Here is a 72,089-nt window from a genome sequence, read left to right on the forward strand (position 1 = left end):
GGTCATCAAAATCAAGTCTTATCTTAAGAGTGACAACTTTAAGGCTAAATTATCCTTTCCTATAGCAGAACTTACGCCAAATCTTGTTATCTAATGGAAATCTTAAAGCTAAGTCCCATTATCCAGGAGGGCCCTGAAAACTCTTAATTGAATCCTATCTTAAACATGCAAACTTTGAAACCAACTTATATTCCTTGGGGTACATTTATGCTAGATTTTGCTACTTATGATTGTTTCGACTTTTAAACTAGGTCCCATTTTCCAGGAGGGCCCTGAAAATCAAAAGTCAAACCTGTCTGGTGCTTGCTTTTCCCCTACGGAGGGTTTCTCCGAAACAATCGAATCTTCCTGCCTCTGTTTCAATCAAAGAAAAATCATGTCAGTTTAAAATGTGGTGGTTAGTTTGTGGCATCCTTGCTGAAAGTGGCCTCCCCGTTGTCGTGCTTTATTTTGACTGACTTCCCCTGAACTGGCCAAGAACCGCTTGACTTCCCGGCTGACTTTCAAACCCCCATGACTTTGGATGACCCGAATGTTCTATACCCGAACCATTATTTCACACCTATGATCCCTTTAACTGAACCTATGCATCTCCTATGAAATTACTAAAGCATTCCGCCGATGGAACTTTTTCTGGCACTTTATCCCATTTTACATCATGCTATCTTTGGTATGTTCTGGACACACTGTGCTTTGCAATTTTTGAAGTTGGTAGTGAGCTTTGAAATCCTTTCTTATTTGCTTAACCAAGACTGACATTGAAACATCTTAGAGAAATGAAACCCAAAAGAGCTGAAATGCAATGACCCTGAGAGTTAAGGATAAAGAAAATCCAAAACTAGATGACTTGCTAAAAAGGGAGAAAAAAGGAAAGAGACTTATCTGAGCGGAACAACTGGTACCAATGATCATGACATGCATTTCGTATTAATCGGCCCAATCGGTTCAACCACTCAACTTTCAGTTGCCATACTTTGTTGCCCCCGAGTTTCCATAACCTGACTTCTTCGCCAAAACCTTGACCTTGTTCGGCCTGCGGTGCCCTGAAGGGTTTTCACCAACAAGCCTCTCTTATTTGTTCACCTCTCAACTCACCTTCGCCTTACGGTGCCCATGAGGATTTTCACCAGTAAGACTCTCTCATTTTTTATTTCTCTCAGCTCCCGTCGCCTTATGGTGCCCGTGAGGGTTCTTACCAATAAGACTCTCTCATTTTCAACATTTTTCTGTTTGGACCAGAGTGTTGCCCCTGATATGTATTACCTCTCCTTACCTGATTTGGCATTTCTCAAAGACTGATCGGAAGGTCTTTCTTTGGACCATAATGTGGGCTTTTGGATAGGGTTAGAAAGAAAGGGTATCAAAGGCTCAAAACAATTCAAACGGGTTCAAAATTACAACTTTTGGAATCAGATTTCTTGCAACGACCACAACTTTTGCCCCAGTTTCTTTGCTTGGAGACTTTTGGGATTTTATTTTTATGGGACCGAACCGTGAGACTGCCTACGTATCCTTAAAAGGAATCAGGTCGAACGTAGTTCATGTCATAGAAATTGCTTTGTTGTTGTGATTTTTCTTTTCTGTTCTTCTTCTTTCTCTTCTTTCTTTTCTTTCTTCTTTTTCTCTTTTTGTTGTTTTGTGTCTTGTTTTTTTTCCTTTTTTTTCATTTCTTTCTCTTTTTCTTATTTTTTTTCCTTTCTTTTCCTTTCCTTCTCTCTTTTTTCTTCTTCTCTCTCTTTTCATTTTTTTCTTTTCTCTTTTTCCTTTACTCATCTTTCGCACTTGTGCTTTCGATCTTTGCTACTGATTCCAAAAGAGGGGTATGAAAGGAAATAAATAAGACTCAAGGGGATAACAAAGGATAAAGTGTTTAGATAGCAGAACAAAATGTCTTCGTCATTCTAATCTTCAAAACATGCCAAGTGCAAACAAATACAATTTAAACAAAGAAATCATACATAATATCTCTTGACCGCATCGGAATTGATGGTCATTTCTACACATTTGCCTTCTATATCTATTAAATACAAAGCACTATTGGACAACACTCATGTTACGATGAATGGCCCCTGCCAATTTGGGGTGAACTTGCCTTTTGCTTCAGCCTGATGAGGAAGAATGCATTTCAATACTAACTGACCCACTTCAAACTTCGTGGATGCACCTTCTTATTATATGCTCTTGCCATTCTCTATTGATACAACTGGCCATGACACACTGCTGCTAATCTTTTCTCATCAATTAAACTCAATTGTTCCAGGCAGATTTTAACCCATTCATCATCGTCAATTTCGGCTTCTGCGACAATCCGAATGGATGAGATTTCAACTTCTGTAGGTATCACTGCTTCCGTGCCATATACCAACAAATAAGGAGTTGCCTCTACTGAAGTACGAACAGTAGTGCGATAACCCAACAATGCAAAAGGCAGCTTCTCATGCCATTGCCTGGAACCTTCCACCATTTTCCGAAGTATCTTCTTTATGTTCTTGTTGTCTGCCTCGACTGCTCCATTCTCCTTGGGGCAATATGGGGTGGAATTGCGATGTGTAATCTTAAACTGTTGACACACCTCTTTCATCAAATAATTGTTGAGATTAGCACCGTTATCTGTGATGATCGGATCCCGAACCGACAAATGATATTTGAGTGCACAAAATCAACCATTGCTTTCTTGGTCACAGACTTGAAAGTTTTAGCTTCAACCCACTTGGTGAAATAATCAATAGCCACCAAAATAAACATGTGCCCATTGGACGTTGCTGGCTCAATTGGTCCAATGACATCCATTCCCTACGCAACAAAAGGCCATGGTGCATACATTGTGTGCAATTCAGATGGTGGAGAATGAATCAAATCTTCGTGCACTTGGTACTGATGACACTTGCACACAAAACTGATACAATCTCGCTCCATAGTGAGCCAATAATAACCTGCTCGGAGAATCTTCTTTGCCAGCACGTACCCACTCATGTGCAGTCCACAAACTCCAGAATGTAATTCGGTCATGATAGTTGTGGCCTGTCTAGCATCTATGCATCTCAACAATCCAAGATCCGGAGTCCTTTTGTACAAAACCCCTCCACTGAAGAAAAATCCGCTTACCAATCGCCGAATTGTTCTCTTTTGATCACTTGTGGCTTGTACTGGATACACCCCTATCCTGATATATTCCTTGATATCATGAAGCCAAGGCTCACCGTCAAGTTCTTCTTCCACCACATTACAGTAAGCATATTGATCATGGACCTGAATATGCAAAGGGTCAACATAAGCCTTATCTGGGTGATGTAACATTGACGCCGGAGTAGCCAAAGCATCGACAACCTCATTATGGATCCTTGGAATATGCCTGAACTGTATTGATCGAAACCGCTGACAAAGATCATGCAAACATTGCCGGTACGGTATGAGTTTTAAATCCCGTATGTCTCATTCCCCTTGGATCTGGTGCACCAGAAGGTCCGAGTCTCCCAAGACCAAGACTTCCTGTACACCCATGTATGTAGCCAACCTCAAACCCAAAATGCACGCTTCGTACTCAGCCATGTTGTTAGTACAATAGAAATGAAGTTGAGCGGTAACAGGGTAGTGATGCCCCGTTTCAGAAATAAGTACGGCTTATATCCCAACGCCCTCCATGTTAGCAGCTCCGTCAAAGAAAAGTTTCCACCCTGGCTCCCCAATTGGTCCCTACTCATCAATGTGCATTACCTCTTCTTCAGGGAAGTAAGTCTTCAAAGGCACATATTCCTCATCCATTGGGTTCTCAGCCAAATAATCGGCTAATGCCTGGGCTTTCATCGCAGTCCTAGTCACATAGACGATGTCAAATTCTGTGAGAAAAATCTACCATTTTGTGAGCCTCCCTGTAGGGATAGGCTTCTGAAAGATATACTTTAACGGATCCAAACAAGAGATGAGGTAACTAGTGTAAGAGGACAAATAGTGCTTCAACTTATGTGCTACCCAAGTTAGGGCGCAACATGTCCTCTCAAGGTGAGTGTACTTAACCTCGTAAGACGTGAACTTCTTGCTGAGATAATAGATGGCTTGCTCCTTCCTGCCGGTGATATCATGCTGACCCAATACACAGCCAAAGGAATTGTCCAGGACCATCAAATACAGAATCAAAGGTCTCCTCAGTTCTGGTGGCACCAACACAGGTGGGTTTGACAAGTACCCTTTTATCTTATCAAATGCTTCTTGACACTCATCTGTCCACTTGACCGCGTCATCTTTCTTCAGCAGTTTGAAGATAGGCTCACAAGTTATCGTAAATTGAGCAATAAACCTGCTGATGTAATTCAATCTCCCCAATAGACTCATCACCTTAGTATTGTTCCTTGGGGGTGGAAACTCTTGGATAGCTTTGATCTTTGAAGGGTCTAATTTAATACCTCGACGGCTGACTATGAATCCCAACAATATTCCAGATGGCACACCAAATGCACATTTTGTAGGATTGAGCTTAAGATTGTACCTGCGAAGCCTTTGGAAGAATTTTCTCAAATCTCTGACATGATCAGACTGCTTTTTGGACTTTATGATTACATCATCCACATAAACTTCAATCTCTCTATGTATCATGTCATGAAATATGGTTGTCATTGCCCTCATGTAAGTTGCCCCAGCATTTTTCAAACCAAAAGGCATGACCCTGTAGCAGTATGTTCCCCACGGCGTGATGAATGTCGTCTTCTCTGCATCTTCCTCATCCATTAGGATCTGATAATAGCCCGCATAACAATCCACAAAAGACCCAATCTCGTGTTTGGCACAATTATCAATCAGAATGTGGATATTTGGCAGTGGAAAGTTGTCCTTGGGACTCGCCTTGTTAAGATCACGGTAATCAACACATACCCTGGTCTTGCCATCCTTTTTTGGCACAGGTACTACATTGGCTAAGAAAGTGGGATACCGAGTGACCTGAATAACTTTTTCATCGAACTGCTTGATAACCTCTTCTTTGATCTTCACACTCATATCAGTTTTAAATTTTCTTAGCTTCTGCTTGATAGGAGGGAATGCCGGGTCAGTGGGTAATTTGTGAACCACCAAATCAGTGCTTAGACCTGGCATGTCGTCATATGACCATGCAAAAATATCTTTGTATTTAACCAATGCTTTAATTATCTCCTCCCTGAGTTGAGGTTCAAGATGGACACTTATCTTAGTTTCTCTGATATTGTCTGGGTCCCCTAAATTGATTGCTTCTGTATCACTCAGGTTAGGCTTGGGTTTTTCTTCAAAATGGCTTAATTCTTTACTAATCTCTTCAAAGGCCTCATCATATCCCGATTCATCATCATACTCTATTTCTTGAATTACTATTGCAGAATTAGATTGGATTTTAAAACTGGGCCGGAGATTCCTCGTGCATGTCATGCCATTGAAATCAGCATAAAAAGAACTGTACAAGGAAGAGAAGAAAAGCAAAAATAAAATTATCAGGAAGGAAGGAAAAGGGAAATTACATTTCATTGAAATTAAAGATAACAAGGTTTGTACATCCAAACGGATGGAACATAGAATTTGAATTACAACCCTGGAATAATCCAGATAAACTGAAAGAAAATCAAAGCAAACTACCAAAACTCCTTCCTGGTGGGGAGATGAGTAGCTTCCCAATTGTTAATCTTTGCACTGGGCCCAACAAATTGCACATTCGCCTTGCTAGAAACCTCTCCAGCTTCCACCATGTTCACCTTGTCGAATATCCTCTCAAATTTTTCAATCAAATCACCATCCATATCAACCACTGAACTGGGAGCCGTCGTTACTGGGCGCTTTCTGGTACCAGGCCTAACAAATGATCTGGAAAGATGCAGGATCGGCTTTGGAAGGGCCCATGCCCTCTGTTTCATTTTTATGGATCTTCTTACGTCTGCGACTGTGGGCTTGAATCCCAAACCAAATGTATCCAAGTTTTTAGGAAGAGAAACCGACTGTAAGATACCTTGCAGAGATGCACCCAAACCCTTGCCCGGTATAAAACCATTTTTTAATATTTCAACGGCTACCATGACTGATACAGCAGCTACCCTTGGAGTTGCCACACACTTCCCTTCTAGAATTTTCTCTACCAATACTGTGTCAAAAACCTGATAAACCCATGGCCCCTTGTCGTCTTCAAACTCTATGAGCGAAACAACAGCGTCGCTAGGAACACACAAATTATCCTCGCCGTGCACAATGATTTCCTGTATATACCATTCAAACTTTACCATCTGATGCAGTGTAGATGGGACTGCTTTGGCAGCATGAATCCAAGGTCGACCCAACAGCAGATTGTAAGAAGCAGCCACATCTAACACCTGGAATTCCATGGTAAATTCAACTAGTCTGATTGTTAGCTCGAGCAATATGTCACCGACTGAATCTTTCCCTCCACCGTCGAATCCGCGAACGCAGATACTGTTCTTGTGAATTCTTTCATCATCCACTTTCAACTTGTTCAGAGTGGATAGAGGGCAAATGTTCGCACTAGAACCATTGTCGACCAATACCCGAGTAACCACAGAATCTTCGCATTTCACCGTAAGATAGAGGGCTCTATTGTGCTCAGTACCCTCCACGGGCAACTCATCATCAGAAAAAGTGATTATGTTTACCTCAAATATCTTGTTAGCTATCTTTTCCAAGTGGTTTACTGAGATTTCGTCAGGAACGTAGGCCTCATTCGGGATCTTCATCAAAACCCGACGGTGCTCGTCTGAATGGATCAATAATGACAATAGAAAAATCTGAGCCGGTGTCTTCCTCAACTGCTCCACAATGGAATAGTCCTGCACTTTCATCTTTCTCAAAAATTCCTCTGCTTCTTCCTCGGTCACAGCTTTCTTCGCCAACACTGGGTTATTTTTGGAGATCTTAGCTTTTCTCAACTCTTCGGGGGCAAAGCATCTCCCCGATCGAGTCAAACCATGGGTCTCACAAACTTCTTCTTTAACCTCTTTCCCCTTGTAGGTCACTGTCACTCGTTCATAATTCCATGGGACTGTCTTGCTATTGACTATCGATAATTGAGTTACCGGCTTGATAATGACAGGATCTATGCGGGCACCCTCCATAATTACCACATGCTTGTTCTCCACTCATGGCACAACCACTTTCGCTCTTTCATGTTTCCCTGCAACGTCACTTGAAGACCCCTTCTTGACCACCACAGATGGTTCACTATTTGCCCCATTCAACTTGATCACAGACTTCTCACTTGTTGACTTTTCAAACGGCCTGACTTCACTGGACCGAATCATCATGACAGTTTGCGAAGGCTTCTTAGGCTCCCCTCCCTTATGCACTATCTCAATCATATTTGTCTCATGATGGGCCGGCAATGGGTTCTGGTTGATATTAGGCGCCTCCGGAGCTTGGACCTCTATCTGGTTAGTATCAATGAGCTCTTGAATAACTGTTTTCAATTGCCAGCATTTCTTTGTGGCGTGCCCTAGAGCACCAGAACAATATTCATAACTTACAGAGTGATCAAGATTTCTTAGGGGAGGATTTGGCAGTTTTGGCTCAATCGGACTCAGCATACCCAATTGTCGTAACCTGTGGAACAAACTGCTATAGGATTCTCCCAATGGAGTGAAGGTTTTCTTCTTTTGCAACCTCTCATTCTTGAATGCTTGGTTGGGTCGGAAACCTACTCCAGGAGGGTTTCGGTAGGCTCTTGGTTGTGGATAGGCATTTTGTGGAGCTGGGTAGGTATTTTGTGGGACTGGCGCATGCCATTGTGCGTGGGCCGGAGGTTGGCTATATGTTTGGTCATGGTGGACAGAAAAATGGGGGTCTGGTGGTGGGTAGTAGTGTTGTGGTGGATTATATGGGTATGGGGGTAGGTTTGGTGGTGGGGACGAGGTTGATGATAGTGGTGAGGTAAACCCCTAGGCCCGAACCAAGCTCTTGAATCAATCGTTGCTACATCCTCTTTCTTCTTCTTTCCAATTACTCCCCCAGTTCCGCTTTGAATGGCCTGAGTGGTTGCCTTAATAGCCGAGTAGCTCATGATTTTGTTGGACTTGAGCCCCTCTTCTACCATGCTCCCCATTTTCACCACTTCATTGAAGGACTTGCCTACGACGGATACCAGATGACCGAAATAAGTGGGCTCTAAGGCCTATAGGAAGTAATCCACTATTTCACTTTCTTTAATCGGAGGGTCAACCCTCGCTGCTTGCTCTCTCCAACGAAACCCATACTCTCTGAAGCTTTCATTGTGCTTTTTCTCAAGTTTTGTCAAAAACAGTCGGTTCGGAATTATCTCGAGATTGTACTGGAAGTGACAAGCAAATGCCTGGGCTAGATCATCCCATGTGTACCATCTTCCGTGATCCTGCAGAGTATACCATTCCAATGCCCAACCACTCAGACTTTGACTGAAATACGCCATTAGCAGCTCGTCTTTCCTGCCAGCTCCCCTCATTTTGCTACAAAAACCTCTCAAATGTGCCACTGGATCACCGTGTCCATCATACAAATCAAACTTGGGCATTTTAAACCATGCCGGTAATTGCACATTTGGAAACAGACATAGGCCTTTGTAGGCCACACTTACTTGACTTCCCAACCCTCGCATGTCTCTGAATGATTGTTTTAGGCTTTTAACTTTCCTGAACATTTCCTCCTGTTCGGAATTTTTAGATGGTTTTTCGGTTTCCGCAGGGAGGTCAAAATGAGGAGTGTAGGAATAGGGTTTCGGAGCTTTGAAAGTGGGCTTCGGTGGGTAGTACTGGTTGTCATGAGCTTGGAACAAAGGCTGGCTGGAGGATCTGTAAAGTGTAGCGGGAGGGGGCGCCACGAAGACAGGAGTGGTTGGTGGAGGAGGGTATGGAACTGGTTTGGGTGGTAGAGCTGGTGGTGTTTGGGAAGTTGTGCTCTGGTAGTGTTGGTAGACGGGAAAGTTCGGGGACAAATCGGTAGCAGGGTGATCCTGAGACTGAGCCAGTGGCGGGATGAAGGCAGGGTTGGCAGGGTAGGCTGATGGTGGTTGCCCTTTTGCCCAGGCCTGGTACATTTCAGCCATCTACTGCTTCAACTTATACATCTCTTCTTTCATCGAATTAACATCCAACTCTTCCACTCTCTTAAAGGATCAATGATACTCGCATCAAGTTCCTAATTGGCCATGATCACTTTGTTTTTGGAATGGGTGTTGTATGGGTGAGTTTCCAGAATGCCACACAAACTAACCACCTACCTGTTACTTAATGACAACAGGACACTTGTTAGCAATCAGGGTTTAACAGATAGGCAACCGCACATTCAGAGAATAAATGCACCTAAGCAGTTAACCGTTTCTATTATGCATTTGATTGGTTGCTTGCGTTATCCCGGCTTTTCCTTATTTCTATTTGCAACTTCCCTTTTTCTCTCTTTTTTTTCTTTCATTCTTGCCTGGCTCTTTCTTTGTTTTGATTCTCTCATACTTCTCTCTCTTGTTTTGCCATTGCTCTTTTCCCACAGTTTCTTATTTTCTTTCTCTTTTCTTTTCTTTTCTTTTTCCCTCTTGTTTTTCCTCTCTTTTTCTATCACTCTTTTCTTTCTTTTGGTTATGGTCGAATCCTATGGAGATTGCCTACGTATCATGACCCCGCATGAATTAGACCGAGCATAGTTCTGGGAGATAAATGTAAAAGAAAACAAAAACATTTTGGGATTTTCAAGTTTTTCCATAAAATAAAATAGTTTTGATTACAACGACTCATCCAATCAGATTATAAAATTAACAGACTCAAAAAGGGGAATTAACAGACTCTGACGGACTCAAAACAGACTAACAAACCCTAGCAGAAAGATGAAAACCCAGACTGGAAAACAAACTAACAGACTCCAATAAAAGGAAATACAGACTCGCAAATAGACTAACAGACTCCAATAAAAATCATGAATACATTAATGCCTCTACTGCTCCTGGGGCCCGCGGGACATCATTCGGTCTTGCTACGGGCCTACGCGCTAAATCCCCTTGGAGATGGTAGATATCTTCCATTATCTGGCGGACAAAGGTCATCACAGTGGCAAAGAACATGGATCTAGTCATATCCTCACAACTACTGCACTTCATCGCGATGTAGTCAGCGATCCTTCTGACTCTCTCTCTCTTATGACACCCTTTTCTTGCAACAAACGCCCAATCTGTTGGGATCTAGCCTCTAAGACCTCAGTGGCAGCGTGGTTTTGTTCTTGCAAGTGCCGCAAGTCTTCTTCCAACCGTGCCATCAAGGCGTAACAATGTTCTTTTTCAGCCTTAAAACTTTTGGCTTGTTTAGCCATTTCACCCTCGAAGTTGCCAATTGCCTTTTCCCAACCGGTGACCCCTCTTTCATATATTTCTTTCATCTGTTGAACGAAAGTTGCACGCCTTTCAGCACTTTTAGCCAACCTTGCTTGTGCTTTTGCTAGTTCAGACTCAGTTTTCTGCAGGTCATCTTCATAGTCACGTACCTTTTGAGTAAGGTTATAAATGATCCTTTCATCTTTTCTGCTTCGGCCTGGGTTCTCGGCTTCAATTTTCAACTGTCGAACCTGGGCTCTGAGAGCTTCATTTTCTCGCACCAATCTTCTCCTCTCACCCTCGGCCTCTTGTGCCTACAAATCATTGTTGAAGGTGACATTTCTCAACTTTTCTCGTAGATCATGGATGGTGGCCTTATATTCCTTTTCCTTCTCCCCCCAGGCTAACCTCTCCTGAATTTTGTCATCAATGACTTGAACATGAGGCCTTTTGGTGGGCCTCTCGGGCTCTGGCTCGTTATTTTCACAAGGCATTTTCTCAAACCAAGCAGCATAGTTTGGATCTACTTCCCCCCTGGCGATGTCTGGTACCTGGGTGCCATTTTTTAGATACCGGCAGCTATTCCAATCCTGCTGAACTACAGCCTCAGGCAATGCAACTTCTGGATGTAACTCTATGACCTGGGTGCTTAGATCTTCATCTTCGGGCACAATCTGATACCTTCCCAATTGCCTCAAGACCCTCTACGGTGTATATGGCTGAATACTCCTTACACCTATTAACCTCAGGTAGCCCTAGGTAGCAGTCATATATATGGCTTTTATCTGTGGGAGCTATCCTATAGTCCACTCGACCTGTCCTGCGTTGAGAACTTTAAAGTGGGAGACCCATGCTTCAAACCCTTCTAGTGCATTGTAATCCTTTACCCTCTCCTCGTAGCTGGTGATGAAGTTACCCGAGCTCGAACCATAACTCATGAATCTGGGATGATGGCGAAGGTGCTCGATCAACCACATTTGCATAAGGATGTTGCAACCTTCAAAGAATTAAGCCCCTGCTTTGCATAAAGTCAATGCTCGATAAATATCCGCCAGCACCAATGGGGCAAGTGTATGATCTTCCTTGGTAGAGAGGATTTGTGCAATTCTAGACATACTAATATCCACCGTCCCTTTCTCATTTGGAAAAACCATGATCCTCAAGAATGCCACAATGAATGCAAACCGACGATGAATTTGCCAACAGCCCTTATCTTGTTTGTTGCTTAGACCCTTTTCATGCGTTTCGAAACCAGCAAAGTGCCCGAACTTGAAGTATAAGAAATGAAAGCACAACACTCGTTGCTCACACGATCTTTATTCGTCTGTTTACTAATATTCAGGAGGTCAAAGAACTTGTGCACCGACGGAGCCCTTGGAAATATAAGTTGTTGCTTCCGCAAATCCCGTCCAAACTCAATGTACCCGGCCATTTCCTCCAAATTAGGGGTGATCTCAAAGTTCGAGAAACGAAAGACATTGTGGATAGGATCCCAAAAGGTTATCAGGGCCTTGATCAGATCTTCTCGTGGTTTAATCTCAAAAATGTTTATAAGGGCACCCAATTGCTTTTTTATCCATTTTTGACCATCTTCATCTAGATCATTCCACCACATACGCAAGTGCAACTGAGCCTGTTCCATGACCACTTCTGGCGGATCCTGAATGGTATTCATTTGTTCCTGTGGAAGGTTAAGGTTAGGGTTGACTCTAGTGGACCTTTTTGTAAACATATTTCCGAAAAAACAAATCAAAGGACCATGATTTCTTCCCCTATATGCCAATTTTAGCCAAATGACTGTTTTTGTTGTGGCCCCTTCCCAATTTCACATGAATTTTGAGGCCGGGGAGGATTACTTTATGACACTTCACAAACTTGTTCGTTCTTTTACGAAAATAGCCTTTTGACAACTAAAAAAATACTCTAAGGCCATCTCAGCAAGAACAGTTTAAGACATTGCCGAAGCTGGATCGGCTTATTTTGACAAAAAAATCCAGACTGTATTTACTTGACCACTGACTCTCTTTTTCTTCTTTTTAAAAAAAAAAATTAAGGCCGAACCTTATGTAGGTTGCCTACGTATCCCACATACGATGAGAATCAGACCTGCGTAGTTCAGTTAGTTTTGACACATTTGGAAGAACACAGTGTTTGACTCTTTTAGAATAACTCTTTTTGAAAATTTTGGCAGAGTTTCGGGATGTTTTCAAATACCGGGGTTTTCGTTAGAACCGGGCTTTATTTCTTCCCTATATCACTTTTGGTTTTTCTCTTTGCTTTATTTTCCCTAGCCGGTCAGCATGCAAGCCAAAACAAATAAATGTTCACATAGCACATAGAATGCATCAGGATGGTCTGTTATTTCGGGCACACCTGTCCTAGACGGACCCAACCCCTGTGTTGAGTCCCCTAAGTCAAATGCACATGATGCAAACAAACGTTCCTACTAGGGATCCGGCATGAAGCTGTATTTTTCTAGGTTTAAATCCTGGGGTTGTGGTCTAAACTTGGGGTACCCGAGTGGACAACTGGGGCCGAGGAGGGGCGACGTACCGGGAGCACTAAAGTCTACCAGGTCTTGTCGCTTGCCCAGCCTCGTTCTATTTGGTATAATTTCTACAGAAGAAGCGGGCCACGTGAACGTGTGCACCATTTTCAGAAGACTCAGAAGGGTTGCATAGGAAGACAGTTATATACAATTCAAACAATATTAAAGCGGTAAACAGATAGCATTTAGCACAAAAGGTTCACAGAATACAGTAATATCAACAATAAATGAAGCCAAGGAAAAAAATCATTTAACAAGCTCGAATTCTTGAACCCTGAACCAGAGATTCTGGGTTCGGTCCCCAGTGGAGCCGCCAGAGCTGCCACACCTCCTTTTTTACTACACCTCGGAAGGGTATTAGGGAGTTTTTCCATTTTAAGTGACAATCGAAACGGAATTATTTATTTAAAAATCAAATTCGCCACTTGGGATATTTAGGGTGTCCCAAGTCACCTGTTTAAAATCCCGAATCGAGGAAAGTTGACTCTATTTACGGTTTGCAAACACAAAAATCCGGGTAAGGAATTCTGTTAACTCGGGATAAGGTGTTAGACATTCTCGAGTTCCGTGGTTCTAGCACGGTCGCTTTGATCATACTTGGCTTATAAAAATTGCTCAATTACTGATTTTAAAACCTATGTGCATTTACCATTTACCGATTTTAAACTAAGAAAATTATCTTGAAACTGGTCACGCGTACGTGTACCCATTTGTTTGGCGCGTCAAAAATCATGTCATGCGAACGTGTCCACAATTAATAACACTTTATTAAGAAAAGTTTGGCCAAAGTTGCGTGAATGCATACTCCGGTTTTGTTTTTAAGATCGTAATCATGTCACGTGAACGTGTACACAATCACGATTGTATATTAAACGGCCCTAAAGGGTTTTCTACGAATATTCAAGGGTTATATAATTCCTAATTCGATGATTAGGTGAAAGGGCCTATGATTAAGGGGTACTTATTCCTTTTAAACTTCTTATTTCCAGCACTTGGCCCAACCTATTCCTAAAACATGAACACTATTAAATACTAATGGGCCTTGGTCAATTTCCATTCCGACAGCCCAACATAGTTCATTATCATACGATTACATGGCAAATGGGCTAAGTAATAAGCTAAACAACACACCCACGGTACATGAGATAGGCAAATCAAAGGAAAATGGCGACAGAAACAGCCATTATGTAAGACAAGACGAGAGCAGTGAGTTAAACCAAAGATTGTCTTTTATAACTGAAACAAAATGATAGGCGACATTCATTTTAGACCAAAACTTTAGCGTCAAAGTTGATAGAGCTCAAATATCCTGGAGGAAGACAAACAAACACAAGCAATTCTGCAAACGCATGCTAGAGTCTGCAAAACCTCTATGTAGCAACACAAATGATTAAACATTATGAAGTTGATGACTGTAATCCCTGTTGTTCCTTCCTAATCACTTAACTTCCTCTAAATTTTGGTTGCTTGACTCAACTCGTGTTGGTCTACATCACGACAATTCCAACGCAACAATGAATATGCAAATGTCCCAAGTAAATGTTAACACATCTGGATAACGGACCTAGTCTATCAGGGAAACTGAAGCCAACAAAATAGTTTTTCTGTTTTTACTCCTTTTCTTGTTCAAATGGGTGGACGAAGCAAACAGATTCCCTATAAATTTCCATCAGTACCAACACGAAAGAAGAAGAAGTGTGTTTCAATGGAAATGCAGAAGAAGCTCAAGTTCTAGTTATAAATACTATGGTGGCAGTTCATTTAGTAGGGTTATTAAGGAGGAAGATAGTTATAAATCTTCCTATACAGTGAATGATAAGGCTCGTGGTGTGACCATTATGTATGAGACTAGTGTCAAGAGCAAGAAGATTTTTACATATCATTTCAGAGACCAAAGGACTTCGTGGAAGGAAACTGGTGAACCAAATCAAACACCAAACTAATGCAATCAAATAGACGAATCCCCGGCTATGAATTAGACGATTCTCATTTCAAGAAATACATGAACACCATATTCGGAATGGACTAACAAAATTGATGTCTTAGTATTTCAAACTCGCATTCACAACTTCAAGAAGTTAGATGTATTGATTACAATCAAGCGACAAGTTTTGATTGCTAAAAGAAGGCAATCAAGCAGCAACTCGCATTCTTCCAGACAATCTCGTAGGAACAAATTTTTGCAGAAAGCAAAACAAACTCCAACTGATGCTAAAAGAAAACAGAAAAATGGATACAAAATCCAGTCGATCATAGCAGATGGAAAGAACAGAGAGGAGGGAAAGAGAACCAAGATCTCATCGTAGCAACAAAGAAGTATTAGGGGCGTATACAAACTTCATTCAACAGGACATCCAAATAGCCATTACATTATTTGAGACCAAAAGCACATACCTTAACAGCAGCTATGCAAAGAACAGTGAATCAACCAGCCATGAAACCTCAAATCAAAACCGGAATTACAAATCCAAACACAGACTCAAACTTAAACTTCATTAGAACTCCATTTGCGAGAACCAAAAAACAAGACAAATGTTGAAATCTTTTGGTGATTTTTCTGATTTCTTTTGAAATAAAACTCGAGTAAAAATCAAGCTCAAACTATTTTTGTATTTTTGTTTTTCTGAAATGCAATATAAACCCTAGAACTTTTACCTCTCCAAAAATTTCCGAAAAAAAAAATAAAGAAGAAAACCTTTCTGGAAAAAAATCCTCCCAAAAATCCGTCCCCTTTTACAAGAAAAGAGTCTCACCTTATATAACCCTCCAAAGATCTCGAACCTTCTTCCTTTATCTTCAAGAAATCCCTCTAAAATATCATTCCTCCCAAAATCTGAAATTTTAACCTTGCTTATGATGAAAAACGGACAAATGGAGGGAGTGGATCAAATCAAATCCAATCCAACGCTCCCCATTTTTCCATCTATTCACCCGAAAGGCTAAAATCCGAAACAAATCGAAGGAATAGCATGTGAGGGAGAGAAATTCTGTCAGAAACAGTTAGCTATGGCAAGAGGAGAGAAGGGGACATGCGTGGTATGAGATTTGGTGCTCACTCGCCATGAATTTTGAGTGATTTGGGATCTGATTTGGGTGAGGGAGGTGAGTGAACAGTGTTCCATCGTTTGGGGCTTTCGATTTAGGGCTGCGTATGTATCTGCGTGTGTATATGTGGGTAATGGGTCGGGTTTAGGGGCAGACCTGGGCGGGTAATTGTTATTTGGGCTGGGGAAGTTTGGAAAATTGGAAGGGATTTGGGCTTGAGGGGCTTTAATAGCTTTGGCCCAATCAATTGGGTATTGCTTAATGAACCCTCTTTTCTTTTCATTTTCTATTTCATTTTCATTCTCTTTTTTTTTTATTTTTTTTCAGATTTTGTAAAATGCAAAATTAAAATAAAAGACCTGATTTAATTTCCAAAATTAAACTAATTATTTCCTCAAAATTGATTAAGTCCTAATTTAAAAGAAAACTATGACAAATTCAAAAATTAAAAGTTAAAATGCAAAATGAACTATTTTTGTTATTTTCTTCCATTTTGTAACATTAATTAACTAATTATCCTAAAAAGTGGAAAATTAGGTCCTAAATGCAAATGCACTATTTTTGTATTTTTCATTAATTAAACAAAAATAAAAATGCATAGACAAATGCAAACAATTAACAAAAATACCACAAAATTCACAAAATTATAAATAATGAAAAGAAATTATTTTGTTTTGAAATTATGGGAGTAATTCATATAGGGCAAAAATCACGTGGTCACACCACTCATGATAAAAGCATATTTGTGACCAAAGGTATGATGACTCAAAAGGTCATCTTCTGTTTTAGAAGTTGAATCTGTATTCCGAGGCCTTAAAAACCTTATTTTATCTCTCCTCGATTTGCATGCACAGTCCGGGAGCATTTCCGGAAAGCCTTTATGTGGAAGTTTGAGAAAATAATAATTTTTGCATTTGAAAATTAATTTTCGTTGACTTCGGTCAACGTTTTAGGTAAACGGACCCGGACCCGTGTTCCAACATTCCCGAAGGGTCCGTAGTAAAATATGGGACCTGGGCGTATGCCTGAAATCAAATTTTGAGGTCCCAAGCCCAAGAAATAAATTTTTGATGAAAATTGTTAAACTGGAATTATAAGGATTTAAAGAAATTAAATAATGCGTGATCTCGTTGGTATCGGGACCGTATTTTAGTTTTGGAGCCCGGTACAAGTTTAATATGATATTTAAGTCATGTGTTTGAAATTTGGTAAAAACAACGGAGTTTATTTGACGTGATTCGGACCTTTGGTTGAAAAATTAGAAGTTTTAAAACTTTCTTGAAAATTTCACGCAATTTGGTGCTAATTTCGTAGTTCTAGGTGTTATTTTGGTGATTTGATCATGCGAGCAACTTCATATGATATTTTACGACTTGCGTGCATGTTTGGTTTGGATCCCCGAGGGCTCGGGTGAGTTTTGAATAGGCTACAGAGTGAGTTGGAACTTAAAAAATTAGCTGGTATGCTTCAGCTGTGTTGCAGGCCACAGACCTCACAAATGTGAGGTCAGGGTTCGCATTTGGGATCACTGTGGGGGTCGCATTTGCGAGGTTTCCATCGCAAATGCGAAGGAAAATGGGCCAGCTTATGTTCGCATTTGCGAAGTTGATCAGGGGTAGGCATTCTTCGCATTTGCGAAGAAAGTGGTCAAAATTGGGATCACTGCACCGCATTTGCGAACAATATGTTCGCATTTGCGAAGGCAGCATAAATGCAAAGAGTTCGCATTTGCGAGCTTTGCATTTGCGAAGCTCACGTCGCAAATGCGACATCTGCAGCTGTTCAAAACATAACTTAGACGGGATTTTATCCCATTCTTCACATTTTTTAAATCCTAGAACCCTAGAGGCGATTCTCCCAAGACCAAATCTTCCCCAAAACTTTGATAAGTGATCCTAACTCACTTTCTTTCAATTTCCCATCACATTTCATGATTTTCCAACCAAAAATCTAAGATTTCTATGGTAGAAATTGGGGGTTTGGGTAGAATTAGGGATTTTTATAAATTGAGGATTTAGACCTCGATTTGGGGTCAGATTCCAAAATCAATTGTATATCCGGGCTCGGGGGATGAATGGGTAATCGGGCTTTGGTCCGAGTTTCGAGTTTGGACCAAGCGGTCCTGGGGTCGAATTTTGGCTTTTTGGGAAAAATATTGGAAAACCTATAATTATGCATTGGAATTGATTTCTTTAGCATTTATTGATGTTATTAGTTTAATTATGACTAGATACGAGTGGATTGGTGGTGGAATCGAGAGGTAAAGCAGTAATTGAAGTTTGAAATACCCGTTGGCTTGAGGTAAGTATTTGTTCTAACTTTGACTTGAGGGATTAGGGATCCCCGACTTATTTTCTATATGAAATTCCATGTGTGTGGCGTATAGATGTGGTGACGGGTACCTATACGCCGCCAAATTATCTGTTTAGCATGTTCCCTTCCCCGTTTCCTTATATATTGCTTTCCTATCTTAATTAGTACTTGCTTATTGATGCTTCCATGTCTAATTGGTTCTTGTTAAACGTTGTTGTCTCTATTGAAGGTATCAACTGTTCCGTAGTTTTATTATATTATATTGTTGGTTTACGTTAGATTATTGATGTTTCATGGTACATTTTGGTTGGTCTCGTTGTGTAGTATTAACTGTTGAAATTTCATAATGGTATAGACCTCCAGTCATGATGAATTGAGGTATAAATGTTGCGGGGGTTTGAGCTAAACTGTGAAATACTTGTTTTATTTTTGTGATTGGTACTAATATGATGGGATCGGGTTGCACGCCACAATAGGAGGAATAAGGGTGAAATGTGATTATCTGGTGGGATCGGGTTGCACGCCACAACAGGAGGAATAAGGGTGAAATGTGATTGTCTGGTGGGATCGGGTTGCACGCCGCAACAGGAGGAATAAGGGTGACATATTGAGGAGTAATAAGGGTGGACTGGTGGGATCGGGATGCACGCTGCAACAAGGAGTAATAAGGGTGAATGCTCATATAGTTACTTATAATATGGTGGGATCGGGATGCTCGCCGCATCATTTGTTATTTATGTATTCTTCTTCTGCTGAGATTTATTATTGTGTTGTTGAAACTCTCTTAAGGATTGGTTATAGCTGAGTATTGGTAGAACGATTAGGTTGCATATCTATTAAATGCAAGTTACTGTCTTATTTCATTCCGTATCTTCTTTTTGCCCTATTATAAACTGTTGCGGGATATATATTGTTTATGCCCCGGCATAGCCTCGTCACTACTTCGTTGAGGTTAGGCTCAGCACTTACCAGTACTGGGGTCGGTTGTACTGATATTGTACTCTGCACTTTCTATGCAGATTTCGGAGCTGGTATTGGCTGATCAAGAGGTCGATTGATGATACTTCAGACAGGAGACCCAAGGTAGTCTTGCAGGCGTCCGCAGGCCCTGGCGTCCCCTCCTAGCTTTACTTCATTTCTGTTTTACTTTCTTCGAGGCAGATATATTTTCTTTCAAACCATTACTTGTAGTATTCATAGAATGTTTGTGAGTTGTGACACTAGTTTCTGGGTGGTATCTATTTCGGTTTTCGCTAATAGTATATGAGTAATCAGTTAAATCATGTATTTCCGCTTTTATTTCCGCTGATTTAGTTTTGTTAAATTTAAATTATAAAAAGATAAAGGAAAAAGGTGAAATATTCTGTAACGTTGGCTTGCTTAGCGAGAGCAATGTTAGGCGCCATCACAGTATCGAAGGTGGGAAATTCGAGTCGTGTCAAAAGGTAAACGGAGGGTGAATTTATTCTATTTGCTATAGTTAAGGGGCAAATCTGAAACAGTCCACTTAATAATAAAAGCATGTTTGGGACCAAATTCAAAACAATGTAAATTTGCTCTATTGATGGGATTTTTTTGGCCATTTTGCCGTATGGAAGATGAAAAAGGTATTGTAAAAGGTGTGTGTTCCAAATTATGTTTTCCGGTTTGGGAATTAGATACAATTTGAAACAAGGAAATGCAAAATCCATTAGGTGAAGGTGTCCCATGAATAAATAATCTGTTCAATCATACACTTCATAGAACTAAAAGAAATGCTACTGCTATTTCAAAAGATTGATCATTTCAAACATTCTGGAAACTAAGGCTGCAAAGAATGTAACTTGTCAAGCAAATTTTCTTGTTCATTTACTTCTTTAATTAATGGATATAATTTAAACAAAGACTCATGTATTATTTTCAGCGAACTTGAGCTGATTAAGCTCCGCAGCTCTATTTGACCACACAATGACATTCAAGAAAGTTCACATGGTAGAGCATGCCATCTTTGATTCTTGACCACGGCTGCAATTTATGTAGTCTCAACTACTCATCTTTCTCTTGGATCGTCATACAACAACAACAACCCAATGTAGTCCCACAAGTCTCTTGGATCGTCATAATCAGCCTATATTGCTACTTATGAAACTTGTTTTCCTTCGTCCTACCAGGGAAGTCATTTTCCTGATATTAAGACACTTGTTTTCATGAAGAAAATGTTTTTCCAAACATGACCAATCGAACATGGCAAAATTGGAAACATTTTCCATACGATGTTGTAGCACGTAACATGCCTTATTTTAGTTGAATCCTTTCTTCAAATGGTTCCCCATGCAGCTGAAACCATAAAGGGGAACGCTAGGGATTTACATTAGAGAGCAAATTTACATTAAGTTTTAGTGTGCCCTCTGATGTATAAGCTATATGTACATCACTACATACGGTATAGAAAAGAATGATCATGAATTAATAAATGAACAATGTACCCCTTAGCTTCTAACAGGGATAAAAACTGCTACAAAAACCTCAGCGTGCACAACTAAATATGTCATGAAAGGAGGTTGGCAGACACCCTAAGAGCAGGAATACCTTTGTCTCTGATTCTGATTCTGATTCTTCATTCAATATGAAAATTCATTGCCTCTGAGGGATATATACTTTTTAACCCATATTGAAATGTCGTCTAAGCAAGCCTGAGCTTTAGGAGTTTTCTGAAGCACATTAAGAGTAGCAAAGTCATGTACAGAATCCTTGTAATCAAGTAGAGGGGCATCAATGTTCACTCTTCGAAGTTCCTCTGAATATGCAATAGCCCTGTCTCGCATCCAATCATGCTGTGCAACCACTGTAAGTGTTGGTGGCATATGCTTTAAGTCCAAGAGTTTATCTTTTTCTGGTACAAGAGGATTTGCAGCTAGATGGTCCAGATTGAAAACTGTTTCCGGGAGGAAGAGTTTCCAAGCAAGAATACATGTAGCTTTGTCATAGAGGTAAGAGTTTGCCAGTTTCATCTCTGAATGTGTAGGAATGTTTCCAATGAAGAAAGGGTACATTAGAACTTGAGCCACTACTTTTATAGGATCCAAAAGCTTTCCTGCCTCAACAGCATATCGCGCAACATAATTGGCAATGTTGGCTCCACAACTTACTCCTAAGAGGACACACCTATAACATCAGATTGAACAAAGTCACAAGCACTTCTTTGTATAATTCTCCTCAAGACATGCAGACATGCACCTAATAAACTGAGAATGCTAAAAGAGAGCCGACATGCAGGTTTTTGAATAGGATCCTATAACTTAGTACAGGAGCCGTTTGCCCATTTTAGTTATGATTGCATACTGGAGCCTTTTGCCCATCTTTATACATGAATTGGTCACATCAAACTCTAATGCAACCTCTCAAAACTCTCTGTGTCCCATGTTTGGAGACGTAAAACGCCATCACAACGCCATCTGTTTAGCTTAGAGGTCAAAGGATTAAATACAAGAAGCATACAAAATTGGAAAAAATAGGAGTTAATCAATCACTCAGTACTTTTGGTTAATGTTTTGCATAGTATTAGTTGATGAGGCACTCCATATAAATATTAAGTATTCCTCAAGCAACAACTACCTCTTCTATCCAAAATAGCAGCTGAAATACCTTAGCTGGTACTCGCTCTGTTCTATTCTATATAGAATATTTAAAAACATTTTCACTTTAAACTTCTTATTTTTACCTTTAATGAAATGCTCGGAAATATCATGACATGTCTAATTATATTAAAACAAGAGAAATCAAAACAACTACTACTTATTCGCTATGCCAAAAGCTTCAATAAGTGAAAATTATACCTTGAAGGGTCTAAATGAGCAGCTAACCAAGGGTCAACCATAGAAGCTCCAAATCCATCAAGAATTCGCCTTCCACTACCCTTCTCCCCGTTAACCATCCTCGACCTTCCACATTCAGCCAAGTTAGCTTGCTTAGCTAACCATTTAATGGCCATAACCCCATCTTCAAATGCAGCAGGATACCGACTCTCCGGTGCCAGCCTATACCCAACTGAGACCACAATCGCATCACAAGATTTCGCCAATTTCCTACAGAAAACATCATTAGAAACTGTATTAATACCCCCACTCACCCATGCACCACCATGAAACTGCAAAATCACCGGCAATTTCTTGCAACTGTTCCCATTTTTATAAATTGGCACATAACCCCCATAAACCCCATCACTGGAGACTGAATTTCTTAGAGCGGATTGAGGGAGGAAAATTCTGAGGGAGAGATTTGTCATAGGATCAATATGAAGGTCCTTAGTTGCAACCCCATCGTTAGAGAAGCTAGGATTAGAGGTGGCAGTGGTTTCATCAGCGCGTGAAACGACACCGTTAAAAGGGTCTGAATTTGAAGATTCGATTAAGGTTTGTAATCGACGTTTAAGGTTGTACTTGAAGAGTACGCTATAAACTTTCACCATTAAGCTCGGCATTTTCTCACAGAATTACAGATTGAAAGTGTTTGGAATGTTTGAAAGCAGTAAAAGGATTATAAGATGAAGGAATTAAGGGAGCGTTGAAGATTAAGAGGTCATCGCCGCGGAGGAATTTGTTTCGTTCAAAGGAAAAGACGGAGAAAATGACTTTTCAGCTATGGAAGCTTCCATTAATGGCTTTGAATTCTTCGGTGAGCGGTTGCTACGTGAGGGCGTCAGCCATGAATCATTTGAACTTGGCCGGGATTACACGTTACTGTATAATATAATACGATTAACATAAAAGGATTTACCACATTATTTTGATATTACTTGTAGTAATTAATTTTTAAGTGATTCTTGTACAATTTTTTTTTATATAAAGCTAAATTCGATATAAAAAAAATTACATTTCAAAAAACAATTAGAATGTCACATTGTATACGGTCGAAACCGGGCTCATCTATTGCATGACGGATCGAGACCGAAACGTGATAGATTAAAGATCGACCCCAGGTTCCATCAAACCAAAGTAAGAAGTCAAAACATACGTCTTTAAGATCTTCAAGCCCGTGACTCCGGAATCGACCCCGACTCCGAATAAGCTCGAGGAAACATTACCAGATCCAATAACGGAAGACTGAAATATTCGCAACCGGTCAAATATCACGGTGTAAATCTCGGCACGCATCAATGAGAGACCGATTAATTAGCAAATCATGAGATTTCTTACCTTTTATAGAATTGTATCTAAAGCAGGACTCCCCTACTATATAAAGGGGGTCTGACTCTTTGTAATACACATTGTAACACGTATCCCAAAGCATTATAATATTATTTTCTTTCTGCAAGACACTGTTCTTCCGTATCTGACACAATTTGGATCATATTCAAATCAAGTGAGACTTATTTCCCAATGTTATAACGGTTCAAGTCACACGGTTTGAATTTACTTTATTATTATTTGCTTTATTTATCATTCAATCTATCATTTTGTGTCAGATTAATCCACGTATCCTTAAAATCACTTATAAATTCAATTGTTATTAGATTATGAGGGTAAATAGTTTGGCGCCCACCGTGGGGCTAAGGATAATAGTGGTTATTTGATACAAATTTCCATAACGCACACTATTTTACACTTGTTCTTTGAAGTGTCTCTGATTTCAGGCCTAAGCTCAAAATGTCATAGCACCTCTACCTGCTGACAATGAATTTGGTCACTACGGTGAAAACAATAAAATTTGATGCCCAGTAACGAGGTACCTCCTATCGATCCCATATGTGTGACAGTTGCCTACCCGGTCGATGTTAACTTGCAGGTGTCCATCAACATCAATTTGTCATCTGATCCTGAAAATAGTGACCGTGTGGGACCTCGACCAACAACTCGAGAAGCGCCCGAAATAATGGAGGAGATGGGGTCAATCTACGGATTATCTTCGAAATGTTACAGGCTCAACAGGCAGCAATAGCTCAGTTACAAAACTAGAGCCGCATACCAAGCAGGATCGAGCCCGACCTATCTCGAGAAATCACTCGTAGGGAGGAACCAATCACGGAAAGGTCGAGTGGGAACGAGTCGAGTAACAACCCCAAGATCATAAAAAAGCTCGAGGAGCTGACAAAACGAATAGAATCAGGGCAGAAGAAAATCGAAGCAAACGACAAAAAGGTGGAAACCTACAATTCTAGGGTCGACCAAATCCCGGGAGCACCGCTGATATTGAAAGGCTTGGATTCCACGAAGTTTGTAGAGAAACCTTTCCCTCCGAGTGTGGCGCCAAAGTCGATCCCTAAAACATTTTGCATGCCCGAGATTCCTAAGTACAACGGAACGACTGACCCAAACGAGCATGTCACTTCATACACATGCGCCATCAAAGGAAACGATTTGGAGGATGATAAGATCGAGTCTGTCTTACTGAAGAAATTCGGAGAAACCTTGTCAAAGGGAGCTATGATATGGTATCACAACTTATTCCCTAATTCTATTGACTCATTTGCTATGCTTGCAGACTCTTTTGTAAAATCATACGCTGGGGCTATCAAGGTCGAAACCAGGAAATCTGACATATTCAAGGTAAGGCAAAAGGATAATGAAATGCTCAGAGAGTTCGTATCTCCGTTTCAAATTGAACGGATGGACCTGCCACTCGTCGCTGATGATTGGGCCGTTCAAGCTTTTACCCAAGGACTCAATATTCGAAGTTCGGTGGCTTCACAGCAGTTGAAACATAATATGATAGAATATCTGATTGTCACTTGGGCTAACGTGGATAACTGATATCAATCGAAGATCATAGTCAAAGATGACCAACGGGGGGCTCATTTCAGGTCTGTTTATCCTATTAGACCCAGCGATAGAGTCAAGAGAGATATCGATCGTGAACTAAGGTCGAACAGAGATCGGTATAAACCATATAATAAGGATCGAAGAAGTAATGGGTCCGGACGGAGTTCTATACGAAATGAAAGAAGAAATGACCGAGGCCAGAGCAACCGGGGACTCATGATCAAGAATGGTTTCGACAGGCCTTTCAGACCCAACGGAGCATCGAGGTTATTAGAGTATAACTTTAGCGTCGATGATGCTGCCATCGTATCGGCTATATAACGCATCAAAGATACCAGATGACCTCGATCTCTACAATCCGACACAACTCAAAGAGATCCAAACTAGATGTGCAAATATCATTGGTACTCACGGCCACAGAACAGAGGATTGCCGACAGTTGAGGGAGGAGGTATCCTAGTTATTCAACAACGGACATCTTTGAGAATTCCTGAATGACTGAGCCAAGAATCATTTCAGAAATAGTGACTCTAATAAACAAGCCAAGTAGGAAGAACCTCAACGCGTCATCCACATGATCATCAGAGGGTTCGACGCTCCTCAAGGTCCGATGTTAAAAAGCACCAAAGTATCCATCACAAGGGAGAAATAGACTCGAGATTACATACCAGAAGGAACTTTATCTTTCAGCGATGAAGACGCAGAAGGAATCATGTAACCCTATAACGATGCACTTGTAATATCTGTACTCATGAATAAATATCGAGTTAAACGTGTGTTAATTAATCCAGGTAGCTCGGCCAACATCATTCAACTCAGAGTCATAGAACAACTCGGCCTATAGGACCAAATAGTGCCTGCAGCCCGAGTGCTAAATGGATTCAACATGGCTTGTGAAACTACTAAGGGAGAAATAACAATAACGGCAAACGCCGTCGGGACCATTTAGAAAACCAAGCTTTATGTGATTGACGGGTACATGAGGTACAACGCCCTGTTCCGGAGGCCATGGATCCATAACATGAGAGCAGTGCCCTCAACTCTTCACCAGGTGTTAAAATTTCCAATGTCAGGAGGGGTTAAAACGATTTATGGCGAGCAACCGACCGCAAAAAAAATGTTTGCAGTCGAAGAAGTGATTCCAAAACCAACACTAGTGACCTCAAAGGAACCAAGTTCGAATACAAAACAGGAAACTAAATAGCAATTATCGACATCAGCCTCGACCCAATCAGATAAACATGGGACCGATGAAGACGATGATTACCAAATACCAGAAAATGAGTAGGATTACTACTTATTTTCCACGAAAAATATTTTTCGTTATACCAAACACACCCTTAGTGTCTTTATTATTTCATGCAATAATGAGTATTATTCTATATTTGTAACAGTTTGATCATTACTCACCCGTCATAACCACTTGATTCCATTTACCTATATATACACACATTCTTTATATACATACATTCTTTCTGGTGTGGTAGATACTAAGTATACAGAAAATACTCTCCTTCCTTCTGCTGGATTTTCTACCAAGCTAAATAAATCTTTGTTAGTTTATGCTCCTAGTTTTATACTAGAAGGACTTGTTGAATCCTGGGGGATACACCCAAATCGGGGGAAATAACCTTAAGGAGAGTGTTTTTGACACGCCTCAGGCTTTGAAGAGTTTCCTACAGGTTTCGTGATGAAGTATTTTCCATAAGATTTACAATAATCTTAAGGATATTTCACCCGATGCTATGGAGAATATCAATTTTGGAATCTCGAGAGCAGTAGATGATAGATGAACAAATATTATGATTATACCGTTATCATATATTATACTTTGGCATAAACGCTTGGCAAATGTATTTTCAATTTCTTACACTATCACATTATGAAGATTAAAATACACCATAAAATTAAGGTACACTTTTTCTAGTATTTGAATGCACCTAAGCCTACATAAATGTACACTTTTATGTTATTCATTTTTGAAAATCTTGATAGCTCTAATATAATGGGTTTAAATTTATTCTTCAATTTCAACAAATTTACGTTTTGAATTTGGTGTGTTACAAATAAAAGCTTGATTATTTCATCTCAGTTATATAAGTTCTTTGCTAATTCTATGAGAATAAAGAGTGAATAATTTACTATACATGATGATCATTCATGTCAAATAGAATTTGATAGAAGGGAAGATGATGATTAATGTATTGATTTTATAAATATCCTTCGTATTAGTTTGATAGAAAAAATAGATAAGATAAGACCTTCTTATTCTTGTGACTTATTGGGTGAAGCTATGTTATTAACTTGTTATTTATAAATAGGTAGAACTCTTTATGAGTTGTGAAAAAATTATCTCCTTAACTTGAAATTTTTAAAAATACTGGGGTTCGTGGTGTTTCTAAGCAGAAAACATTTAGGAAAATTTGTTTGTTAAAATTATAACGAGACCTTACAAAATTGAGATTATTTGTGGAAAAATTTGTATTGGAAGATCAGAAATATGTTGTATTTCTAGATTTGAAAAGTTATTTTATTTTGGGTCTCTTGGTTATTTGGGTAAAAAAATTATTGAATTATGATTTGTTGCCTACTTCAGATATTTTTATAGACGTTAAAGTTGCTTCTATGTTTGAAATTTTTTACTTTGGTATTTGAATATGGAAGATACCAAAAGAAAATATATGTGTTAAAGATGTTTCAAAAGGCATTTATATAGAAGTCAAGTTTCATTTTATTTCAGATGATTTTGTGCCTTACTCGGGAAATACTATGAGTTAGTATTCTGTATCTAGATTTTTTATTGTATTAGAAGGATACAATGATAATATTGAATCTTTGATTCAGATGATAAAATGTTCACTAGTGATTGTGTGATCACCTTTTGGTGGGGTGTTGTGATATTGAAATTGCCTAACAATGAAGCTGATTAAGCAACCTCTTGGTGAGTGTTCCACTAGGAATTAAGCTGATAATATTTATGTCAATGAATTGTGATTGCCAAGGTGCAATAGCCATTGTAAGAAAATAAATTTTTTAATGGGAAGAGTAGATATATTCTCTTGAGACATAATGTGATAAAGCAATTGCTTGGAGATGAGAATTTTTTATACATATATTATGTGTAGTCAAAAAAGGATTTGACCGATCCTTTGACTTATAAGTGAAACAACGAGGGATTGAGACTTTTGCCAATTTGAGATGTATCAACAATGATGGTAACCCAACCTATGTGATTGGAGATTCCATGAAGTAGATTCATATGGGTAATAACAAGTCATTAGTTGATCAAATATGCACTATTAAATTATGTCTCTGCCTATGGTGTGTGTGTGTATATAGTGCAAGACTGCAAGGAATGTGAGGTGGAGTTATTATACTCTTAATCCAATAATCCATAGCCTTTTGTAGGTGGTATGTTGCGCTGCAGAATACACTTGATAGATAGATCTATATGAGTGTGGAGTGGGGTCGTTCCAATAAAATTTATGGGAAATTTTCTAGAGCACTCATGAAAACCAGGCTGGCGCATAGCCTTTTAGGGCAAAACCGCGATAACGACAAAGATTATGCGAGTATATGTGATAGATATGACTCTGGGCTTACAAAAGAATTTTTGGTTCATAGAAGTATTAAACTTCACCAATTATTCTATAAGCTTAATCTTATTTTTCTAGGTTTGGTTTATAGTCTACGGACTACGAGACGTCAGATTCGATGCATTGTACTCATATGTAGAAAATCTGGCACAATATTCTATCCTTCTATTCCTTTTGAAATATGTGGGGAATTGTTAGAAAAATAGTGAATATGGTATCTCAAAAGGAAGTGTCAAGAATCATATTTCTGAAAGTGTCTAGATTCATTTTATTAACATTTAATGTCTTTATTATTTCATGCAATAATGAGTCATTATTCTATATTTGTACCCGTTGGACCATTACTCACCCGTTATAACTACTTGATTCCATTCACCTATATATATACACACATTTTTTATATACATACATTCTTTCAGGTGTGGTAGATACTAAGTTAGCGTTTGGCCATAAATTCCCAAATTTATTTTGAAAAAATTGATTTGGGTGAAGTTTGGTTTGAAGATGAGAATGTGTTTGGATATCAGTTTTCAAAACATATTTCCCAAATTTATTTTGGAAAAACATGAAACATATTATACCCACAAGTTCTAAAAACTATCACAAATGTCCAACAGTATCATTATCAATAACATTCATTATATTATCGCAAATCATAGTCCTAAACATAAATAAGTTTGGTACAAAATTATCATTTTTATAATGAACTATATGATACACTATCAGATGACCGAGAAGACGAAGCGACATTGTTACAAAATAATAAATGGTGTGCTCTTTTATAAAATACAAAAAGTTGGGGCAATTTTAAAAAAAAGTAATAGTGATATTTTGGCCCAAAACCGGCTATTGAGCTGGTTTTGGGATTTGAGATTTTGCCTCAATGTAGGCAAAATCTATGGCCAAACATGTGTTTGATAAACCCAAATTTATTTTGGCAAAATCTATGGGCAAATACTCTCCTCCCTTTTGCTGGATTTTCTACCAAACTGAATAAATCTTTGTTAGTTTATGCTCCTAGTTTTATGCTAGAAGGGCTTGTTGAATACTAGGGATATACCTAATGGGTGATATAACCTAAAGGATAGTGTCTTTGACACGCCTCAAGCTTTGAAGAATTCCTCACAGATTTCGTGATGAAATATTTTCCCTAAGATTTACAACACTACTATAGACATTTACCCTTACAAATACTGCTGCTTTTAATCCTTCCAAATGTTATAATGTTGGAAGTTTGTTTCTTTTTATCTTTTTGGTCACCTTTATACATTGATGAACACACCATCCAACTCCTAGTATACGTCTACCACCAAATTAGGCTTTAGCTCTGCCCTTGCCTAGAACTTAGAAGGTCTTAAGAATGCCAAAAGATCCTTTTACTCTCATGGCCAAAGGCTTGGCAACATATAAGAGGAAGGTGAATTAGGGTGTACATAAACTTTAGGTGAAAATTACACAGTCCCTTGTTTAGAAACATATTTCGAAATAACTTCACATGCACCTAAAGAGACATACAAAAAGCAACAGGTTGTTCTTTATACTCAAACTGCCATCAGCTTCTGTAGCTTTTCTATTTGTAGCATATGCAAAGAGTCTCTTGAACAAAATGCCAAACTTATATTCTCTTAACCATTTGTTGAAGAGTGGTATTTGCCAAAACAATAGACACACTAAATATTTCAAACAAGTATAATGATGATAACCATACTTGCTCCCTTATCATTTCCAAAGTTAAAACATATAAACAAATTATAGTTACAACTACAGCTATCAGGATGAAAAAGCCAATGAAACAAAAAATCCCTCCTCCTCTTGATAAATTCACTGCTTCCAAAATGTTAACTAACCAGAAATATCAAAAAGAAGAACAAGCATATCTTAATATTAGGTTCGAGAATGCCCAGTGGACGGCACAAGCACAGCTTCATTACTTGTAGAATTTTTGGCAGCAACATCTTCCAATCGTTTCCATGTAGCTTCACGTCTTGATTTAATCTCATCTTCCTTTAATTCGTCTTCCTGAAACTTGTGCAAGCACTCCTTGAATAACTCAGGATCAAGATCATAGAATATCTTCCGAATATTCAGCGACAAACTGTGAACAGCCTGATTCCAATGGTTTCTGCCATTTCTCTCCAGTGCAGGAAAGATGATAGGCAGTATCACCTTTCGATTTTGCTTTATCAAATTCTCAATGTGATCGTTGTTCCACAAAAACAAAGCCCTTTCTGCCACCTATAGTCAACACAAACACTAACTCTTCTAAATCCGCAAATTTGAAAATCAATCAGAGCAAGCAAAGCAAAAGTATATTCAGAATGCTTGTATACAAGGTTCTTTTTTTTCGTGATAAATGTATACAGGTTTTTTCCAAATTAAATCCTGTAGCAACATGATAAACTCACGACTCAAGTTCCTGGTCTTCTTCTCATTCTAAACATTCTATGAGTTCACAAGTAGAATATATGTCAATCAAATATGTCCACTAACTCACTGCGGAAAACATCAAATAGCTGTTTTTTCTGAAGAGTCCTGAAACGTTCATCCATTTTAAGAAAAACCAAAATAAATATAAAGGAACTTCTATATACATCAATCTTTATAGCAATTAGCCGTGCGATGTTAAGAATCAATAATTGAAAAAAAAAATTAAAAAATTAAGAGGATGAGGAGAAGAAGATAAAACAGAAGAAGAATTAGAAAAAGAAATTGCACTTTTGCTCCCTCAATTTACACAATGCTCCAATCCTGACATTCTGAATCCCACTAAGCATATTTAAGTTTCGATTAACTGACACATAACCTTTTGGTCGGTTAGTAGAGGGACCAAAAGGTGAGCTAGCTCCAAGAAACACATCATCAAAACATAAAGCAACATGCATCAACATGCAGCTAAACTGCCTGGCTTCAGTTCCACTTTAATGAAAAGTCTTATCATTCTTTTGTAACACAGCATTAATATTACTCAAGCATAGACAGATTTGTACGTCCCCACGACAGCATGGCTTTCTCAAAGTAACTTACACAAGGTATGTTTTTATTTCTACCAAGAATTTTTACATGAGGTAATTGTCATGAATTTATCGAAGCTTCAATTGAAAAAAAAACCCTACTTTTGCAATATCTCCATTTAATTATCATAATCAATGTTCTCTGTAATACAATCATCCACACTGTATCCACTCCGTACACCACTTCAAATTCTCCCCAAGTTAGCCACAGTAATACTGTACATTGAGCTTGCTATTTGCATGCACCTCGACTATTCCACCGGGTACTTGCCACCTTTTACTAACACAGGTACCTAGTTACTCTACTGACCAAGGCTTAAGTAGATGGGATTTAAACAATGGTTTCCACGGTTTGCACCCACTTTATTGACCATCAGGCCACACACTTCGGTGCCCCAAGTTGTAGCCACATAATCTGAATTAAATCTTCTTCCTTTTGCTATCTAGAGGAACTATTTCTTCTTTGCTATAAGTAAAATTTGTATTATTAATTGAATGGAGTATTATTTAATTTGTTGATAAATTTGTACAAAATCCCTTTAACAGAGTAATTTACTCAAACTAAGCCTGACCCAACATTATTCTCTCCTCCTTTTGGCTTCCATTGCTACCACTCCAATCATCAGACTTCCACAAAGAATTTCCAAAAAAGAGGTTCAGTACACATCTTACACCCTCTTCTTCCAGTCAATTCTGCTGCTGCTACTCCTATTATAGCTTATCTGTATAACTGCCCTCAGATTGAAGGCCTTAAATGAAAGAAAATAGAATTTTGAAAATGCTTTGTCTCACTAGCCTATGCACAACAGGCACCTTGACAGTGTAGAGTGATAGTATTCAAGAGAAATAAGTCATGTTTATGACTTGTACAGCATATTTGTTTTCAAATTTTTTCCCATTACCACTCTCACATGAATTAGGAATGAAGCACAAAAGTCATCTGTGTTGAACATTAAGTGTACCATGATCAAAGATCCTAGCGGACCATGCTTCCGCAAGATTAAGTGAATAGAGGTTTTCATGAACAGGTGATAAGAAATTCATCTAATTCTTTTCCAAGCAATATTACTGTGTTTGGTTATTATACAATCAATACTGCACACGGATTAATACTGCACACGGATTACTGTGTGGAAATAAAAATATTCATCGATCACAAGTCCGAATACCTTCTGAAAACTAAATGCTACCTTTTGCTACTATTGGCTAATTTGTACTCCCTCCGGTCCAAAATAAGTGATTTTTTGGCCTTTTTCTTGTGGTCCAAAATAAGTGATTTTTTCAGATTTCAAGAATGAATTAATTATTTTCTTCCTACATTACCCTTGGAGTAATTAATGTTGGAGTATGTGTTAGGAGTGTTTATGTGAAGAGATAGTAAAGGTTAATATGGTTAATTTCATTGCTAATTAATGTTAAAAGGTGAATTTCTTAATATGTGTGAAAACAACCAAAAAATCACTTATTATGGACCGGAGGGAGTATTGGATAGATCTGAGCTATCAATTGTTTTACTTTGTCCTCATATCAACAACAACAACAAACCCAGTATGTTCCCAACAGGTGGGGTCTGGGGAGGGTAGTCTGTACGTAGACCTTACCCCTACTTTGTCCTCATATCACATTACAGAATAGACAATAGTGCAATACAACCATATCTACAAAGTGTGGTGGCCGCCAGGGTTTAGCTCAATTTGCAAAGGTTGAGGGACTTGTATCTTAAGTCAAAGGTTTGAGGCCTGTGCTAAGAGAACTAACTCTCGTATTTAAGTGGAGAAGAGTATAGGGGCGAGCCCATCATCCCCGAATTTAGAAGGCTACGGGTGGCCCAAAAGGTCAACTCCAGATAGATTTCTCAATCATAAAAAAAGAATATGGTGAAGTGAAACGATGGTAAGATGCATTGCATAATAGGAGTGCATAGAAAGATAAACATACTTCAAGCCAGATCAGACAACCAGAAGAACTAATCAGAAATTTTTCCACGGAGAATAATGCAGAACTTGAAGAAATATAGTGTATATTATTTTGTTAATCCGAAAAAAGAAAAAAGAAAAAAGAAAAAGAAAAGTGGGACTAGAGGAAAGTAGCATGTATCTGAGTTTTAAAGGTACAGTATTTCACAGATCATCTATCATTAAAGAGAGAGACTACCATGCATGGAAGAAAAACATCATCCCCCCCCCCAAACCCAACCCGCACACACACAGGCTCTACAACATCTACTTGATTGTCAGATGCTCAAGTTAGAGTAATCTTTTCATTTTGTCATGCTATTGTAATGTATAATCAACCAGCCAACCATAGCTGCTTCAATGACCAAATTTTTGAGGAATGAACAGCAAGACTAGTATTGCTACAAGACCACCAAAAGTTCAAGCACCTCAAATAAATGGCAAATTACGACTTCGCATCTTCATGCTATTCCTCAGCACTAAAAACGGCAAGTACAACCAAAAGGGGCTAACTTTTTCAATCTAATAAAAATGTCTTACAGTGAAAATCCAAAGATCCGACATCAGTATCATGCTATTGCCAACAATTTTTTTTGTTTTTTTGCGAGAGAGAAAGGTAACTGTAATATAAAGATAGCACTAAGTGCTGTAGTAATTACAAGTGAGCAAAAAAACAAAAGAGAAAATACTTTCCAGTCTTACAGGGATTCTAAGAGGCTAAGTATGGAAGCTGTTGCACAACTTTAACCTCAATGCATAAATGGTTGCACATCGAACAGATGGAAATGAAGACATGCGTCATTCTGCATGCAGCAGTAGCAGTGGCAAAGAAGAATTCTCTAGGATTCATCACAGTTTTACATGTGCGGAAAAATCACGCGGCAGTAAATGGTGCGTCCAATATATGTTGTTTCAATATTTTGAAATCTTTAATCGTCATTGATCATTTTTTATGGGAATGATCAGGTTCCTTTTTCAATAAGTCCTTCATGAGCAAAAGTAAAATCCACCATCATCAGTGAATAAAAAGGCTTATGACACATAAAAGTACAACTCATCTCAGCACAAGATAGAAACAAGGGGAAAAATTCTCTGCCAATTAACAGGAATTGGGATGAAAAAGGGGGCACAAGCTCAAGTCTTCCTGCCCATTTTCTCTTTGATGTTGATTTTTTTTTTCTCTATTCAAAGAATCGTGAGTTGAGCTTAATTGAAGCAGCAAGGATTCATATAGCTGATCCCAACTTGTTTGGGACTGAGGCGTAGTTGTTGTTATTTAAAGAATCAGAACTATATTTCATTTTTTATACTTCATCTTACTAGTTCTATTGCAGAAGCGAACTACCAGCATTTCAGATCAATTTTTATGCTTAAGTTAGTTTTTTCTTTTAAATTTTCATGAAAGTAATGCATTACTACAGAAGATACTGAATACAGTACATCCTGATCAAGAGCCTTTGAAGCTCCTGTACATCGGCATCTGGTTTGTATGCTAAAGTTAGTTATCAAATTATCATCACTCAACAAAGCAATATAAGGTGGAAACTTTTGAAATTTTTGTGTTTTTAGTTGTTCAACAACTATAGTATTCGCTTAACATTTTACAGTATAAACATCCGCCTATCACGTCAGCAGTACAGAATAACAGAAAACTACACAATTATATTCATCTTTCCATGATGGAACTAAACTACATTATAAAATTTGGATTACCAAGCTAGGGTACCATGAATAGGCAGATAATCAACTAAAATAAACTCACCACCACTCCATCTCAAACTCAAGTAGCAGCTCCATAACAGCCTCTGACAAATACTAAATCTATTGCTTAATTTACATAATATTCAAGAAACCAGTCACTACAGAATAAGAGCTTCATTTACCATAAAAAACAAATCCACCTCTGCATTAATTGTGACTTATACACAGACACCACAAGACATGTTGCACATTCACCATTGGAAATTACTAACAAAACTATGAACAACAGTGTGCACTCAAACAATCACAGAATATAAATGCTTCATCCAGGGGGGGGAGATGGTACTCCAGATCATCTCAACCCATCAGAAGAAAACACGCTTTGGCAAGAAAAGAAAAGAAGAAACCGGGAGAGAAGTATTGCACATCAGTTAAATTTTTCTTAGTTTCAATCATTTTCCATTTCTCCATTACCGCCAGACAACACATGACCATCGCAAGCTAGGAAACATAAACATACTGCACGCCACGTCAATCCACAAAGTATATATTAAAACCAATGTTGCCTACAGAGATAAGAAAATAGTGCTGTTCTACGATGCATATATTACATGCATGTACTGGCATGCTTAATAAATAAAAGAAGCATATCCAAAATCCAAATACAACGGACACATACCTGAAAATGCAAACTAGTCAAGCAATGAGCAATTCGACGAAACAATGGCACCATACACCTTTGGAAATCTGGTGGCTGAGTAGCTTCCAAGATTTCCTCCAACTCACCAAGGAACATGACTTCCTTTGAGCTATTTGTTACTGGCCAATACTTTAACAATCCCCTAATAACTGTATCAGCAAGCTTGCAGTCTTTCTCCACAAACTGTGTCATACAATAAGTTAACTGTTGATGGTACATGGCTAAGCATTTGGGTTTATGCAGGGGGATCAGCGTCCGCACAAGAAAAAGCTTGTGTTCTTCTTTTAGTGGCAAAGCAAACCCATTGATTATGCTGCCCAGAATTTCCAGAAGCTCTGCAATCCCATTATGCTTTTCAGTCTCAAAAACGAAACGGTAAAATATGTTATTAATAGCCTTCCTAATATAAGGTCGGTGTACCATGAACTTCCCATAGACACGGTGCAGTATTATTTTCAAGTACTCCCTCTCTCTAGGGTCCTCAGAATCAAAAAGATCAAGCAATCTGAGAACAAAGGAATGATCTGCATATCTTTTAGCAATTTTTGCATCAGTTTCCGGTGATGCAACAAATCTTAGAAGAAACTCATACACAATCTGCAGATGTGGCCATGCAGGATCCATTGCAGGCTCATCCTCTTCCACATCAAAGGCCAACACCTTGTTCTCCCGAGGCTGAGGCATGAGTTCCCTGAACAAATTTGTAGACACCATTTTTACTACTTCTTGCATCACCACTTCTGTAAATTTTACATTTGCAGAAGTCACGTACTCCACGAGCTCCAACAATGTCTGCCGCTTGATCTCCTTTTCTTTAAGGTTCTTTGTAGGATCAGTGAAGTCAAACAAAACACAACACATGCTGAGCTTCCTAATAAACAAGTTCTGCTTCTCAGAATTGGGAACATCCCTAAAATTTGGCAATGCATCATAAGAAGCTACAACCAGATTCCCATTCACCTTAAAACTCCCATCTCGAACAAACTTATCCCCCATTCCATATCCTGAAGCTGAAACAGAATAAGGGGCTGAAATAACAGTACTGGCTGATACTCCAACTTTTTTATTTCCTCCATCACTTTTCTTTGAACTGCTAGTTGAAGAACTTGAACTAGAAGTACCAGCTGTCTTTGACTGCTTCTTAGAGTTCTTTTTGCCAAATATCTTGATCATATTTCTCTTCAATTTGAAACTTTATATAAATAACAAGTAAATACTCAACAGAAAGATCAACCAAAACTGAGTAAAGTCATCAAACCAAAGTAAAATCTTCCACCTCAGCTGAAACCCTCATACCACAAGCTCAGCTTTTCAAAAGGGTCAGCACAAATGATGAAATTACTTCATCAAATAATTCAAGAAATTACTCAGTTACCTACCACCTTCAAGAAAGGGGCTAGAAGGACACTTTTTTCAACTACAAGAAACAGAGGCCCCAATTAATTCAAATAATAAAGAACTAAAATATTGAAAACTATTCAGAACTACAGATCAAGAATTGAGGAATACCTGAATCAACTCAGAGAGAAAAACCCAGTTCCTCAAAATTCAACAACTTTTGCAAAAACCCATGTGTAAAGTTTGAGCCTTTTGACTTAAAAACCCAGATGTATACATGTAAAGCCACTGGAAACAGAAAATTATATCAATAAAAACCTTCAGTATTAAATTCAAGAAAACCCCACCTTTTTCAACTTTGCTCTTCCACTAAACAACCATACCAAATGGGGTTTACAAAATAAAGTATATCCCCACACACGCTCTCTTCACTTTTTCAATAATCCCCAAACACCAAAGATTGAACTTTTAATGAAATTGAAACCCAAAAGACAAAAACAAAAAAAAAAGTGTTTTTTCTTTCTTTTTCTTTGTCACAGTTCAGAAACTGGGAAATGGAGCAGTTATGGAGATGAATTTGGTGAATCAATTTTGGGGTTATTGGATTTTTATTTTTTTATTTGTTATTTTTGGTGTTGATTGTTGACTGGGTAAATTATTCTTGGAATTGTATTTGTTTAGCGTGTGCATTCTGACTCGGACCAAACGACCAAATAGTATCCTCTAATTCTCTATACTTTCTTAATTGGTAATTCGGTACAAGTCAAATGCCCAAACCGGACGGAATATGTTATGATTATTGAGATGTTTAAAATATTTACTACAGTATATTATTTACAAAAAGAAAAATTAAGCAGAAAATAATCACAATAACCCTTTTGCTATGTATATACAAGTCCAAGTTAAACAAGGCTATCTACTATGCAAGCCCACCTCTTTTTGTTAAACCCTATGTAGTGAAAGATATGAAAAGGCACACTACTTTCGTTAAGTACCTAGTTGAAAAAGGCTGTAATATCTTAGCCAGTTTGGGTAATCTTAATGTCCTGGATGACTAAGAAAATCTATCATTTTAACACTGAAAAAAACTAGAAAAGAGGAAGAGTCATTAAGACAATAGAGCTATAGGTAAGCAAGCAAAAAAGATAGGTGCGAAAAGGAGAGGCAAGGGGCTCTCCATCTCTAGGAATTGTGTCTAGGATCTGGGATTCGAATTCCCTTAGGGGTATGGGTACTACGAAAGGAAGTTGATCACGGAGAGAAGGGTCTTTGTCTGGTTCAGTTTCACTGTTAAAATCTCCCAGTAGAATCGAATAGTAAGTGAATTATTCCAATAGTTCTGAAGGTTTTGGGCCTGTAGCTTTACCCGTCCCCTCCCCCCCTCGGACGGTGCTTGTGTGGAGGGTGCGCCACCTGAAATTGAGCTTGAAGCTCTCACCTTATCAACAAGGCGAGAGCTGATGGCTATTTGTCACGATTCGGATTTCCCTCCGTCGGGACCGTGATAGCGCCTACCATTGTACTCGCTAGGCAAGCCACGTTACACAATATTTCACATTTTTCCTTTATTTTTAATGATTAAAACTTAACAAAAGTAAATCAGCGGAAATAAATGCGGAAGAACATAGTTTAAAAGATTATCTTTATGATAATAACGAAAACCGAAATAAATTCCACCCAAAACTGGTGTCACAACTCACGAACAGTCTACAAATACTATAAATAATGGTATAAATAAAAAGTTTACATCTGTCTCGAAAGTAGATAAAACAGAAATGAAGTAGGATAGAAGGGGAAGCCAGGGCTTACAGATGCATGCAGGACTACCTTGGGTCTCCGGAATGCAGCAACAACAACCAACCTCTCGATCAGCCACTAGCTCCGAAATTTGCACAAGAAGTGCAAAGTGAAGTATCAGTACAACCGACCCATGTACTAGTCAGTGTTGAGCCTAACCTTGACGAAGTAGTGACGAGGCTACGGCTGGGCATCACAACATATACAACATGCAACAGTTTATACAAAAACGGAAAGGAAATACGGAATGAAATATAACAGAAACTTGTATTAAATGAATACGGAAATCAGCCGTTCTACCAGTACTCAGCTATAACCAATCTTTAGGGAGTTTCAACATCTCAGTAATGAAATTCAGCAGAAATGAATACTAAAACAATAACTGATGCGGCGTGCAACCCGATCCCACCAGACAATCACACTCACCCTTATTCCTCTTATTGCGGCGTGCAACCCGATCCCAATATATATATCATCACCAATCACAAAAATAAAGACAAATGTTTCACAAGTTAACTCTAATTTTCCACAGCACTTATACCTCAATCCACACAATGGAATATCACTACGATTATGAAACTTCACCAGTTAAAACTACACAGCGAGACCAACTAAAGTATACCATGGAACACCAATAACCCAATATAAGCGAAAAGGGTAATAAAACGAAACCATGAAACAAATAAATACTCAATAAAGAAAATAACAGTTAATATGAAGCAATTAGACATGGAAATATTTATGAACAAGTAGCAATTAAGACAGGAGAGCAATATATAGGGAAACGGGGAAGGGAACAGGCTAAAATGATAATTTGGTGGCGCATAGGTACTCGTCACCACAGCTATACACCACACACATGGAATTTCACAAAGCAAATAAGGCGGGGACCCCTAATCCCTCAAGTCAAGGTTAGACCAAATATTTACCTCAATCCAACGGGTATTTCAAAGCTCAATCACCGCTTTACCTCTCGATTCCACCACCAATTCACTCATATCTAATCATAATTAACTTCATAAAATCAATAAATGCTAAATAATTCAACTCCAATGCATAATTATAGGTTTTCTAATTTTTCCCAAAAAGTCAAAAACCTGACCCCAGGCTTGCTTGGTCCAAACTCGAAATTCGGACCAAAATTCGATTACCCATTCACCCTCGAGCTCAGATATACAATTGGTTTTGGAATCCGACCTCCAATTGAGGTCTAAATTCCCAATTTATAAAAATTCCTAATTCTACCCAAACTCCCAATTTTTACCATAGAAATCTTAGATTTTTAGTTGGAAATTCAAGAAATATGATGGGAAAGTGTAAGAAAGTGGGTTAGGATCACTTACCAAAATTTTGGGGAAGATTTGGTCTTGGGAGAATCGCCTTTAGGGTTTTAGGATTTGAGAGATGTGAAAAATAGGTGCAAATCTCATCTAAGTCCCAACTTAACAGCTGCAGATATCACAATTGCGACTGGAGCTTCGCATTTGCGAAGCTCGCAATTGCGAGAAGGACATCGCAAATGCGAATCTTCGCAATTTCTGCTGCCTTCGCAAATGAGAACCATTTGGTCGCAAATGCGAAGTCCCCCCTGCCCTAACAACTTCGCAAATGCGAGCACTGGACTTCACAGCTACTCTTCGCAATTGCGATGAGTAGGTCGCAAATGCGAACCCAACAGTGGTCGCAAATGCGAGGCTTGATCTCGCAATTGTGAGATCATAGGCTCTGCAACAAAACTGAAACACACCAACAAAACCTCTAAGCTCAAAACACTCCGTAGCTTACCCGAAACTCACCCGAGCCATCGGGGCTCCAAACCAATCATGCACACAAGTCTTAAAACATCACATGAACTTGCTCGCGTGATCAAATCGCTAAAATAACATCTAGAGCTATGAATTCAACACCAAAACTCATGAAATTTTCAAGATAGTTCAAAATTTCTAACTTTTCAACCAAAGGTCCAAATCACGTCAAATCACTTATGTTTTTCATCAAATTTCACAGATAAGGCTTAAATACCATATTAAACCTGTACTGGGCTCTGGAATCAAAATACGGGCCCGATAACAACAAGTTCAAACGTTGTTCCATTTCTGAAAACCATTATATTTTTAGTTAAACAATTTTCTTCAAAAATTCATTCCTCGGGCGAGGGACCTCAGAATTCGATTCCGGGCATACGCCCAGGTCCCATATTTTACTACGGACCCTCCGAGATTGTCAAAACATGGGTCCAGATTCGGGTCCGTTTACCCAAAATGTTGACCGAAATCAACTAAAATCATCTTTTAAGCCAAAAATCATCGTTTCTTAAATTTTTCACACAAAAGCTTTCTGCTATCGGCTTCACATATCGGACTCAGACTCCTAGGTAGCTTCCTCAATAGTCTGACCTCTCCATTGCACACGAACCGCAGGGTAACTCTTTGATCTCAACTAACGAACCTATCAGTCTAGAATAGATACCAACTCCTCCTCGTAGGTCAAATCCTTATCCAACTGGACAGTGCTGAAGTCTAACACGTGGGATGAATCGTCGTGATACTTCTGAAGCATGGACACATGAAACACTGGGTGCACAGCTAATAAACCCGGCGGCAACGCAAGTCTATAAGCCACCTCTCCCACTCGATCAAGGATCTCAAAAGGCCCAATGAACCTAAGGCTTAGCTTGCCCTTCTTCCCAACTTTCATCACGCTCTTCATGGGCGACACCCGAAGCAACACTCGCTCTCCGACCATGAATGCCACATCACAAACTTACGATCGGCATAACTCTTTTGTCTGAACTGAGTTATACGAAGTCTATCCTGAATGATCTTAACCTTATCCAAGGCATCCTGTACTAAATCTGTACACAATAACCGAGCCTCTCCCGGCTCAAACCATCCAACTGGAAATCGATACTACCATATAATGCCTCATAGGGAGCTATCTGGATGCTCGATTGATAACTGTTATTGTAGACAAACTCCGGGTAACGGCAAGAACTGATCCCACGAATCTCCAAAGTCAATAACACATGCTCGGAGTATATCCTCCAAAAATCTGAATAGTACGACCGGACTGTCCGTCCGTCTGAGGATGAAATACTATGCTCAACTCGACCCCCGTACCCAACTCACGCTGCACTACCCTCCAGAAATGTGAGGTAAACTGCATACCTCAGTCAGAAATGATATACACGGGCACACCATGAAGACGAACGATCTCACGGATGTAGAACTCTACCAACCGCTCCGAAGAATAGGAAATTGCCACATGAATGAAATGCGTTGACTTAGTCAGCCTATCCATAATAACCCACACTGCATCAAACTTCCTCTGATTTCGTGGGAGTCCAACAACGAAGTCCATAGTGATACGCTTCCACTTCCATTCAGGAATCTTAATCTTCTGAAGCAAACCACCACGTTTCTGATGCTCGTACTTTACCTGCTGACAATTCAAACACCAAGCTACGTACGCTACATTGTCCTTCTTCATCCTTCTACACCAATAGTGCTGCCACAAATCCTGATACATCTTAGCGGCACCTGGGTGAATGGAATTCCGGGAACTATAGGCCTCCTATAGAATTAACTCACGAAGTCTATCCATATTAGGCACACAAACACGACCCTGTATCCTCAAAACTCCATCATCTCCAACTGTAACCTGCTTGGCACCACCGTGCCGCATTGTGTCCCTAAGGACAAGCAAATGAGGATCATCATACTGCCGATCTCTGATACGCTCAAATAATAAAGACCGAGCGACTGTGCAAGCTAAAACACGACTGGGCTCATAAACATCCAACCTCACGAAGTGATTGGCTAAAGCCTGAACATCCAAAGTAAGCGGCCTCTCACCGACCGGAATATACGCAAGACTGCCCATACTAGCTGACTTCCTACTCAAAGCATCAACCACAACATTGGCCTTCCCAAGATGATACAAGATGGTGATATCATAGTCTTTAATAGCTCCAACCACCTTCTCTGCCTCAAATTTAGCTCCTTCTGCTTGAACAAGTACTGTAAACTCTTATGATCCATGAACACCTCACACGACACGCCATATATATAATGCCTCCAAATCTTCAGCGCGTGAACAATGGCTGCTAGCTCCAAATCATGAATTGGATAATTCTTCTCGTGAATCTTCAACTACTACGAAACATATGCAATAACCTTACCATTCTGTATCAACACCGCACCAAGTCCAATGCAAGATGCGTCACAATATACTGTATATGGCCCTGAACCAGTGGGTAATACCAACACCAGCGTTGTGGTCAAAGCTATCTTGAGCTTCTGAAAGATCACCTCACACTCCTTCCAACCACCTGAACTAGGCACCCTTTTGGGTCAACTTGGTCATCGGGGTTGCTATATATGAAAATCCCTCTACAAACCGACGATAATAACTCGCCAAACCCAAGAAACTCCGGATCTATATAGCTGATGTGGATCTAGGCCAGTCCTTGACTGCCTCAATATTCTTAGGATTCACCTGAATACCCTCTGCTGATACGACGTGACCCAGGAATGCAACTGAACTCAACCAAAACTCACATTTTGAAAACTTAGCAAACAACTGGCTGTCTCTCAGAGTCTGAAGAATGACTCGAAGATGCTGCTCATGCTCCTCTCGGTTGCGGGAGTAGATCAAGATATCGTCAATGAAGACAATTACAAAGGAATCCAGATAGGGCTTGAACACCCCGTTCATCAAATCCATAAATGCTGTTGGGGTATTTGTCAATCCAAATGACATCATTAAGAACTCATAATGCCCATATCGAGTCGAAAAAGCTATCTTATGGACATCGGATGCCCTAATCCTCAACTGATGGTAGCCAGATCTCACATCAATCTTTGAAAATACCTTCTCACCCTGAAGCTGATCAAACAAATCATCAATCATCGACAATGGATACTTGTTCTTGATGGTGACTTTGTTCAACTGCCGATAATCTATGCACATCCTCATCGATCCATCCTTCTTCTTAACAAACAATACCGCCGCACCCCAGGGCGAGACACTAGGTCTAATAAAGCCCTTATCAAGAAGATCTTGCAATCGCTCCTTTAATTCTTTCAACTCTAGCGGGGCCATATGGTACGATGTAATAGAAATGGGCTGAGTGCCCGAAGCCAAATCAATGTAAAAGTCAATATCCCTATCAGGTGGCATCCCGGCAGGTCTACAGGAAATACCTCTGGAAACTCCCAAACAACTGGCACAGAATCCATAAAAGGAACCCTAGCACAAGAATCACGAACATAAGCAAAATAAGCCAAACACCCCTTCTCGACCGTACGCCGATCCTTCATATAAGAGATAATCCTGTTGGTAGAATGACCAGGAGTCCCTCTTTACTCCAATTGAGAAAACCCTAGAAATGCTAAGGTCACGATCTTGGCATGACAATCCAATATGGCATGATAAGGCGACAACCAATCCATCCCCAAAATAACATCGAAGTCAACCATATCGAGAAGTAGGAGGTCTATACTAGTCTCAAGACACCCAATAACAACCAGACACAAACGATAGACATGATCTATAATAGTATAATCCCCTACCGGTGTGGACAAATATACGGGAGCACTCAAAGAATCACGAGGCACAACCAAATATGAAGCAAAATAAGAAGACACATAGGAGTATGTAGACCCTTGATCAAACAAAACTGAAGCGTCTCTACTACAAACCGAAATAGTACCTATGATAACAGAATCAGAGGACTCAACCTCAGGCCTGGCTGGAAAAGCATAACATCGGGGCTGGGCCCCACCACTCTGAACCATATCCCTAGGACGGCCTCCTGCTGGCTGGCCTCCACCTCTAGCGGCCTGGCCTCCATCTCTAACAACCTGACCTCCACCTCTAGTGGGCTAACCCCTACCTTTGGCTCCTTGACCCCTACCTCTAGCTGGCGGGGCAGGCAGTGCCAAAATCATGGCACAAGAAATCTGTTGCTGTGACTGAGCACCCACTAATCTCAAACAGGTCCTCCAGACATGCCCATACTCACCACACTCAAAACATCCATCTGAATACTGCGGCTGAGGAAATTGAGACTGACCCTGATGGGCCGTCTGACTACGATTATAACTCTGAAGAGGAGGTGCTCTGATAGGAGCTGGCAGTACACTGTAAGCTGGCTGCCCTGAAAGAGTTACATAAGGACCATGACTCCCTGAAGCTCCATGAGATGCCTGAAGTGTTGAATGAAATGGCCTGGGATGATGGACCCTACCAAAAGAATACCTGCTTCGAGACAAGGCACCACTGAACCTACCAGAATAACGAGGCCTCTTGTCAGAACCCTGACCATTCCCTGAGATAGAACTACCATAACTTGCTGGGCTACATTGGTCGTATCTTAGAGAGAAATCTCGCTCCCTGTCTCCTTAGCCATCTGCAATCTGATAGGTTTAGCGAGTCCCTCAATAAATCTCCTTACCCTCTCTCTCTCGGTAGGAAGTATAAGAAGAGCATGATAGGCCAAATCCACAAATTTGGTCTCATACTGAGTGACGGTCATAGAACCCTGCTGTAGGCGCTCAAGCTGCCTCCGATAGTCCTCTCTCTGAGTGATAGGAAGATACTTCTCCAAGAATAGCTGCGAGAACTAGTCCCAAGTGAGAGCTGGTGACCCAGATGGTCTGGCTAAACAGTAATCTCTCCACCATTTCTTGGCGGAACCTGATAAGTGAAAAATAGCAAAGTCGACCCCATTGATCTCCACTATCCCCATGTTTCGTAGAACCTCATGGCAATTGTCCAAATAGTCCTGGGGATCCTCTGAAGATGTACTACCATGGGTAGTAGTGAAAAGCTTGGTGAACCTGTCCAACCTCCACAAAGCCTCCAAAGACATACCTGATCCATCACCGGTCTGTGCTATAACACCCGGCGGAACTACCCCAACTGGCTGAGCTGTCGGAGTCTGAAACTGAGGAGCCATCTGCTCCAGAGTGTGAGTAGCGAGAGTGTGTGCTCCCCCAGCCCGGGAGATGGCTGGTGCTACAGGAAGTATGCCTGCCTAAGCAACACTCTCCATAAGGCACAGTAGACGGACCAAAGCATCCTGAAGTACCAGGGTAGCTATAAACCCCTCTAGAACAAGAGACTGGTTCCGCTGGAACAACCTGGGATGGAACCTCCACATCAAACTCTACCTGAGGCTCCACCGCTGGTGCTGCTACTCGAGCTCTAGGCTGAGCTCTGCCCCTGCTTCGGCCTGTGGCACGACCTCGGCCTCGATCTCTACCCTTTGTAGGAGCTGCCACTGATGAAATGGTATGTGTTCTCGCCATTTGCGAAGGAACAGAGTAGAGAGTTCAATTAGCATTGAGAGATCAAACCGCACGATAGAGATGAATAGAAGTAAAACTGTTCCTAACTCTGTAGCCTCTTAGGGATAAGCACAAAAATATCCATACCGATCCCTCAGACTCTACCAACATTGTCTCTGAATTGTGAGACCTAAGCAACCTAGAGCTCTGATACCAACTTGTCATGACCTGAATTTCCCTCTGTCGGGACCGTGATAGTGCCTGACATTGTACTAGCTAGGCAAGCCAATGTTATAGAATATTTCACCTTTTCCCTTTATATTTTAATGATTAAAACTTAACAAAAGTAAATCAGCGGAAATAAATGCGGAAGAACACAATTTAAAAGATTATCTTTATGCTAATAATGAAAACCGAAATAAATTCCACCCAGAACTGGTGTCACAACTCACAACAGTCTACGAATACTACAAATAATGGTCTGAATGAAAAGTTTACATCTGTCTCGAAAGTAGATAAAACATAAATGAAGTAGGATAGAAGGGGACGACAGGGCATGCGGGTGCCTGCACGACTACCTTGAGTCTCAAGAATGCAGCAACAACAACCAACCTCTCGATCGACCACTAGCTCTGAATTTGCACAAGAGGTGTAGAGTGCAGTATCAATACAACCGACCCCATGTACTGGTAAGTGCTGAGCCTAACCTCCATGAAGTAGTGACGAGGCTACGGCAGAGCATCATAACATACACAACCGGCAACAGTTTATACTATAACGAAAAGTAAATACGGAATGTCATATAATAGAAACTTGCATTAAATGAATACGGAAACCAACCGTTCTACCAGTACTCATCTATAACCAATCCTTAGGGAGTTTCAACATCTCAATAATGAAATTCAGCAGAAATGAATACTAAAAATTACTGATGCAGCGTGCATCCCGATCCCACCATATAAACAATAACAATATCAATATTCACCATTATTACTCCTTGTTGCGGCGTGCAACTTGATCCCACCAGTCCACCCTTATTACTCCTCAACACATATCAATATTATTCCTCCTGTTGCGGCGCGCAACCCAATCCCGCCTGTCCACCCTTATTACTCCTTGTTGCGGCGTGCAACCCGATCCCACCAGAAAATCACACTCACCCTTATTCCTTCTATTGTGGCGTGCAACCCGATCCCAATATATATATCAACACCAATCACAAAAATAAAGACAAGCATTTCACAAATTAACTCAAATTCTCCACAACACTTATACCTCAATCCACACAATCGAGTATCACTACGATTATGAAACTTCACTAGTTAAAACTACACAATGAGACCAACCAAAGTATACCATGAAGCACCAATAACCCAATATAAGTCAAAAGGGTAATAAAATGAAACCATGAAACGAATAAATACTTCAATAAAGAAAACAACAATTAATATGAAGCAATTAGACATGGAAACATCTATGAGCAAGTAACAATTATGACAAGAGGGCAATATATAGGGAAACGGGGAAGGGAACATGTTAAAATGATAATTTGGTGGCGCATAGTTACACGTCACCACACCTATACACCACACACATAGAATTTCACATAGCTAACGGGTATTTCAAAGCTCAATCACCGCTTAACTCTCGATTCCACTACCAATTCACTCGTATCTAGTCATAATTAACTTAATAATATCAATAAATGCTAAATAACTCAACTCCAATGCATAATTATAGGTTTTCTAACATTTTCCCCAAAAAGTCAAAAACTCGACCCCGGGCCTGCTTGGTCCAAACTCGAAATTCGGACCAAAACCCAATTATCCATTCACCCTCGAGCCTAGATATAAGATTGACTTTGGAATCCGACCTCAAATTGAGGTCTAAATCCCCAATTTATAAAAATCCCTAATTTTACCCAAACCCCTACTTTTCACCATAGAAATCTTAGATTTTTGGTTGGAAATTAAAAAAATATGATGGGAATGTGAAAGAAATTGGGTTAGGATCACTAACCAAAGTTTTGGGGAAGATTTGGTCTTGGGAGAATCGCCTCTAGGGTTTTAGGATTTGAGAGATGTGAAAAATGGTTGAAAATCCTGTCTAAGTCGCAACTTAACAGTTGCAGATATCGCAATTGCGACTGGAGCTTCGCATTTGCGAAGCTCGCAATTGCGAGAAGGACATCGCAAATGCGAACCTTCACAAATGCGATCCATTTGGTCGCAAATGCGAAGCCCCCTACCCTGACTACTTCGCAAATGCGAAGAACTGTTCGCAATTGCAAACACTGGCCTCCACAACTACTCTTCGCAATTGCGATCAATAGGTCGCAAATGCGAACCCAACAATGGTTGCAAATGTGAGGCTTGATCTTGCAATTGCGAGATCAGAGGCTCTACGACAGAACTGAAACATACCAGCAAAACTTCTAAGTTCAAAACACTCTGTAGCCTACCCGAAACTCACCCGAGCCCTCGGGGCTCGAAAAAAATCATGCACACAAGTCTTAAAACATTATATGAATTTGCTCACGTGATCAAATCGCCAATATAACATATAGAACTATGAATTCAACACCAAAACTCATGAAATTTTTAAGATAGTTCAAAATTTTTAACTTTTCAACCAAAGGTCCGAATCACGTCAAATCACTTCTGTTTTTCACCAAATTTCACACATAAGGCTTAAATACCATATTAAACTTGTACCTGGCTCCAGAATCAAAATATGGGCCCGATAGCAACAAGATCAAATGTTGTTTCATTTTTAAAAATCATTATATTTTCAGTTAAATAATTTTCTTCAAAAATTCATTCCTCGGGCTAGGGACCTCGGAATTCGATTCCAGGCATACGCCCAGCTCCCATATTTTACTACGGACCCTCCGGGACTGTCGGAACATGGGTTCAGGTTCGTTTACCCAAAATGTTGACCGAAGTCAACTAAAATCATCTTTAAAACAAAAAATCATTATTTCTTAAATTTTTCACACAAAAGCTTTTCAGTATCGCGCTCGTAATGCGCACACAAATTGAGGAGAGATAAAAGGAGGTTTTTAAGGCCTCGGAACACAAATTTGACTTCTAAAATAAGAGATAACCTTTTGGTTCATCACACTATTGGTCATGACTACTATCAAAAAGCTCTTATGAAGATTATTTCACATGGAGGAGTGTGCATCTTTATGGTAGGTGAGCTAAAGCTTGCTGATGGCTCTACTTCTCCCATTGTTAGGAGTGGTACTGTGTAATAAAACCATCTCATCCTTACTCTTGAATTCTTTTTTATATGTTCTGTCTTTTAATCTCTTGTCTTGAGATTCTTATCAAATTTACAAATTGCATATAGTCATCGAGGGTATTAAGATTACCCAAACTGGCTAAAATATTAAAGCCTTCTTCCAATAGATACTTAATAAAAGTAGTTTGCCCTTCCATATCCTTCACTACATAGGGTTCAACAAAAAGAGGTGGGCTTCCATAGTAGTGTGATGACCTGGGCGATCATTTTGAGTATTTTAGCCATGTTTTCCCATTTATCGTATCTTCTATGTTCATTTGTGGTTATGTGACTTGCTGGGGTGGTTGGTTTAGTTCTGGGAATAATTCAGAGTGAATTGGGACACTTAGTCCCAAGGTTGGAAGCTTAAGTTGAAAGGGTTGACCAGAGTTTGACTTCTGTATAGTCGACTTCGGAATGGAGTTTTGATGGTTTCGATAGCTTCGTATGGTAATTTTGGACTTAGAAATATGTCCGAATATTGATTTGGAGGTCCGTAGGTTATTTTGGCTTGATTAGCGAAAGTTGGAAAGTTGAAAGTTTAGAAGGTTGAGAAGTTTGACTGAGAGTTGACTTTATTGGTATCAACATCAGATTTTTGTCCTGGGAGTTGTAATAGGTTTGTTGTGTTATTTATGACTTGTGTGCAAAATTTGAGGTTAATCGGAGTTGGTTTGATATGTTTCTTCATTGGATTTAGAAGTTGGACGTTTAATAGTTTTAATAGGCTTCAATTGGGGGTGCGATTCGTGAATTTGATGTTGTTTGATGTGATTTGAGGCTTGACTAAGTTTGTATTGTGGTTTAGTACTTGTTAGTATGTTTTATTGAGCTCCCTGTAGCCTTAGGGGCCTCGGGCAAGTTTCAGATGGTTAATGGATTGATATTTGAACCTAGAGCATTGCTGAAGCATTTTGGACCACTAATGTAATCGTACCTGCGTGGCTTGGTCATAGATACGACGTTGCAGGTTCGGCTGGAGGGATGCAAAAGTAGAATTTGGGCTGGTCATGGGAGTTTCCCAGGTGCGGAGACCTCATCTGCGAGTCCGCAAATGCGGATTTTGGGTCACAGATACGGAGAGGCGTGGCATGGGCTTGCACCGCAGATGCAGAAGGGTGTCCATAGGAGTGGACCCGCAGAAGCGGCAGGTCGAGTTTAAGTGATCTTCGTAGAAGCGTGAATTTTTTCGCAAAAGTGGGATCGCAAAAGCGTTTATGGAGCCCGGAGATGCAGAATCGTTGGCAGAAGAATAAAATTGAAGGATTTTGTGATTTCTCTCATTTTGGACTTTGGGAGCTCGGCTAGGGGCTATTTTTGAGAGGATTTTGGCTACAATTGAAGAGGTAATTGATGATTCATCACTTTTATTGATAATTATTATTTACCCATTGATATTTATATCTAAAATTTGTGTGTTTGAGGTGAAATTTGGGAAATTTTTGGACTATATATTGGAGAGTAAGATTTTGGGATTTGAGGGTGATTTGTGGTTGTAACTGGATGATTTTGGTATGGTTGGACCGTAACTGAATGGGTGTTCGGATTTTGTGAATTTTGTCAAGTTCTAAGGCATGGGCCCAGGGTTGATCTTTTGGATTGACTTTTTGATTTTGGTTAAAGAGCTTAGCTTTATCATATGAAATCGATTCCTATAGCATGTATTGATTAAATTAAGGTGTTTGTGACTAGATTTGAATCTTTCGGAGGCCGATTCGTGAGGCAAGGGTTTGTTGGAGCATTGAGTTGAGCGCTTTGAGGTAAGTAACACATCTAAACTTGGATTTGAGGGTATTCAACCCTAAGGACTACGTTATATGAAAGATATTTGGGTGTCATATGCACTAGGTGACAGGCGTGTGTGCGTGCATCGGTTGTTCATGGTTTGGGGAGGCCTTTAGGTTATTACCGGGCTTGTTTTGCTATCATATCATGTTATTCGCGTGTTTCTTTTACTTGATTGATTATTTGAATTGTGAAACATGTTAGACATCATGTCTAGGCTATGTGCTAATGCTTTAAGACCTTATAGGGCTATTCTTGTTGTCTCTGAGTTATGTACCTTATTTGCACATATGTTCTCAGTCATGATACTAAATCTGTGAATAATTTCTCTATCTTAGTACTTCTTATTTGATTCCTCACATGTTTTTGATACCGCTTAAGGGTAACTCTATTACAATGAATATTTGAAATGTGTTTATCTGAGACTTGAACAATAACTGATTGAATCTGGGCCTTAAAGTTGGTTTGATACTGATCTTGAGGTGACACATATGCCAGGCCCACATTAGGCTATGTGTTATTACTTTGGGGCGACGCGTGCACCATGCCTCACTATTGGCTAAATGATTATGATTAGTTCTTGGGCAGGATCCGTCCCTCTTGAGTCTGACATGCCAGCAGTAGGTGCAGACATAGTATTTCACCTATGTGCTTGAAGATGGGCAGCTATGCCAGGTACCGTTACAATGCTAAGTGTAAATACTCTTGATGGATCCACTATGATATTGTTGATTTACTTGTATACATGACACATATGCATAGAGATGCATTTTCCTCATGCTACCTGATATTGAACCTGCATTATCTGTGTTGGGGCTTTAATTATTATAATTGAAAGCATGCCTAAATTACTAAAATGTGGACAAGCTGAACTTGGTATTATTGAGTTACTATTTCTACGGTTTATCCTTTATATCCTGAACTGTATCAGTTATTGGTATTGGTAATTGGATTGTTGAGCTCGTCACTACTTTCAACCCAAGGTTAGTGCTGTTACTTATTGAGTACATGAGTCGGTTGTACTCATACTATACTTTGTACTTTGTGTACAGATCCAGGTACATCTGGTCGAGGTGATTTTCAGGCTTGAGTCGTTGCCAGCTTTGGGGAGACTATGAGGGAGCGGACATATCATTCGCGGTCCTTGAATTCATCGTTATATTATCTTTATTATTACTGTTCTTATATTCAGTCAGTTGTATTAGACGATTTTGTTTATACCTTGTTATTCGGTAGTGCTTGTGTACTCGTTGACACCAGATTTTAGGATTAGTTGTAGTAGCATTTTCGCTTTATTCTCAGATATTTTTATGTCATTCTTCTGATGTTGAGTTATTAGACCATGTTATTCCATTTTTATTGATATCATATGATTGTTGACTTACCTAACAGATTGCATTAAGTGTCATCACGACTTATGAAATTGGGGTCGTGAAGAGTTCGTATCAGAGCACTAGGTTGCTTAGGTCTCATGAGTCACGAGCAATTTTAATAGAGTCTTGTGGATCAGTACAGAGACGTCTGTACTTATCTTCGAGAGACTACCAAACTATTAGGAAACATCACTTTCTTGCATTCTTATCGTGTGAATTTATTAATTCTGAAGTTTAAAACTTGACTCTTCTATTCTCTTACAGATGGTGATGACACATGCGACCGAATCAGGCAGATGACCACCAGTACCACTAGCTAGGTCTGCGATAGAGCCCGAGGTGTGGCTCGTACTACAGCTAAGGCAACATATGTGGAGCTACCAGTTGCTCCAACTGAGGAGCAAATACTAGATGTGGTTGAGCCGGTAAGACCAGCTCAGGCACCAGCTGTGCCCATTATGAACATAGGCCTATAAGAGGCCTTAGCCTAGGCTTTGACTGTGTGCACGAGCCTGGTATAGGTAACCTCAGTTCCAACTGCCCCAACCACTTCTCAACTCTTGCCGTACTCCAGATCAGGTAGCTCGGGGACTCTAGACACTGGGGAACTACCAGCCTAGAAGGTTGCTACCGCTTGGGCTGAGGTTGGACCACCTATGAGTGATGAGGAACAGAACATACTAGAGCGGTTTGGGAGGCTTAAGCTTCTAGAGTTTAGCGGGGCGGAGTTAGAGAATGCTTAGGATTTCTTAGATCAGTGTCAGTGGATTCTTCGCACAACGGGTATTTTGGAGACCATGTGGTCGATATTGCTAGGCGATTAGAGTCAGTTCTCAGGCTTGAGCATGAACGGGAGGCAAGAGGCCTCGTGGTTTTGGTTATTTCAGTGGCACCTCATCTGGAGGCCAGTCACATCACAGCAGAGGTCGTCCTTACATGCTCGCTCAGATGGGTTATTCGGTTCATTGTGGTGCATCAACTAGTCATAGTTCATACAGTGCTCATCAGGTCACTCATCTTTCAATGCCGTCCCACCTCAGAGTTCATCCCGTGCTCCATCAGTTCAGGGTTTGTCAGTACTGGGCTCTTCTAGTGGTTATTCTAGTTCACGGGGCCCGACTCAGGTCCCGCCGTCATTTCCAGCCTGAGGTTGTTATGGTTATGGAGAGTTGGGGCATGTGAGGAATTATTGCCCCAGCCACTATGGAGGTCCATTGTAGCAGGGAGGCTAGTTTATGACCCTTGCACCAGTTGCTTGATCACCCGCACAACCAGTTAAGGTTGGGAATCAGGCACTTCGAGGTTGCCCTAGAGGGAGAGGTCGTTCAAGTGGTGGTTAGGCTCGATGCTATACTTTTCCCGCCAGTCCAGAGGCAGTTACTTTAGACGTAGTGATCACAAGTATTGTTTCAGTATGCCACAGGGATGTTTCCATATTATTTGACCCTGGTTCCACTTATTTATTTATATCGTCGTACTTTGCTCATTATTTGAATATGCTCTATGATTCCTTAGTTACGCCTATTCATGTATCTATATTGGTAGGTGATTCTATTATTGTGGACCGTGTATATCGGTCGTGAGTGGTGACTATTGGGGGATTAGAGATGAGAGTTGATCTTTTACTACTTAGCATGGTTGATTTTGACGTGATTTTAGGCATGGATTGGTTTTCACAGTGTCACGCTATTTTGGATTGTCACGCTAAGACCATGACATTGGCGATGCCGGGATTACCTAGGGTTGAGTAGAGATGTTCTTTGTACTATGTTCCTAGTAGAGTGATTTTATATATGAAGGCCTAGTGGATGGTTGGGAAGGGGTGTCTGGCATATTTGGCCTTTATAAGAGATGTTAGTGCTGATACTCCTACCATTGAGTCCGTTCCATTAGTGAGAGACTTCTCGGATATGTTTCCTACAGACCTGCTGGGCATGACACCCGACAAGGACATTGATTTTGGTATTGATATGGTGTCGGGCACTCAACCCATCTCTATTCCACCGTATCATATGGCACCAGCAGAGTTGAAGGAATTGAAAGAATAGCTTCAGGAGCTACTTGATAAGGGATTCATTAGTCCTAGTGTCTTGGGGTGCACCGTTCTATTTGTGAAGAAGAAGGATGGTACTATGCGGATGTGCATTGATTACAAGCAGTTCTACAAAGTTACAATTAAGAACTGCCCACTACTGCGCATGGATGACTTATTTGACCACCTTAGGGTTCTAGAGTGTTCTCTAAGATTGATTTGAGGTCTTGGTATCACCAGTTGAAGATTTAGAATTCTGATATTCTGAAGACGGCATTCAAGATCCGTTATGGTCACTACAAGTTCCTTGTGATGTCTTTTGGGCTGACCAATGCCCCAGTAACATTTATGCATCTGATGAATTGTCATGCCCTATTTTTTGCCAAAATCGGGTTTCAACATGTGACAACTCTTTTAAATGGGTATTAAAAGAGAAGAGTCGCCACCTAACGATTCTAAGGTGCGTTAGGGCACCAATTTGCAAGTAACTCTGTTTTAACTAGCTCGTGTTTCCAAAGATCGGGTAAGGGCTCAAATCACCTCAAAAAGAAGGTGTTAAGCACTATTCAAGGTCCACAACTACGGTTCCCAGTCGAATATAAAACTATGTGGGGATTATTGAATTATAATTACTCTATGTGGTCGTATAAATTAAAGAAGAGCAAGGAGTCCAAATATCTAATTACAAGATAAAACAAGCATAATTTGCATATATGAAAGAACTGGATTATACATTAATAAGTAATTGGTACAACCTTTTGAGGATTACAAGTTATGACCTAGTTTAATCTAAGTTCAAACAAACAAGTGTACAGATAGTAACCATGGGGCGTCCTAAGTTTTTTGGACTAAAAGATCTCCTGGTGCAACATAAATAATACTTCGCAATTCCCTTAAGTGTAAGGGTTGCTCCTATTATTCAGTAGGCATAGACTATCATCTCCTGCTATCCAATTACTATCTTGAAGTTGTTTACCTAAAAACGTTCTAGTTCAATTCTAAATCGCGCCTTATGCATGCTTTACCCATCCCATGACTATGGTCTAGGAGGTTTTAGACCTATTATTTTGGTGGTTCTAGACTTCCCCTAGGCTGCTCAGAAATGTGAAAACTAGGAGAGCAATCAAAACAAATAGGACTGCACATAATCAACGCAAAAGGATCAAGTTCACCTCCTCATATAGACATAAGTGCACACTGTCAATTAGGTAGATAGTTATGACTTATACCAACTATATTCAGATTAGTGAAGCGGGCAGCTGTAGATAAACAGGTTTGGAGTTAAGGCATGTTAAATTGTTCAAAACTTATAAGCATGGATTCTATGTGATTAAACAATTCCACAGTTGACATAAAGCATTATAGGAATGATTTCTAGGAAATCCGTAGCTATTTTTAATACACAGTTCCATTGATGATCCTATAGGCATGATCTCTTGGCGACTGATCATATCCTATAGGCATAGTCTCTAAACGTTCTGTGTCTGGGTAGTGAAATTGCAGATTTGCTTTATTTACCCCTATAGGCATGTTGTCTAGGCGGGTTATGCAATTAGAAGAGAATAATAACATCAACAGTTTGATCATTTGAATCGAGATCCTATAGGCAAGGTGTCTAGATGAATCACGAGATTGAAGGTAGTAATCCAAAGCATGCATTTCCAGTTATTGTATTGAATTCCTACAAGCATAACATCTAAGTGCAACAAGTCTAATTTCAGGTCCTATAGGCATACTTTCTAACATTACAAGTCATTATATTAACCCTAAGTCATTTTTCTAAGTGAGTAGCATATGCACAGATAATTCCAAAGAATGAGGCGAAACAATTAAGATTTTATAGGCATAATCTCTACCCATTCATGCAAGAGATAAACATCCCAGCTTCCCCCACTTTTCACTAATTCCCAACTGTTTGTTTACAAGTTGTTATAGGCCCATGAAGAAATAATACAAGCTAATAGATTACAGATTGAACAAATACAAGCATAATGAAGCAATTACAATCCCAATACAAAAATAACACATGAATGTCTCCAGGCCTTTAATACTCGTACTCTTTGCATAATAGCAGACCCAAACCCACTGGCTTACCAAAGTAACCTGATTTCAACGCTCAAACCCAGCGTATGTGGCCCAACACCATGCCCAAAATGTGTGACTCACTTACCCAATTAGATGTCAATTTTAACCATACAAATGACCGACTACACAGGAATTAATTAAATAAACTTGAACTCCACACACACTTAATTCTTAAAACTGTAACCAACAACAATTTTCACCAAGGCATATAGACAAGATCACATGAGGCATTCACAAGGTACACATAAGATGGGTTCATGCTTATATTTTCAGAAGCAAAATTAAAGTAACATGAATAGTCACTGTAGAATAGCAAACTACTTCAAATAAAGTTCCAAAATAAATCATAGTTCAGAACTAGCCTAAAGAACTTTAGACATGAGGTTTAAACATGAAAATCTAGGATAATCATAGACAAGAACAAGTAGAGCACAACCTTTACATGGTATGTCTGACATGGAACACATAACATAATAGGTTCATGGTCAAGCAATTATTTAGTTGAGCAGGGCAACTTTAGCATATTGAATATTAGTCATGACATAAGAGACATGTCAATTTTTAAAAGCAAGACAAGCAGGTATCAAACCTAGTACTAGTTGGCCACATATAGGAGAAAAAGCTAGTTATGAGGTTTACTCTAAAGGTATCAACTAATACAGAAGAACACAAAATTGAGCAAGTGAAAAGTACACAATAGAGTCACAAATAGCATCAGAACAGATCATAAATAATAGTAGAACCCCAGAAAGATAGCAGGTTAGACATGCATGACTCAATAGGAATTAGAATACTTTCTAGGCGTGAGTTTGTTGGCATAATAGTCTAGAACAAAGCAGAGAGGCAAAATCATGCCTAGTATTAGATATCAGCATAAGCACAATAAACTAAACATGTTAAAGAAAATAGAAATCGCCTATGTTAAATACACAGATAGGCATTTATAATCATAAAATAAGGAATTTCAAATGCTAAAGGTATAGAATCAAAAGAGGTCTTTAGAGCAAGTAAGGTTACAAACAAGGTAGCATAGTAGGATATTGTTTCATAGAAGTTTCAGAGACATGTATACACAAATAAATGAAGGAGAATAACATTGCTATGGCCAAAGAGACTTACCAGTTGCAGATTAACAAACAGGTAAATAAGAAGAACAATCCTTGTAGTACTTCAATCGTAAATAGCAAAGAGAGCAATAGAGCCCCAAACTGACTGCGTAAGAGTTCCTAAGGGTTTCAGATGAACCCTGAGCAGTGCCCACACTGAGAAGGTCAATTAAACAAATTCTGGTGGCCTTGGCTTTCAACTGGCCAAGAACCAAAAGTTTCAGAACAAAGTGAGTGAGTAAGTGAAGGAGTGGTAATGATTCAAAGTCTGTGCGAAAGGGAAAATCACGGTGGGATTATATAGTAGTCGATTTGAATACACAAACATAGAGAAGCAATAAATTACACACAAATAAGGAAAGATAGTTCACATGCAATTAGTGATAGAGCCGACAAAGGAGATGGAAGAATTTCAAACCCTAGTTGGGTCCAACAACTGTAAATCGGACTAGGAATGCAAGAATCATCCATTGTAGAGTGTATATAGACGGAACATTGTCCAAATCTTCACAGAATTGGAGTCAACCAGGCTCATTCTTGAAAGGTAGTTCTTGCTAAAAATATGTCAAGAACTAAGTAACACCACAGACATGTATATAGTAGCGAAGCATCACGAAATAGGTAAGTGAATCATGGAGAGAATCCATGATTTGATTGGATTCGGAGAAGATTAAGGTGAGGTGGATGCTAGGGTTTCTCAAAAGAGAAGGGGAGGATTTGAGAGCGTTTAGGGGTGGCAGTCGGGTAGGGAATGAAATTAGGATAATTAGGGGGGGGGACGGTTGTGGGCTGTTGATCTTAAGAGATCAACGGTCAGGATTTTAAAGAGTAGATGGGGTGGGTCGCTCAAATAGGTTGCGACCGAGTTAACTTAAAGGGTCGTTTGGTTTGGGCTAGGGGAATTGGGTCAGGGATTTTGGGCATCTGGGCCAGCTTTGGTCCGATTTGGCTTAATTTCAGCCCAGTTTTGGACTGGGTTTTAAAATACACGAAATTTATAAAAAATAAATTGTAAAAAAAATAATAAATAATAAAATATTATTTAAGACATTAAATACTTAAGAGCTATAATTCAGAGTTATAAAAATATAAAAATACTATTTGGACAAAAATAGTATAATAAAATATAATTATTACGAGAATATAGGCTATTTATTATAAATATTGTAAATATTAACAAAAGTGTAAATATAATAAAGTAAAAAATGGATTAAAATGCGCATATGAGTATAAATGACTAATTTAAATCACTCAAATAATTTTGAGGAATAATTAGTAAATATTTAATAATTAATAATTCAAGAAATAAATTTTTAAAAGCTTGAAAAATTATAGAAATCACTTATATGACTCTTATAAATTGGTTAATATTGCAGAATGATATTTTGAAAGTATATGAAATATTTCATAAAATACGAGCAAAATTGGGTATCAACACGAATAGTGTATTCCAGCCATATCTTGATTCTTTTGTCATAGTAATCAGTAATGATGTACTAGAGTACTCATTCAGCCAGGCGATCATGAGCAATATTTGAGGATTGTACTCCAGACGTTGAGGGAGAAGAAGCTTTATGCATGAGTTGGATGATTGGATAGACCTAGTTCTAATGGCTTGATTATGTGCTAACCAGTTTGAAGAGTTCATGATGGTTATTACCACAGTTTGAGGATGATATTTTCTACGAGTATAGAAGGTCTGTTGCGTGTTGTGATGTTCTCCTGGATTAGGTTAGGTAGAAGGTTTCTAGTCGATGGGGGTGTTTATCCTACTTGTAATTATGAGTTGATTATGAGATTTTTGTATTTTCACAAGTTAGCATGTATAAGGTTGCGTTTCAATTTCAAAGGAAAGGTCATGAGGTTTAGACAACATGGTAATTTCAAACGTTTAGAAGAATGCTTGCACTATCTGGTATCACCTGATAAGGGTGTGCATTTCAGAAGATGCATTGTGTTTTGCCTTGCGGATGCTTGACTGGTATTATGGTAATCGCCTGGTTAATTGACTGCTGATGTTCAGATTTTTCTCTAGTGTATGAAAGAATTATGGAAGTATTTCTCGTGAAATGATTGCATATGAGGAATATGTTAGCCATTTGAGTGGTGGAGTTAGGATCGGGCATGGACATTCTTGTAATCTAGTGATTTGAAGACTAGTAGGTTTCTTAGAGGTAGATTGTTCATTGTTTGCGGTTGGTGAAGTTATGTTAAGAGAATGACAACGGATTGTATGTGTCACTGATAGGTTACTATGGACTTTTTGGAGGTTATCTACCTATTATGGAATAATTGGGATTGATTTATATGCCACGGGTAGGCCTAATGGAATGTGTATTCTACAACAGGTCGGAATTTTGTTACTCATCATAGCTATTATGGTAGGAAGCTATTACTATGAGTATTTGAGTTATGTGGTATATCATGTAATTATGTCTTAGAATGAGTTTATGGCTTGCTACATCTTGATCGTACTTATGCAGTGCATAGATGTGAGAAATGGGTATTGTAATGAGTTCCAGATGTTGAAGATTGGTTTCTAAGGTTTATGGACTACGGTTGAGGCAAGGACCTTTAGTTATGTTGTGTCGTTAGGATTACATGGTTGAGATAACGTGGGATAACCCATGGATATGTGTATGGTGAGTTGATTTAGTGATTCGATGGATTTGTTACGACTCTTGGCATGTTCGAGGATGAACGTATGTTTAAGTGGAGGAGAATGTAATGACTCGACCGGTCGTTTTGAGCATTTGCACTTTGTTTGATGGTTTGAGGTCTTGAGAAGCTTCATATGATATTGTGCGTATCGTCAGTATGGGTTTCGAGTGGTTCGGGATTGGTTTGGAAGAATGATTCTCATTTTAGAAGCTTTAAGTTGGAAGAGTTGACCAAGCTTGAATTTTGTGTATTTGACCTCGGATAGGGGTTTGATGATTCTGTTAGGTCCGGATGGTGATATTGGACTTGGATGTATGCTCGTATTCGTAGTTGGATGTTTCTAGAATATTTTTGCTCTAATTGGCAAAACTTTGAAATTTGAAGGTATGGAAAGTTCATACGTTTGGTCGGGAGTTGACTTTGATATTATCGAGTTCGGATTGTGGTTTTGGGAGTTGTCATAGGTTTGTTATGTCATTTGGAACTTGTGTGCAAAATTTGAGGTCATTCCGAGTTGATTTGATATAGTTCGACACGAGTTTTGAAAGTTGAAAGTTCAAAAGTTCATTGAGTTTGATTTGAGCTACGATTCGTGGTTTTGATGTTATTATATGTGATTTGAGGCCTCGTGTAGGTATATGTATATTTTGGGACTTGCTGGTATGATCTGACAGGGTCCCAAGGGGCTCGGGTGTGTTTCGGATTATTTTGATAATGCTGGGCAGTTTGGTGCTGGTTCTTTGCACCTGCGCAGATTTGGCCGCAGATGCAGACTCACTTATGTGATAGAGTGATTGCTTCTGCGAAGAGGAGGTGTTCGGGGGATTTTTGCTTTTGCGGAGGTTTTGGTGAAGATGCAGGAGGTGGAATTCACTTGTAGAGCTGCAAATGCGTCTATGGATCCGCAGACACGAGAAATGGTCAGAGTCAGCTTGTTTGCAGATGCGAGAATGGGATCGCAGGTGCAACATTTTGTCCACATATGTGGATTCCCTGGCAGCTTATGTTATATATCGAGGTTTTGGTTCGTTTTATCTCAACTTGAGATTTGGAGCTCGGGGTTGGGCAATTTTGGAGAGAATTTTCACCACATAAACTGTGGTCAACATTTTATACTAGGATTTGATTATATTGCATGATTCCATATTCGATTTTGGCATTTTGATTATGAATCTAAAAGAGAAATTGGGGGTTTTTGTCTAAACTTTCCTAAAGTAAATAATTAGGTTTTGAACATTGATTTGGAGTCGGATTTGAGTAAAATTGGTATGGTTGGACTCATATTCAAATGGGGTTATCAGAGTTTGTAAGTTTTGTCAGATTCCGAGGTGCGGGCCCGATTTGACTTATTGGTTTACTTTGAGTATTTGATTAAAGTTTCAACCTTTATTGCTTGCTTTTATTTCCTATGGCATTATTTGATGATTTTGAGTTGTTTTATGCCTAGTTTCGAGTATTTCTAAGATTGATTCGCGCGGGATGGCATTTCAAGAGTATTGTTTGGCTTGTTCGGTATTTGATTTGGCTTGTTCGAGGTAAGTAATATATCTAACTTGGATTTGAGCGTAATTATCCCTGAGTACTATGATATTTGTGATAGGTTAGGGTGACACATGTACTAGGTAACGAGTGTGTGTGCGTGAACTGAGGTATTCATGATCTAGGTAGTTCTTAGGCTATTATTTTCCTTGTTTTGCTATCATGCTTCTTTGATATCATGTTTTTTCCATTTATCTGACTAAGTGAGATATTATGCATGCTAGAAATCATATCTGGGCCACCTATTTAATTGTTTGAGACGTGATAGGAGTATTTTCACCATATGTTATATCTCTGTCTCTGTGCACTTTTGATATGTTTTCTCACATGTTATTGGTGTTCTTTTACGTGACACGAGTTTGAGCTTTATTGGAGGCATATTGGGATATTTCGTGTTATATAATTTGATTATGTTTCTGTGAGATGTTGGCATATGGAGACTTGAGCAGATTGATGACTGATGTGGGTTGTAGAAACATGTTACGAGTTATATTGGATCGGATTTCACACTGCAACGATTATATTAATATTGAGGTGGCACGTATACCAAGCCCCACATTGGGCTAAGTGGAACTGATTTTGAGGCTACGCGTGCATCAGGCCTCACAATTGGGCTATGTGATTTTGATTAGCGCTTGGGCAGGATCCTCTCCTCTAGAGTCTGACATGCCAGCACTGGTCGTAGTCACAATGATATATACACGTACTTCGGTGAGGGTCATTGATGTCAGTCACTCGTACAGTGCTGAGTGATTTTGTGTGTGTGTGATGGAGTGGGGCATTTGAGTCATGCACCTTGAGTGTGCTAAAAGTGAGTGTACTTGATGATATCACCGTGGAATCATTTATTTGACATGTATATTTGACATGTAGGCATAGAGATCTATTTTCCTCATACTAGACGGTTATGTGACATTTGATGACTTGACATGTATATTTGACATGTAGGCATAAAGATGTATTTTTCTCATGCTAGACGATAATATGACATTTGATGACTTGGCATGTATATTTGACATGTAGGCATAGAGATGTATTTTTCTCATGCTAGATAGTAAATGAAAAGTCTAATCTATTGTTGTGAATTGGAAAACACGGTTCTTTAATAAACTCATGTTAATTGATTTCAGCGGTAAGATCTGGACTTTGACTGTTATACTTGAAATGCATGTCTACTTCCCGTAATTGTGAACTAGTTGAGCATAATATCTTTCAAGTTATTTACTTTCACTATCTTCATTATATTATTATGAGTTATTATTGACTATTGGCGTCGGACTCTGACCATCTTCCGAGCTCGTCACTACTTTCAACCTGAGATTTGATTTGTTACTTCTTGAGTACATGAGGTCGGTTGTACTCACACTACACTTCTGCACATTACGTGGAGATCTTGGAGGTGATGCTCATGTGTATGGAGGGAGCTGACATTAAAGATGTACCTGCTTCCCGAGTATAGCTGCTACTTACTCTTGGTAGCTTTAGATTTGCTAATCTATTTATGTATATTTCGAACTGATGATGTATTTATTTCGTACCAGCTTTGTAATTTTGAGTTTTAGAAACTCATGATTTGTACTAACAATCCTTGGGTTATTGTATAAAATTCAGTTATTCCACTTCTTGACTCTTATCATTATTATTAGAATTGTGTTGGTTGTTATTGGCTTACCTAGCAAGTTGGGTTAGGTATCATCACGACTAAGCAGATTTTGGGTAGTGACCTGAATAGAAAGCTTAGCAGAAATAGGTTAATCCTGATGAGATGGGAGTAGTATTACATTCTAGCATCTATGTTGAATGTTCTGCAACATCAGCATCAGCCTACGAATTATGTTTATGTATTCTGGAAAATCTCAAAGAGATGTTTGGAGATCAGAATCGTTCGGCAAAGGAAACTGCCATAAAAGCTCGTCTGAACACAAAAATAGTTAAATGTTCATCTACTAGGGACCATGTTATGAAGATGATAAGTCATTTGAATGAACTAGAGGTTCTTGGGGATAACATATATAAGGATAAGTAGGTTGAGATGATCCAGCAAAATGCACCAGATAGTTTTCAGCAATTTTGCCTGAATTATAATATGAACAAAATGGATTTGTCACTTACAAATTTATTGAATGAGCTGTAGTCGACAGAGACTATTATCAAACAACAAGCTCCTTTTGTGGCACTTAATTTTGTGATAGGTTATTCTTCTAAGTCAGAGGCGTGCAAAAGAAAAAAAAGGATAAAAAACCCTCTGTTGGTTGCATAATTGCTGGAGTAAAAAAGTCTAAGGACAAGTGTTATCACTATAAGAAGCCTAACATCATAGGAAATAGTGTGTGGCTTACTGGCAAAGTATCGCGACCCAAGTTCGCCCTCCGTGAACTGTCGTGATGGCACCTAGTCTCTACGACTAGGTAAGCCTAACAAATTGCGAAAAAGAAAACTACGGAATAAAACTAGCCAAAACTATAGAAAAATATCAAATGAAGCGTTTAAGATGCCGTTCGGTATATACAATACAACTCTCAAACTGAAACTACATTTCCCAAAACCTGGAATCTCATAAAATCATAAGCTATTGAATAACTACAAGTGTCTAACTCCAGAATGTCTAAATAAAAGTAAATACAAAAGGACTGATATTATAAGGGAGAATGAAAAGGGACTCCTCGTTCTGCGGACGCCGCAGATATACCTAGAAGTCTCTGAAGAATCATCTCGCCTCAAGGGTAGTAGGGATAAGTCGAAGTACCTGGATCTGCACATAAAAAAGATGTGCAGAAAGCGCATGCGTACACCACAAAAGTACTCAGTAAGTGCCAAGCCTAACCTTGGTCTAGTAGTGACGAGGAAGGTCAGGGCCCTACTGAGTTTAAATGAAAAACAAGGTATAACAGTATATAATAAGACAATATAATTAAGTACAACAGTAAGGAGTAACTCAGGATAGATAGAACAATAACAACTACAACTGCGGCAAAATAATCACAGAAAAGAATACAGCTCAACACAGAACAACAACCGGGGATTTTCCAAGATACCGTCCTGCAGTCCCAAATATAAATATCCAGTGGATCTCTCGGGTGCCGCCCCGTAGTCCAACTCATAGTGTGCGGGGATCTCCCGAAATACCGATCCGTAGTCCCAAATATAAATACTCAATACTGGGGGAATCTACCAGGTGCAGTCCCGTAGTTCCAATATAAAAGTGCAGAGGGATCTCCCGAAATACCGATCCGTAGTCCCAATGCAAACAATGCAGGGGGATCTCCCAGGATACCGTCCCGTAGTCCCAAAGTAAACACACAGCAACAACACGAAGAATACACAAGTCAATTCAAATTTCATACCAAGATAAAACAGGTATTTCTAACCTAGCATGTTGCACATAATCCAAATAAGGCAATTTGAGCAAGTAAAGCAATTAAGTCAATTAGACATACTTTCGTAAGCTAACAACATGCTTAAATTGAAAGTAGTATAAATAGGAAAGGAAACACAATTAAAGTTACTTAATGAAAATATGATTTTCAATAATTAACACAAGTACGCACTCGTCACCTCACGTACAAGGCATTTCAAATATCAACAATACCAAATCCTAAGGGGAGTTCCCCCACACAAGGTTAGGCAAGCCACTTACCTCGAACCGTCTCAAATCAGCCTGAAGCCACGCTCTTGCCACGAGTACTCGACTCCAAATGTACCAAATCTATTCAAATCAATTGCATAATGTAAATATAACTTCAAGTAACTGATTCCACTAATTAATTCTAAGCTAATATACGAAATTAGGAAAAATGGCCAAAATGCCCCGGGCCCACATCTCGGAATCAAATAAAATTTACATTTTCAGAATCCTCATATTCTCACGAGTTCAGTCATACCAAAAGTACCAAAATCAAACCTCAAATGATCCCTCAAATCACCACTCAAAGCTCTCCAATTAGCCAAGCCCTAACCCTCAATTTACCACTGTTTTTCCTTCAAATTTCATGCTTACAATGATAAAAATTACCACAATAACGAGCTTAAGGACAAAAGACCTTACCTCAATGAATCCCTCTAAAAATCTCCCTTGAAAATGCTCTCCAAAGCTTCTTCCCGTTGAAAATTTATGAAAAATAACCCAAATTCGGGAAGGAAATCTTTTTATACTTTCTGACCAGATTTTTCACACCTGCGATCCATTTCCGCTTCTGCGCTACCGCTTCTACGGTCAAGGGAACCGCTTCTGCAGTTTTCACTTAAGTCCCCCCTTCCGCACCTGCGACCAAGAATCCACATCTGCGGTCCCGCAGGTGTAGCACACCTCCCGCTTCTGCGGTTTCAGCTGTCTTCACCTTTGGCCATATCTGCGGCAGTGATCTCGCTTTTGCGGGCTCGCACCTGCAGTCCCCAAGCCGCAAGTGCGATTATGACAGCAAACTCAGCAGCTTTAGCTGCAAATTCCCAACTCCAAACTTCCTGTTAACCATCTGAAATCATCCCGAGGCCCCTAGGACCTCAACCAAAAGCACGAATAAGTCATATACCACTATCAAAACTTATACCAATCATGAAAATACCTAAAACAACATCGAAACATCGAATTAACCACAAATTCAAGCTTAAGAACTCCAAAAACTCTCAAATTACGCTTTCGATCAAAAAGTCTATCAAACCTCGTCCGAATGACCTGAAATTTTGCACACACATCACATTCAACACTACAGAGCTACTCCAACTTCCAGAATTCCATTCCAACACTTAGATCAAAACCTCACTATCGAACCGGAAACTTCAAAAGTTTAACTTTCGGCATTTCAAGTCTAAATAAGCTACAGACCTCCAAAACACAACCCGAACATGCCCCTAAGCCCGGAATCACTTAACGGAGCTAACGAAACTAACAGAATTCCATTCCAAGGCTATCTTCACACTGTTCCAACTACGGTCCAAATTTTAAAACTTAAACTCTCATTTAGGGACTAAGTGTCCCAAAACTCTCCGAAACTCGAAATAAATCCTCCCGTCAACTCACAATAGCAAAAACAAATACGGAAAAAATAGTAAATAGGGGATCAGGGCATTAATTCTTAAAATAACCGGCCGGGTCGTTACACCAAGCTAAATAACAAATAAGGCAATTCACATCTACATGTCATTGAAACGTTTTTGCTGGTTGTATATACCTTGTCATGGTGTGTAGATTCATGAGCCACTAATCATGCATGTACCTTTTTGCAGAGATTTCAGGTAACATGTCAAAAAAATAGAGGGAAAGTCAATATATTTCAACCGAATGGCTTTGCAGCTCCAGGTTTAGCTTAGAATATAATATTTTTTTTTTGATAGTGATAGAGTACTGACTTTAAAATACACATTATAGTATCTTCTATCAGAAGGAATTCAATTTCAGTTTCTAGCATCATATATTATGATGTTAATTTTTATGATTTTGATAAATGTGTTATTAGCCATAATAAGCAATTTCTATCTTTGCCCACATTGATGAATGGTATTTTATTGTTGATAATACTCCTAAATCGTTGTAGCCTAAAGAAATGAATTATACTGATTCGCCAAATGAGTAAAAGCAATTCTTTGAATTGAGTGAAACTTATTTATGACACATGCGTTTAGGTCACATAAATCTAAATAGAATTTCAAGGTGGTTAAGGATGAACCTTTAGGTTCATTGAAAGTAGAAGATTTACCAACATGTGGATCTTATATAGAAGAAAATATGACTAAACAAATTTCCTTCAAAACAAAATCGAGCAAGTGATAAATTAGAGTTACTTCAGTTTGAATTTTGTGGTCCAATGAATATCTAGGCAAGAGGATATTTTGAGTATTTTGTGACTTTTACAGATGATTACTCAAAGTGTGAATATATTTATTTGTTGCATCATTGTTCTGAATATTTTAAAAAGTTCAAAGAATTTAAGACAAAGTGTAAAAAAAGACATAATAAATATAACAAGACATTACAATCTAATCATGGTGTCGAATACCTCTCTATAGATTTTATTTGTTACTTATTAGAATGTGAATTTATTGCTCAATTACTTGTACCTGGGACATCACAATAAAATAATGTAGCTGAAAGAAGAAATAGGACACTTATGGAAATGGTTAGATCAATAATGATTTATCCTAGTTTTCCTTCATTTTTTGGGGGATATGCCTTAGAAATAGCTAATTGTGTTCTGAATTTAGTTCATTCAAAGTTGATATGTTTGATCCATAAAGAATTGTGGACTGGGTGCAAGCCTAGTCTACGGGATAGTCGAGTTTGGGGTTGTCCATCACATGCGTTAATGGAAAAATGGATAAATTAGAGGTGAGAACAAATATATATATTTTTATTGGTTATCTAAAGGGAACAAAAGGTGGGTTATTCTATTTTCCTAAAGAAAAGAAGGTAATCATTAGCACAACTGTTAGGTTTCTTGAAGAGGACTATTTAATAAATCATATTCATAGAAGTAAACTTGTTTTACTGGGACTAAGCAAATCAACAAAAACTCGGTCATCTGAAATCAAAATGAGAAAGAACTAATCCTAAACATCGAAATTGACATACCATTACATTTTAGTAGTGGAAGAAATATCAATAGACAAGACGTTCCATAAGGAGAAGTTCCCGAAGTTTCACTGCCTCAGAGTAGTGGGAGTTATGTTGAGATGACTAAGCAATAAGATGAATCCGTTGATATCCATGTATATAGTATGGAGGATTAGGTTCCTAAAATTAATATGGTTCAACGGAAAAATCATAATGATGTTGCTGCAACTGATGTAGTGCGTAGTCGTAGTGGGATCGGTACGAAGACTTCTGTACTTATCATCTAGAGCTATAAGGGTTTAGGAAACTTCACTTTCTTTCTTTTTCTATTGTGCGACTTTGTTCTTTCATAAGTTTGAATCATTCTTCTATTATCCTCTCACAAATTGTGAGGACACGTACATCATCCATAGCCGATCAAGAGCCAGAGACTCAGATTACAGCCACTACCAGAGGTAGGTTCTAGGGCCGAGGCAGAGCTAGAGCTAGAGCTAGAGGTAGAGCACAACCTAGAACATGCATAGCAATACCTATTGTTGAACCTCAGATACATCAGGATGCTGAAATCCTTGTTCTAATAGAGCCAGTAGGACCATCTCAGGTCCCAAAGGGATTCATTGCTACCCTAGTGCTTCAGGATGCGATTTAGGAAGAAGGGCAAGTTCAACTTGAGGTTTATTGACCAACTTGAGATCTTGGAGAGAGTTTAGGAGGTTGCTTATAGGCTTTCATTACCTCGTAGCCTAGCAAGGGTACATCCGGTATTCCATGTTTCCATGCTTCGGAAGTACCATAAGGATAGGTCACATGTTTAGATTTCAGCAGGTGCAGCTTGATAAGAATTTGAACTATGAGGAGGAGCCGATGGCTATTCTTGACCGGCAGGTTCGGAAGCTGAGATCTAATGATATTCCTTCGGCAAAAGTGTGTTGAGGAGTTTAGCCGATTGAGAAGGCTACTTGGGAGTTCGAGTCAGACATGAGGAGTAGATACCCATACCTTTTTGCTAGTCCAGGTACATTGCTATGTCTGTTCGAGGATGAACGTTTCTTTTAGAGGTGAAGAATGTAACAATCCGATAGGTTGTTATGAGTACTAGCTCCCCTTTTTGTGTTTTGAGACCTTTCATAGCTCAATTTGATGATTTATAACTTGCATGCATGGTCCGTGTCGATTTTCGAAAAGCTTAAATGTGAATTTTTAAAGAAAATATAAATTTTAACTTTGAAAATGGCTAGAGTTGATCACGTCATCGTTTTTGGTAAATGACATCGGATTAGTGTTTTGACAATTTCGCTAGGTTTGTATGATATTTTTGAACTTACACATGTTTGATTGGGTCCCAGATGACATGAGAGCATTTCAGCGCATTATGTGAAAAGTTGGAAAATTGAGTTTAAATTATGAAAATCTTATGTTTTAGTGATCGATTCTTGATTTATGATGTTATTTTGATGACTTGAGCTTACAAGCCAGTTTGTATGACATTAATATATTTGTGTGAATATTCGGATTGGAGCCCGAGGGGTTTAGGTGGTTTCGGATAGGTTGCAAACTGATTTGGCATGAATGTTGTATTGCTGGTGTTATTGAAATGCATGTGTCATATTTGCGAGGACCTGTTCGCATATGCGAGCTTCGCTTTGGAGAGGGATTGCTCGCATTTGCGATGCTTGGCAGGGGAAGGGAGACTTCACTTTTGTGAAGTATTCATCGCTTTTGCAAACTGGGGGGATTCAGCATTTGTGACATTTGTGTCGCATTTTCGACACTTGGCTGGGCTGCGCTGGACAACTTCACATATGCGAAGCTATGTTCGCTTTTGCGAGGGGTTGGACCTTCGCAAATGAAAAGTTTTGGTCGCATTTGCGATAATTGTGAGGCTCGGGCACTTGTCACGACCTAATTTCTCCTATAGGCCGTGATGACGTCCAATGTTACTACTAACAAGCCTACAGTGAACTAACTCTTTGATCCTTTCTTTTAAAAATTTAAATGTGTTGATTTTTAGTTTGTGCGTAAATAAGAAGTAAGAATTTAAATAAAATGATGAGAGATCAAAAATTTTAAAGTAAGTGAGATAAATAAAATAACCCAAAAACCCTCAAGTGTCTACTAGCATGAATCACCACGACCTGGTGTCACAAGTGTATGAGCTACTAGTAGAATATACAAAAGAATACTACACTACTGACTGAAATGAAATAGACAGAAAATAAAGCAAAAGGACGACTTCGATTGCGGCAAAACGGGCTCAGAAGGCAGCTCATCGCAAAGTCTCGGAGTAGTTAATGATGCACACTGGACTGATATCCAGATGCACCTGCCTCAGATCCTGCACATTTAGTGCAGAAGTGTAGCATGAGTACATAAATAACATGTACCCAGTAAGTATCTAGTCTAACCTCGAAGAAGTAGTGACGAGGGGTCGACTTCGACACTTACTATGGGCCAACAATAAAATATATGAAATTCTAATTAAACATGATATGTATAAATGACAATAGAACTCAGAGCAAAAATAAACAATCCTTTCACCGTTAATAAGTACCAAATCATTTCCCTCATTTAACCATTTAACCTCTCAAGCCAATAAAGCAATATCACATATAATAGAGCTTCCAGTATTATTACGCATGAATTATGCCGAAGACGTATGGCCTGATCCAAATATACATATACATATACTGTGTACACTTCCTATTGATACCCAATTTTTCCCTATATATTTTAAATATGCATAAATACTTTCAAAATAGCATATATATACATATATAAGTATGCACAAGGTTTTTATAATTTTTTCCATAATTTTAAGGATTTAAATTGATTTATTTCCTTCCCTTTTATTCATAAAATCCCCAACAATTATTTTCCAAATTATTGTTATGGTGACTTAGCCATTTAATTTCTATATTTATTCCAAAATATGGTTAATAATTTCTTATGCATTTGTTATTTTTAAGCTAAATTGCATATAATTGCAATATTATCCCATTTAATATATAATCACATTTTTATATGCGTAAAATTGGTCCCTATATTTTTAAAATGATAAATACATATGTTAAATCATTTTTTTACATAAAATTATTTTTTAGAAATTGATTATTATTTATTATAAATTAATAGGGGAAAATTGGCTATTTAAATTATAGCCAGATTAACATTTCAATTACAGCCTAAATTGAACCCAACACCAGCCCAATTTCCTACCAAATTACCTGACCCAAATCCTAAACCCGTCTGCCCGATCCAACACAAATGAAATTCTTGCCGTTGATCTCCCAGATAACTACCCGTATTAACCCTTTACTTTTTTAATTCAAACAACCCCTAACCCTAGCCTCATTTCCAA

The 72,089-nt window shown here is 39.1% G+C and overlaps 2 protein-coding genes across 2 annotated transcripts; both read right to left on the bottom strand.

The window, feature by feature from the left end:
- Positions 1–20,508: 20,508 nt before the first annotated feature.
- On the bottom strand, positions 20,509–22,829 carry LOC107801929 (putative carboxylesterase 11). Its single transcript, XM_016625350.2, has 2 exons — positions 22,007–22,829; positions 20,509–21,335 (listed from the first exon to the last, which is right to left on the bottom strand). Exons 1-2 carry the CDS (start codon positions 22,648–22,650, stop codon positions 20,792–20,794), a joined length of 1,188 nt encoding a protein of 395 aa, XP_016480836.1. The 5' UTR covers positions 22,651–22,829; the 3' UTR covers positions 20,509–20,791.
- Positions 22,830–30,217: 7,388 nt separating this feature from the next.
- LOC107801939 (serine/threonine protein phosphatase 2A 57 kDa regulatory subunit B' theta isoform-like) lies at positions 30,218–37,970 on the bottom strand. Its single transcript, XM_016625360.2, has 3 exons — positions 37,401–37,970; positions 35,871–37,308; positions 30,218–30,759 (listed from the first exon to the last, which is right to left on the bottom strand). Exons 2-3 carry the CDS (start codon positions 37,062–37,064, stop codon positions 30,409–30,411), a joined length of 1,545 nt encoding a protein of 514 aa, XP_016480846.1. The 5' UTR covers positions 37,065–37,308; positions 37,401–37,970; the 3' UTR covers positions 30,218–30,408.
- Between the last annotated feature and the right edge of the window lie 34,119 nt (positions 37,971–72,089).

Source organism: Nicotiana tabacum, chromosome 5 (assembly GCF_000715075.1).
Source record: "Nicotiana tabacum cultivar K326 chromosome 5, ASM71507v2, whole genome shotgun sequence".
NCBI classification, from domain to species: Eukaryota; Viridiplantae; Streptophyta; class Magnoliopsida; order Solanales; family Solanaceae; genus Nicotiana; species Nicotiana tabacum.

What these genes read in the sequence shown, in the direction of transcription:
- LOC107801929 (XM_016625350.2), bottom strand. Translation starts at nt 22,650, where the DNA reads ATGCCGAGCTTAATGGTGAAAGTTTATAGCGTACTCTTCAAGTACAAC. An exon ending in GCTCATTTAGACCCTTCAAG is followed by an intron (nt 21,336 to 22,006) that starts GTATAATTTTCA and finishes CTGATGTTATAG; the next exon opens with GTGTGTCCTCTTAGGAGTAA.
- LOC107801939 (XM_016625360.2), bottom strand. Translation starts at nt 37,064, where the DNA reads ATGATCAAGATATTTGGCAAAAAGAACTCTAAGAAGCAGTCAAAGACA. An exon ending in TGACTAGTTTGCATTTTCAG is followed by an intron (nt 30,760 to 35,870) that starts GTATGTGTCCGT and finishes TGTTGACTATAG; the next exon opens with GTGGCAGAAAGGGCTTTGTT.